The sequence below is a fragment of the Pan paniscus genome, chromosome 18 (genome assembly GCF_029289425.2).
Source record: "Pan paniscus chromosome 18, NHGRI_mPanPan1-v2.0_pri, whole genome shotgun sequence".
Classification (NCBI taxonomy): domain Eukaryota; kingdom Metazoa; phylum Chordata; class Mammalia; order Primates; family Hominidae; genus Pan; species Pan paniscus.
This window is the reverse complement of record NC_073267.2, coordinates 50,949,462-51,021,550: the sequence shown is the minus strand read 5'-3', so window position 1 is coordinate 51,021,550 and position 72,089 is coordinate 50,949,462.

Sequence of the window (72,089 nt, the reverse complement as noted above, 5' to 3'; positions counted from 1 at the left end):
ACAAGTTTCTGAGAATGCTTCTGTCTAGTTTTTATGGGAAGAAATTTCCTTTTTCACCTTTGGCCTCAACGCGTTCGGAATGTCCACTTCCAGATACTACAAAAAGTCTGTTTGAAACCTGCTCTGTAAATGGGAATGCACATCCCTGTGACTTCAATGCAAACATAACAAAGAAGTTTCTGAGAATGCTTCTTCTTTTTATATGGAGATAATTCCGCTGCCAACGAAATCCTCAAAGCAATCCAAATATCCCCTTGTAGATTCTATAAAAAGAGTGTTTCAAAACTGCTGTATCAAAAGAAACGTTGAACTCTGTTAGTTGAGTACACACATCAGAAACAAGTTTCTGACAATGCTTCTGTCTAGTTTGCATGTGAAGAGATTTCCTTTTTCACCATAGGCCCCAAAGCACTCCAAATGTCCACTTCCAGATTCTACAAAGAGAGTGTTTCAAACTTGCTCTATGAAAGCGAATGTTCAACTCTGTGACGTGAATGCAATCATCACAAAGAAGTTTCTGAGAATGCATCAGTCTAGATTTTATACGATGTTATTTCCGTTTCCAACGAAATTCTCAAAGCTATCCAAATATCCACTTGCAGATCGCACAGAAGGAGTGTTTCAAAACTGCTCTATCAAACGATAGGTCCAACCCTGTGAGTTGAGTACACACATCAGAAACAAGTTTCTGAGAATGCTTCTGTCTAGTTTTTATGGGAAGAGATTTCCTTTTTCATCATAGGCCTCAAAGCGTTCAGAATGTCCACTTCCAGATACTACAAAAAGACTGTTTCCAACCTGCTCTGTAAAAGGGAATGCTCAACTCTGTGACTTGAATGCAAACATCACGAAGAAGTTTCTGAGAATTTTCCTCTTTTTATATGGAAATAATCGCGTTTCCAAGGAAATCCTAAAAGCAATCCAAATATCCACTTGCAGATTCTATAACAAGAGTGTTTCCCAACTGCTCTATCAAAAGACAGGTTCAACTCTGTTAGTTGAGTGCACACATCAGAAACAAGTTTCTGAGAATGCTTCTGTCTAGTTTTTATGGGAAGAGATTTCCTTTTTCATCATAGGCCTCAAAGCGTTCAGAATGTCCACTTCCAGATACTACAAAAAGACTGTTTCCAACCTGCTCTGTAAAAGGGAATGCTCAACTCTGTGACTTGAATGCAAACATCACGAAGAAGTTTCTGAGAATTTTCCTCTTTTTATATGGAAATAATCGCGTTTCCAAGGAAATCCTAAAAGCAATCCAAATATCCACTTGCAGATTCTATAACAAGAGTGTTTCCCAACTGCTCTATCAAAAGACAGGTTCAACTCTGTTAGTTGAGTGCACACATCAGAAACAAGTTTCTGAGAATGCTTCTGTCTAGTTTTTATGGGAAGAGATTTCCTTTTTCACCATAGGCCTCAAAGCGCTCCAAATGTCCACTTCCAGATCCTACAAAAAGAGTGTTTCAAACCTGCTCTATGAAAGCAAATGTTCAAGTCTGTGCCTTGAATGCAATCATCATAAAGAAGTTTCTGAGAATGCATCTGTCTAGATTTTATACGGTGATATTCCCGTTTCCAACGAAATCCTCAAAGCTATCCAAATATCCACTTGCAGATCGTACAAAAAGAGTGTTTCAGAACTCCTCTATCAAAAGAAAGGTTCAACTCTGTTAGTTGAGTACACACATCACAAACTAGTTTCTGAGAATGCTTCTGTCTAGTTTTCATGGGAATAGATTTCCTTTTTCACCACAGGCCAGAAAGCGTTCGGAATGTCCACTCCCAGACACTACAAAAAGACTGTTTCAAACGTACTCTGTAAAAGGAAATGCTAAACTCTGTGACTTGAATGCAAACATCACAAAGACGTTTCTGAGAATGCTTCTTCTTTTTATATGGAGATATTCGGGTTTCCAACGAAATCCTCAAAGAAATCCAAATATCCACTTGCAGATTCTATAACAAGAGTGTTTCAAAACTGCTCTATCAAAAGAAAGGTTCAAGTCTGTTTGTTGAGTACACACATCAGAAACAAGTTTCTGAGAATGCTTCTGTCTAGTTCTTATGGAAGAGATTTCCTTTTTCAACATAGGCCTCAAAGTACTCCAAATGTCCACTTCCAGATTCTACAAAAAGAGTGTTTAAACCTGCTCTATGAAAGCGAATGTTCACCTCTGTGACTTGAATGCAATCATCATAAAGAAATTTCTGAGACTCCATCTGTCTAGATTTTATACGATGATATTCCCGTTTCCAACGAAATCCTCAAAGCTATTGAAATATCCACTTTCAGATCGTACAAAAAGAGTGTTTCAAAACTGCTCTATCAAAAGAAAGGTTCAACTCTGTTAGTTGAGTACACACATCACAACGAAGTTTCGGAGAATACTTCTGTCTAGTTTTTATGGGAAGAGATTTCCTTTTTCACCGTAGGCATGAAAGCTTTCGGAATGTCCACTTCCAGATACTACAAAAAGACTGTTTCAAACCTGCTCAGAAAAAGGGAATGAACGCTCAACCCTGTGACTTGAATGCAAACATCACAAAGAAGTTTCTGAGAATGCTTCTACTTTTTATATGGAGATAATCCCGTTTCCAACGAAATCCTCAAAGCATTCCACATATCCACCTGCAGATAGTATAACAAGAGTGTTTCAAAACTTCTCTATCAAAAGAAAGGTTCAACTCTGTTAGTTCAGTACACACATCAGAAACAAGATTCTGAGTATGCTTCAGTCTAGTTTTTATGGGAAGAAATTTCCTTTTTCACCACAGGCCTCAAAGCGCTCCAAATGTCCACTTCCAGAATCTACAAAAAGTGTGTTTCAAACCTGCTCTACGAAAGTGAATGTTCAACTCTGTGACTTGAATGCAATCATCATAAAGAAGTTTCTGAGAATGCGTCTGTCTAGATTTATCCGATGGTATTCCCGTTTCCAACGAAATCCTTGAAGCTATCCAAATATCCACTTGCAGATCACACAAAAAGAGTGTTTCAAAACTACTCTATCGAAAGAAAGGTTCAACTCTGTTAGTGGAGTACACCCATCACAAACAAGTTTCTGAGAATGCTTCTGTCTAGCTTTTATGGGAAGAGATTTCCTTTTTCACCTTAGGCCTCAATTCGTTCCGAATGTCCACTTCCAGATACTACAAAAAGTCTGTTTGAAACCTGCTCTGTAAATGGGAATGCTCAACCCTGTAACTTGAATGCAAACATAACAAAGAAGTTTCTGAGAATGCTTCTTCTTTTTATATGGAGATAATTCCGCTGCCAACGAAATCCTCAAAGCAATCCAAATATCCCCTTGTAGATTCTATAAAAAGAGTGTTTCAAAACTGCTGTATCAAAAGAAACGTTGAACTCTGTTAGTTGAGTACACACATCAGAAACAAGTTTCTGACAATGCTTCTGTCTAGTTTGCATGTGAAGAGATTTCCTTTTTCACAATAGGCCCCAAAGCACTCCAAATGTCCACTTCCAGATTCTACAAAGAGAGTGTTTCAAACTTGCTCTATGAAAGCGAATGTTCAACTCTGTGACGTGAATGCAATCATCACAAAGAAGTTTCTGAGAATGCATCAGTCTAGATTTTATACGATGTTATTTCCGTTTCCAACGAAATTCTCAAAGCTATCCAAATATCCACTTGCAGATCGCACAGAAGGAGTGTTTCAAAACTGCTCTATCAAACGATAGGTCCAACCCTGTGAGTTGAGTACACACATCAGAAACAAGTTTCTGAGAATGCTTCTGTCTAGTTTTTATGGGAAGAGATTTCCTTTTTCATCATAGGCCTCAAAGCGTTCAGAATGTCCACTTCCAGATACTACAAAAAGACTGTTTCCAACCTGCTCTGTAAAAGGGAATGCTCAACTCTGTGACTTGAATGCAAACATCACGAAGAAGTTTCTGAGAATTTTCCTCTTTTTATATGGAAATAATCGCGTTTCCAAGGAAATCCTAAAAGCAATCCCAATATCCACTTGCAGATTCTATAACAAGAGTGTTTCCCAACTGCTCTATCAAAAGACAGGTTCAACTCTGTTAGTTGAGTGCACACATCAGAAACAAGTTTCTGAGAATGCTTCTGTCTAGTTTTTATGGGAAGAGATTTCCTTTTTCACCATAGGCCTCAAAGCGCTCCAAATGTCCACTTCCAGATCCTACAAAAAGAGTGTTTCAAACCTGCTCTATGAAAGCAAATGTTCAAGTCTGTGCCTTGAATGCAATCATCATAAAGAAGTTTCTGAGAATGCATCTGTCTAGATTTTATACGGTGATATTCCCGTTTCCAACGAAATCCTCAAAGCTATCCAAATATCCACTTGCAGATCGTACAAAAAGAGTGTTTCAGAACTCCTCTATCAAAAGAAAGGTTCAACTCTGTTAGTTGAGTACACACATCACAAACTAGTTTCTGAGAATGCTTCTGTCTAGTTTTCATGGGAATAGATTTCCTTTTTCACCACAGGCCAGAAAGCGTTCGGAATGTCCACTCCCAGACACTACAAAAAGACTGTTTCAAACGTACTCTGTAAAAGGAAATGCTAAACTCTGTGACTTGAATGCAAACATCACAAAGACGTTTCTGAGAATGCTTCTTCTTTTTATATGGAGATATTCGGGTTTCCAACGAAATCCTCAAAGAAATCCAAATATCCACTTGCAGATTCTATAACAAGAGTGTTTCAAAACTGCTCTATCAAAAGAAAGGTTCAAGTCTGTTTGTTGAGTACACACATCAGAAACAAGTTTCTGAGAATGCTTCTGTCTAGTTCTTATGGAAGAGATTTCCTTTTTCAACATAGGCCTCAAAGTACTCCAAATGTCCACTTCCAGATTCTACAAAAAGAGTGTTTAAACCTGCTCTATGAAAGCGAATGTTCACCTCTGTGACTTGAATGCAATCATCATAAAGAAATTTCTGAGAATCCATCTGTCTAGATTTTATACGATGATATTCCCGTTTCCAACGAAATCCTCAAAGCTATTGAAATATCCACTTTCAGATCGTACAAAAAGAGTGTTTCAAAACTGCTCTATCAAAAGAAAGGTTCAACTCTGTTAGTTGAGTACACACATCACAACGAAGTTTCGGAGAATACTTCTGTCTAGTTTTTATGGGAAGGGATTTCCTTTTTCACCTTAGGCATGAAAGCTTTCGGAATGTCCACTTCCAGATACTACAAAAAGACTGTTTCAAACCTGCTCAGAAAAAGGGAATGAATGCTCAACCCTGTGACTTGAATGCAAACATCACAAAGAAGTTTCTGAGAATGCTTCTACTTTTTATATGGAGATAATCCCGTTTCCAACGAAATCCTCAAAGCATTCCACATATCCACCTGCAGATAGTATAACAAGAGTGTTTCAAATCTTCTCTATCAAAAGAAAGGTTCAACTCTGTTAGTTCAGTACACACATCAGAAACAAGATTCTGAGAATGCTTCAGTCTAGTTTTTATGGGAAGAAATTTCCTTTTTCACCACAGGCCTCAAAGCGCTCCAAATGTCCACTTCCAGAATCTACAAAAAGTGTGTTTCAAACCTGATCTACGAAAGCGAATGTTCAACTCTGTGACTTGAATGCAATCATCATAAAGAAGTTTCTGAGAATGCGTCTGTCTAGATTTATCCGATGGTATTCCCGTTTCCAACGAAATCCTTGAAGCTATCCAAATATCCACTTGCAGATCACACAAAAAGAGTGTTTCAAAACTACTCTATCGAAAGAAAGGTTCAACTCTGTTAGTGGAGTACACCCATCACAAACAAGTTTCTGAGAATGCTTCTGTCTAGTTTTTATGGGAAGAAATTTCCTTTTTCACCTTTGGCCTCAACGCGTTCGGAATGTCCACTTCCAGATACTACAAAAAGTCTGTTTGAAACCTGCTCTGTAAATGGGAATGCACATCCCTGTGACTTCAATGCAAACATAACAAAGAAGTTTCTGAGAATGCTTCTTCTTTTTATATGGAGATAATTCCGCTGCCAACGAAATCCTCAAAGCAATCCAAATATCCCCTTGTAGATTCTATAAAAAGAGTGTTTCAAAACTGCTGTATCAAAAGAAACGTTGAACTCTGTTAGTTGAGTACACACATCAGAAACAAGTTTCTGACAATGCTTCTGTCTAGTTTGCATGTGAAGAGATTTCCTTTTTCACCATAGGCCCCAAAGCACTCCAAATGTCCACTTCCAGATTCTACAAAGAGAGTGTTTCAAACTTGCTCTATGAAAGCGAATGTTCAACTCTGTGACGTGAATGCAATCATCACAAAGAAGTTTCTGAGAATGCATCAGTCTAGATTTTATACGATGTTATTTCCGTTTCCAACGAAATTCTCAAAGCTATCCAAATATCCACTTGCAGATCGCACAGAAGGAGTGTTTCAAAACTGCTCTATCAAACGATAGGTCCAACCCTGTGAGTTGAGTACACACATCAGAAACAAGTTTCTGAGAATGCTTCTGTCTAGTTTTTATGGGAAGAGATTTCCTTTTTCATCATAGGCCTCAAAGCGTTCAGAATGTCCACTTCCAGATACTACAAAAAGACTGTTTCCAACCTGCTCTGTAAAAGGGAATGCTCAACTCTGTGACTTGAATGCAAACATCACGAAGAAGTTTCTGAGAATTTTCCTCTTTTTATATGGAAATAATCGCGTTTCCAAGGAAATCCTAAAAGCAATCCAAATATCCACTTGCAGATTCTATAACAAGAGTGTTTCCCAACTGCTCTATCAAAAGACAGGTTCAACTCTGTTAGTTGAGTGCACACATCAGAAACAAGTTTCTGAGAATGCTTCTGTCTAGTTTTTATGGGAAGAGATTTCCTTTTTCATCATAGGCCTCAAAGCGTTCAGAATGTCCACTTCCAGATACTACAAAAAGACTGTTTCCAACCTGCTCTGTAAAAGGGAATGCTCAACTCTGTGACTTGAATGCAAACATCACGAAGAAGTTTCTGAGAATTTTCCTCTTTTTATATGGAAATAATCGCGTTTCCAAGGAAATCCTAAAAGCAATCCAAATATCCACTTGCAGATTCTATAACAAGAGTGTTTCCCAACTGCTCTATCAAAAGACAGGTTCAACTCTGTTAGTTGAGTGCACACATCAGAAACAAGTTTCTGAGAATGCTTCTGTCTAGTTTTTATGGGAAGAGATTTCCTTTTTCACCATAGGCCTCAAAGCGCTCCAAATGTCCACTTCCAGATCCTACAAAAAGAGTGTTTCAAACCTGCTCTATGAAAGCAAATGTTCAAGTCTGTGCCGTGAATGCAATCATCATAAAGAAGTTTCTGAGAATGCATCTGTCTAGATTTTATACGGTGATATTCCCGTTTCCAACGAAATCCTCAAAGCTATCCAAATATCCACTTGCAGATCGTACAAAAAGAGTGTTTCAGAACTCCTCTATCCAAAGAAAGGTTCAACTCTGTTAGTTGAGTACACACATCACAAACTAGTTTCTGAGAATGCTTCTGTCTAGTTTTCATGGGAATAGATTTCCTTTTTCACCACAGGCCAGAAAGCGTTCGGAATGTCCACTCCCAGACACTACAAAAAGACTGTTTCAAACGTACTCTGTAAAAGGAAATGCTAAACTCTGTGACTTGAATGCAAACATCACAAAGACGTTTCTGAGAATGCTTCTTCTTTTTATATGGAGATATTCGGGTTTCCAACGAAATCCTCAAAGAAATCCAAATATCCACTTGCAGATTCTATAACAAGAGTGTTTCAAAACTGCTCTATCAAAAGAAAGGTTCAAGTCTGTTTGTTGAGTACACACATCAGAAACAAGTTTCTGAGAATGCTTCTGTCTAGTTCTTATGGAAGAGATTTCCTTTTTCAACATAGGCCTCAAAGTACTCCAAATGTCCACTTCCAGATTCTACAAAAAGAGTGTTTAAACCTGCTCTATGAAAGCGAATGTTCACCTCTGTGACTTGAATGCAATCATCATAAAGAAATTTCTGAGACTCCATCTGTCTAGATTTTATACGATGATATTCCCGTTTCCAACGAAATCCTCAAAGCTATTGAAATATCCACTTTCAGATCGTACAAAAAGAGTGTTTCAAAACTGCTCTATCAAAAGAAAGGTTCAACTCTGTTAGTTGAGTACACACATCACAACGAAGTTTCGGAGAATACTTCTGTCTAGTTTTTATGGGAAGAGATTTCCTTTTTCACCGTAGGCATGAAAGCTTTCGGAATGTCCACTTCCAGATACTACAAAAAGACTGTTTCAAACCTGCTCAGAAAAAGGGAATGAACGCTCAACCCTGTGACTTGAATGCAAACATCACAAAGAAGTTTCTGAGAATGCTTCTACTTTTTATATGGAGATAATCCCGTTTCCAACGAAATCCTCAAAGCATTCCACATATCCACCTGCAGATAGTATAACAAGAGTGTTTCAAAACTTCTCTATCAAAAGAAAGGTTCAACTCTGTTAGTTCAGTACACACATCAGAAACAAGATTCTGAGTATGCTTCAGTCTAGTTTTTATGGGAAGAAATTTCCTTTTTCACCACAGGCCTCAAAGCGCTCCAAATGTCCACTTCCAGAATCTACAAAAAGTGTGTTTCAAACCTGCTCTACGAAAGTGAATGTTCAACTCTGTGACTTGAATGCAATCATCATAAAGAAGTTTCTGAGAATGCGTCTGTCTAGATTTATCCGATGGTATTCCCGTTTCCAACGAAATCCTTGAAGCTATCCAAATATCCACTTGCAGATCACACAAAAAGAGTGTTTCAAAACTACTCTATCGAAAGAAAGGTTCAACTCTGTTAGTGGAGTACACCCATCACAAACAAGTTTCTGAGAATGCTTCTGTCTAGCTTTTATGGGAAGAGATTTCCTTTTTCACCTTAGGCCTCAATTCGTTCCGAATGTCCACTTCCAGATACTACAAAAAGTCTGTTTGAAACCTGCTCTGTAAATGGGAATGCTCAACCCTGTAACTTGAATGCAAACATAACAAAGAAGTTTCTGAGAATGCTTCTTCTTTTTATATGGAGATAATTCCGCTGCCAACGAAATCCTCAAAGCAATCCAAATATCCCCTTGTAGATTCTATAAAAAGAGTGTTTCAAAACTGCTGTATCAAAAGAAACGTTGAACTCTGTTAGTTGAGTACACACATCAGAAACAAGTTTCTGACAATGCTTCTGTCTAGTTTGCATGTGAAGAGATTTCCTTTTTCACCATAGGCCCCAAAGCACTCCAAATGTCCACTTCCAGATTCTACAAAGAGAGTGTTTCAAACTTGCTCTATGAAAGCGAATGTTCAACTCTGTGACGTGAATGCAATCATCACAAAGAAGTTTCTGAGAATGCATCAGTCTAGATTTTATACGATGTTATTTCCGTTTCCAACGAAATTCTCAAAGCTATCCAAATATCCACTTGCAGATCGCACAGAAGGAGTGTTTCAAAACTGCTCTATCAAACGATAGGTCCAACCCTGTGAGTTGAGTACACACATCAGAAACAAGTTTCTGAGAATGCTTCTGTCTAGTTTTTATGGGAAGAGATTTCCTTTTTCATCATAGGCCTCAAAGCGTTCAGAATGTCCACTTCCAGATACTACAAAAAGACTGTTTCCAACCTGCTCTGTAAAAGGGAATGCTCAACTCTGTGACTTGAATGCAAACATCACGAAGAAGTTTCTGAGAATTTTCCTCTTTTTATATGGAAATAATCGCGTTTCCAAGGAAATCCTAAAAGCAATCCAAATATCCACTTGCAGATTCTATAACAAGAGTGTTTCCCAACTGCTCTATCAAAAGACAGGTTCAACTCTGTTAGTTGAGTGCACACATCAGAAACAAGTTTCTGAGAATGCTTCTGTCTAGTTTTTATGGGAAGAGATTTCCTTTTTCACCATAGGCCTCAAAGCGCTCCAAATGTCCACTTCCAGATCCTACAAAAAGAGTGTTTCAAACCTGCTCTATGAAAGCAAATGTTCAAGTCTGTGCCTTGAATGCAATCATCATAAAGAAGTTTCTGAGAATGCATCTGTCTAGATTTTATACGGTGATATTCCCGTTTCCAACGAAATCCTCAAAGCTATCCAAATATCCACTTGCAGATCGTACAAAAAGAGTGTTTCAGAACTCCTCTATCAAAAGAAAGGTTCAACTCTGTTAGTTGAGTACACACATCACAAACTAGTTTCTGAGAATGCTTCTGTCTAGTTTTCATGGGAATAGATTTCCTTCTTCACCACAGGCCAGAAAGCGTTCGGAATGTCCACTCCCAGACACTACAAAAAGACTGTTTCAAACGTACTCTGTAAAAGGAAATGCTAAACTCTGTGACTTGAATGCAAACATCACAAAGACGTTTCTGAGAATGCTTCTTCTTTTTATATGGAGATATTCGGGTTTCCAACGAAATCCTCAAAGAAATCCAAATATCCACTTGCAGATTCTATAACAAGAGTGTTTCAAAACTGCTCTATCAAAAGAAAGGTTCAAGTCTGTTTGTTGAGTACACACATCAGAAACAAGTTTCTGAGAATGCTTCTGTCTAGTTCTTATGGAAGAGATTTCCTTTTTCAACATAGGCCTCAAAGTACTCCAAATGTCCACTTCCAGATTCTACAAAAAGAGTGTTTAAACCTGCTCTATGAAAGCGAATGTTCACCTCTGTGACTTGAATGCAATCATCATAAAGAAATTTCTGAGAATCCATCTGTCTAGATTTTATACGATGATATTCCCGTTTCCAACGAAATCCTCAAAGCTATTGAAATATCCACTTTCAGATCGTACAAAAAGAGTGTTTCAAAACTGCTCTATCAAAAGAAAGGTTCAACTCTGTTAGTTGAGTACACACATCACAACGAAGTTTCGGAGAATACTTCTGTCTAGTTTTTATGGGAAGAGATTTCCTTTTTCACCGTAGGCATGAAAGCTTTCGGAATGTCCACTTCCAGATACTACAAAAAGACTGTTTCAAACCTGCTCAGAAAAAGGGAATGAATGCTCAACCCTGTGACTTGAATGCAAACATCACAAAGAAGTTTCTGAGAATGCTTCTACTTTTTATATGGAGATAATCCCGTTTCCAACGAAATCCTCAAAGCATTCCACATATCCACCTGCAGATAGTATAACAAGAGTGTTTCAAAACTTCTCTATCAAAAGAAAGGTTCAACTCTGTTAGTTCAGTACACACATCAGAAACAAGATTCTGAGAATGCTTCAGTCTAGTTTTTATGGGAAGAAATTTCCTTTTTCACCACAGGCCTCAAAGCGCTCCAAATGTCCACTTCCAGAATCTACAAAAAGTGTGTTTCAAACCTGCTCTACGAAAGCGAATGTTCAACTCTGTGACTTGAATGCAATCATCATAAAGAAGTTTCTGAGAATGCGTCTGTCTAGATTTATCCGATGGTATTCCCGTTTCCAACGAAATCCTTGAAGCTATCCAAATATCCACTTGCAGATCACACAAAAAGAGTGTTTCAAAACTACTCTATCGAAAGAAAGGTTCAACTCTGTTAGTGGAGTACACCCATCACAAACAAGTTTCTGAGAATGCTTCTGTCTAGCTATTATGGGAAGAGATTTCCTTTTTCACCTTAGGCCTCAATTCGTTCCGAATGTCCACTTCCAGATACTACAAAAAGTCTGTTTGAAACCTGCTCTGTAAATGGGAATGCTCAACCCTGTAACTTGAATGCAAACATAACAAAGAAGTTTCTGAGAATGCTTCTTCTTTTTATATGGAGATAATTCCGCTGCCAACGAAATCCTCAAAGCAATCCAAATATCCCCTTGTAGATTCTATAAAAAGAGTGTTTCAAAACTGCTGTATCAAAAGAAACGTTGAACTCTGTTAGTTGAGTACACACATCAGAAACAAGTTTCTGACAATGCTTCTGTCTAGTTTGCATGTGAAGAGATTTCCTTTTTCACCATAGGCCCCAAAGCACTCCAAATGTCCACTTCCAGATTCTACAAAGAGAGTGTTTCAAACTTGCTCTATGAAAGCGAATGTTCAACTCTGTGACGTGAATGCAATCATCACAAAGAAGTTTCCGAGAATGCATCAGTCTAGATTTTATACGATGTTATTTCCGTTTCCAACGAAATTCTCAAAGCTATCCAAATATCCACTTGCAGATCGCACAGAAGGAGTGTTTCAAAACTGCTCTATCAAACGATAGGTCCAACCCTGTGAGTTGAGTACACACATCAGAAACAAGTTTCTGAGAATGCTTCTGTCTAGTTTTTATGGGAAGAGATTTCCTTTTTCATCATAGGCCTCAAAGCGTTCAGAATGTCCACTTCCAGATACTACAAAAAGACTGTTTCCAACCTGCTCTGTAAAAGGGAATGCTCAACTCTGTGACTTGAATGCAAACATCACGAAGAAGTTTCTGAGAATTTTCCTCTTTTTATATGGAAATAATCGCGTTTCCAAGGAAATCCTAAAAGCAATCCAAATATCCACTTGCAGATTCTATAACAAGAGTGTTTCCCAACTGCTCTATCAAAAGACAGGTTCAACTCTGTTAGTTGAGTGCACACATCAGAAACAAGTTTCTGAGAATGCTTCTGTCTAGTTTTTATGGGAAGAGATTTCCTTTTTCATCATAGGCCTCAAAGCGTTCAGAATGTCCACTTCCAGATACTACAAAAAGACTGTTACCAACCTGCTCTGTAAAAGGGAATGCTCAACTCTGTGACTTGAATGAAAACATCACGAAGAAGTTTCTGAGAATTTTCCTCTTTTTATATGGAAATAATCGCGTTTCCCAGGAAATCCTAAAAGCAATCCAAATATCCACTTGCAGATTCTATAACAAGAGTATTTCCCAACTGCTCTATCAAAAGACAGGTTCAACTCTGTTAGTTGAGTGCACACATCAGAAACAAGTTTCTGAGAATGCTTCTGTCTAGTTTTTATGGGAAGAGATTTCCTTTTTCACCATAGGCCTCAAAGGGCTCCAAATGTCCACTTCCAGATCCTACAAAAAGAGTGTTTCAAACCTGCTCTATGAAAGCAAATGTTCAAGTCTGTGCCTTGAATGCAATCATCATAAAGAAGTTTCTGAGAATGCATCTGTCTAGATTTTATACGGTGATATTCCCGTTTCCAACGAAATCCTCAAAGCTATCCAAATATCCACTTGCAGATCGTACAAAAAGAGTGTTTCAGAACTCCTCTATCAAAAGAAAGGTTCAACTCTGTTAGTTGAGTACACACATCACAAACTAGTTTCTGAGAATGCTTCTGTCTAGTTTTCATGGGAATAGATTTCCTTTTTCACCACAGGCCAGAAAGCGTTCGGAATGTCCACTCCCAGACACTACAAAAAGACTGTTCCAAACGTACTCTGTAAAAGGAAATGCTAAACTCTGTGACTTGAATGCAAACATCACAAAGACGTTTCTGAGAATGCTTCTTCTTTTTATATGGAGATATTCGGGTTTCCAACGAAATCCTCAAAGAAATCCAAATATCCACTTGCAGATTCTATAACAAGAGTGTTTCAAAACTGCTCTATCAAAAGAAAGGTTCAAGTCTGTTTGTTGAGTACACACATCAGAAACAAGTTTCTGAGAATGCTTCTGTCTAGTTCTTATGGAAGAGATTTCCTTTTTCAACATAGGCCTCAAAGTACTCCAAATGTCCACTTCCAGATTCTACAAAAAGAGTGTTTAAACCTGCTCTATGAAAGCGAATGTTCACCTCTGTGACTTGAATGCAATCATCATAAAGAAATTTCTGAGAATCCATCTGTCTAGATTTTATACGATGATATTCCCGTTTCCAACGAAATCCTCAAAGCTATTGAAATATCCACTTTCAGATCGTACAAAAAGAGTGTTTCAAAACTGCTCTATCAAAAGAAAGGTTCAACTCTGTTAGTTGAGTACACACATCACAACGAAGTTTCGGAGAATACTTCTGTCTAGTTTTTATGGGAAGGGATTTCCTTTTTCACCTTAGGCATGAAAGCTTTCGGAATGTCCACTTCCAGATACTACAAAAAGACTGTTTCAAACCTGCTCAGAAAAAGGGAATGAATGCTCAACCCTGTGACTTGAATGCAATCATCACAAAGAAGTTTCTGAGAATGCTTCTACTTTTTATATGGAGATAATCCCGTTTCCAACGAAATCCTCAAAGCATTCCACATATCCACCTGCAGATAGTATAACAAGAGTGTTTCAAATCTTCTCTATCAAAAGAAAGGTTCAACTCTGTTAGTTCAGTACACACATCAGAAACAAGATTCTGAGAATGCTTCAGTCTAGTTTTTATGGGAAGAAATTTCCTTTTTCACCACAGGCCTCAAAGCGCTCCAAATGTCCACTTCCAGAATCTACAAAAAGTGTGTTTCAAACCTGCTCTACGAAAGCGAATGTTCAACTCTGTGACTTGAATGCAATCATCATAAAGAAGTTTCTGAGAATGCGTCTGTCTAGATTTATCCGATGGTATTCCCGTTTCCAACGAAATCCTTGAAGCTATCCAAATATCCACTTGCAGATCACACAAAAAGAGTGTTTCAAAACTACTCTATCGAAAGAAAGGTTCAACTCTGTTAGTGGAGTACACCCATCACAAACAAGTTTCTGAGAATGCTTCTGTCTAGCTATTATGGGAAGAGATTTCCTTTTTCACCTTAGGCCTCAATTCGTTCCGAATGTCCACTTCCAGATACTACAAAAAGTCTGTTTGAAACCTGCTCTGTAAATGGGAATGCTCAACCCTGTAACTTGAATGCAAACATAACAAAGAAGTTTCTGAGAATGCTTCTTCTTTTTATATGGAGATAATTCCGCTGCCAACGAAATCCTCAAAGCAATCCAAATATCCCCTTGTAGATTCTATAAAAAGAGTGTTTCAAAACTGCTGTATCAAAAGAAACGTTGAACTCTGTTAGTTGAGTACACACATCAGAAACAAGTTTCTGACAATGCTTCTGTCTAGTTTGCATGTGAAGAGATTTCCTTTTTCACCATAGGCCCCAAAGCACTCCAAATGTCCACTTCCAGATTCTACAAAGAGAGTGTTTCAAACTTGCTCTATGAAAGCGAATGTTCAACTCTGTGACGTGAATGCAATCATCACAAAGAAGTTTCCGAGAATGCATCAGTCTAGATTTTATACGATGTTATTTCCGTTTCCAACGAAATTCTCAAAGCTATCCAAATATCCACTTGCAGATCGCACAGAAGGAGTGTTTCAAAACTGCTCTATCAAACGATAGGTCCAACCCTGTGAGTTGAGTACACACATCAGAAACAAGTTTCTGAGAATGCTTCTGTCTAGTTTTTATGGGAAGAGATTTCCTTTTTCATCATAGGCCTCAAAGCGTTCAGAATGTCCACTTCCAGATACTACAAAAAGACTGTTTCCAACCTGCTCTGTAAAAGGGAATGCTCAACTCTGTGACTTGAATGCAAACATCACGAAGAAGTTTCTGAGAATTTTCCTCTTTTTATATGGAAATAATCGCGTTTCCAAGGAAATCCTAAAAGCAATCCAAATATCCACTTGCAGATTCTATAACAAGAGTGTTTCCCAACTGCTCTATCAAAAGACAGGTTCAACTCTGTTAGTTGAGTGCACACATCAGAAACAAGTTTCTGAGAATGCTTCTGTCTAGTTTTTATGGGAAGAGATTTCCTTTTTCATCATAGGCCTCAAAGCGTTCAGAATGTCCACTTCCAGATACTACAAAAAGACTGTTACCAACCTGCTCTGTAAAAGGGAATGCTCAACTCTGTGACTTGAATGAAAACATCACGAAGAAGTTTCTGAGAATTTTCCTCTTTTTATATGGAAATAATCGCGTTTCCCAGGAAATCCTAAAAGCAATCCAAATATCCACTTGCAGATTCTATAACAAGAGTATTTCCCAACTGCTCTATCAAAAGACAGGTTCAACTCTGTTAGTTGAGTGCACACATCAGAAACAAGTTTCTGAGAATGCTTCTGTCTAGTTTTTATGGGAAGAGATTTCCTTTTTCACCATAGGCCTCAAAGCGCTCCAAATGTCCACTTCCAGATCCTACAAAAAGAGTGTTTCAAACCTGCTCTATGAAAGCAAATGTTCAAGTCTGTGCCTTGAATGCAATCATCATAAAGAAGTTTCTGAGAATGCATCTGTCTAGATTTTATACGGTGATATTCCCGTTTCCAACGAAATCCTCAAAGCTATCCAAATATCCACTTGCAGATCGTACAAAAAGAGTGTTTCAGAACTCCTCTATCAAAAGAAAGGTTCAACTCTGTTAGTTGAGTACACACATCACAAACTAGTTTCTGAGAATGCTTCTGTCTAGTTTTCATGGGAATAGATTTCCTTTTTCACCACAGGCCAGAAAGCGTTCGGAATGTCCACTCCCAGACACTACAAAAAGACTGTTTCAAACGTACTCTGTAAAAGGAAATGCTAAACTCTGTGACTTGAATGCAAACATCACAAAGACGTTTCTGAGAATGCTTCTTCTTTTTATATGGAGATATTCGGGTTTCCAACGAAATCCTCAAAGAAATCCAAATATCCACTTGCAGATTCTATAACAAGAGTGTTTCAAAACTGCTCTATCAAAAGAAAGGTTCAAGTCTGTTTGTTGAGTACACACATCAGAAACAAGTTTCTGAGAATGCTTCTGTCTAGTTCTTATGGAAGAGATTTCCTTTTTCAACATAGGCCTCAAAGTACTCCAAATGTCCACTTCCAGATTCTACAAAAAGAGTGTTTAAACCTGCTCTATGAAAGCGAATGTTCACCTCTGTGACTTGAATGCAATCATCATAAAGAAATTTCTGAGAATCCATCTGTCTAGATTTTATACGATGATATTCCCGTTTCCAACGAAATCCTCAAAGCTATTGAAATATCCACTTTCAGATCGTACAAAAAGAGTGTTTCAAAACTGCTCTATCAAAAGAAAGGTTCAACTCTGTTAGTTGAGTACACACATCACAACGAAGTTTCGGAGAATACTTCTGTCTAGTTTTTATGGGAAGGGATTTCCTTTTTCACCTTAGGCATGAAAGCTTTCGGAATGTCCACTTCCAGATACTACAAAAAGACTGTTTCAAACCTGCTCAGAAAAAGGGAATGAATGCTCAACCCTGTGACTTGAATGCAATCATCACAAAGAAGTTTCTGAGAATGCTTCTACTTTTTATATGGAGATAATCCCGTTTCCAACGAAATCCTCAAAGCATTCCACATATCCACCTGCAGATAGTATAACAAGAGTGTTTCAAATCTTCTCTATCAAAAGAAAGGTTCAACTCTGTTAGTTCAGTACACACATCAGAAACAAGATTCTGAGAATGCTTCAGTCTAGTTTTTATGGGAAGAAATTTCCTTTTTCACCACAGGCCTCAAAGCGCTCCAAATGTCCACTTCCAGAATCTACAAAAAGTGTGTTTCAAACCTGCTCTACGAAAGCGAATGTTCAACTCTGTGACTTGAATGCAATCATCATAAAGAAGTTTCTGAGAATGCGTCTGTCTAGATTTATCCGATGGTATTCCCGTTTCCAACGAAATCCTTGAAGCTATCCAAATATCCACTTGCAGATCACACAAAAAGAGTGTTTCAAAACTACTCTATCGAAAGAAAGGTTCAACTCTGTTAGTGGAGTACACCCATCACAAACCAGTTTCTGAGAATGCTTCTGTCTAGTTTTTATGGGAAGAAATTTCCTTTTTCACCTTTGGCCTCAACGCGTTCGGAATGTCCACTTCCAGATACTACAAAAAGTCTGTTTGAAACCTGCTCTGTAAATGGGAATGCACATCCCTGTGACTTCAATGCAAACATAACAAAGAAGTTTCTGAGAATGCTTCTTCTTTTTATATGGAGATAATTCCGCTGCCAACGAAATCCTCAAAGCAATCCAAATATCCCCTTGTAGATTCTATAAAAAGAGTGTTTCAAAACTGCTGTATCAAAAGAAACGTTGAACTCTGTTAGTTGAGTACACACATCAGAAACAAGTTTCTGACAATGCTTCTGTCTAGTTTGCATGTGAAGAGATTTCCTTTTTCACCATAGGCCCCAAAGCACTCCAAATGTCCACTTCCAGATTCTACAAAGAGAGTGTTTCAAACTTGCTCTATGAAAGCGAATGTTCAACTCTGTGACGTGAATGCAATCATCACAAAGAAGTTTCTGAGAATGCATCAGTCTAGATTTTATACGATGTTATTTCCGTTTCCAACGAAATTCTCAAAGCTATCCAAATATCCACTTGCAGATCGCACACAAGGAGTGTTTCAAAACTGCTCTATCAAACGATAGGTCCAACCCTGTGAGTTGAGTACACACATCAGAAACAAGTTTCTGAGAATGCTTCTGTCTAGTTTTTATGGGAAGAGATTTCCTTTTTCATCATAGGCCTCAAAGCGTTCAGAATGTCCACTTCCAGATACTACAAAAAGACTGTTTCCAACCTGCTCTGTAAAAGGGAATGCTCAACTCTGTGACTTGAATGCAAACATCACGAAGAAGTTTCTGAGAATTTTCCTCTTTTTATATGGAAATAATCGCGTTTCCAAGGAAATCCTAAAAGCAATCCAAATATCCACTTGCAGATTCTATAACAAGAGTGTTTCCCAACTGCTCTATCAAAAGACAGGTTCAACTCTGTTAGTTGAGTGCACACATCAGAAACAAGTTTCTGAGAATGCTTCTGTCTAGTTTTTATGGGAAGAGATTTCCTTTTTCATCATAGGCCTCAAAGCGTTCAGAATGTCCACTTCCAGATACTACAAAAAGACTGTTTCCAACCTGCTCTGTAAAAGGGAATGCTCAACTCTGTGACTTGAATGCAAACATCACGAAGAAGTTTCTGAGAATTTTCCTCTTTTTATATGGAAATAATCGCGTTTCCAAGGAAATCCTAAAAGCAATCCAAATATCCACTTGCAGATTCTATAACAAGAGTGTTTCCCAACTGCTCTATCAAAAGACAGGTTCAACTCTGTTAGTTGAGTGCACACATCAGAAACAAGTTTCTGAGAATGCTTCTGTCTAGTTTTTATGGGAAGAGATTTCCTTTTTCACCATAGGCCTCAAAGCGCTCCAAATGTCCACTTCCAGATCCTACAAAAAGAGTGTTTCAAACCTGCTCTATGAAAGCAAATGTTCAAGTCTGTGCCTTGAATGCAATCATCATAAAGAAGTTTCTGAGAATGCATCTGTCTAGATTTTATACGGTGATATTCCCGTTTCCAACGAAATCCTCAAAGCTATCCAAATATCCACTTGCAGATCGTACAAAAAGAGTGTTTCAGAACTCCTCTATCAAAAGAAAGGTTCAACTCTGTTAGTTGAGTACACACATCACAAACTAGTTTCTGAGAATGCTTCTGTCTAGTTTTCATGGGAATAGATTTCCTTTTTCACCACAGGCCAGAAAGCGTTCGGAATGTCCACTCCCAGACACTACAAAAAGACTGTTTCAAACGTACTCTGTAAAAGGAAATGCTAAACTCTGTGACTTGAATGCAAACATCACAAAGACGTTTCTGAGAATGCTTCTTCTTTTTATATGGAGATATTCGGGTTTCCAACGAAATCCTCAAAGAAATCCAAATATCCACTTGCAGATTCTATAACAAGAGTGTTTCAAAACTGCTCTATCAAAAGAAAGGTTCAAGTCTGTTTGTTGAGTACACACATCAGAAACAAGTTTCTGAGAATGCTTCTGTCTAGTTCTTATGGAAGAGATTTCCTTTTTCAACATAGGCCTCAAAGTACTCCAAATGTCCACTTCCAGATTCTACAAAAAGAGTGTTTAAACCTGCTCTATGAAAGCGAATGTTCACCTCTGTGACTTGAATGCAATCATCATAAAGAAATTTCTGAGAATCCATCTGTCTAGATTTTATACGATGATATTCCCGTTTCCAACGAAATCCTCAAAGCTATTGAAATATCCACTTTCAGATCGTACAAAAAGAGTGTTTCAAAACTGCTCTATCAAAAGAAAGGTTCAACTCTGTTAGTTGAGTACACACATCACAACGAAGTTTCGGAGAATACTTCTGTCTAGTTTTTATGGGAAGAGATTTCCTTTTTCACCGTAGGCATGAAAGCTTTCGGAATGTCCACTTCCAGATACTACAAAAAGACTGTTTCAAACCTGCTCAGAAAAAGGGAATGAACGCTCAACCCTGTGACTTGAATGCAAACATCACAAAGAAGTTTCTGAGAATGCTTCTACTTTTTATATGGAGATAATCCCGTTTCCAACGAAATCCTCAAAGCATTCCACATATCCACCTGCAGATAGTATAACAAGAGTGTTTCAAAACTTCTCTATCAAAAGAAAGGTTCAACTCTGTTAGTTCAGTACACACATCAGAAACAAGATTCTGAGTATGCTTCAGTCTAGTTTTTATGGGAAGAAATTTCCTTTTTCACCACAGGCCTCAAAGCGCTCCAAATGTCCACTTCCAGAATCTACAAAAAGTGTGTTTCAAACCTGCTCTACGAAAGTGAATGTTCAACTCTGTGACTTGAATGCAATCATCATAAAGAAGTTTCTGAGAATGCGTCTGTCTAGATTTATCCGATGGTATTCCCGTTTCCAACGAAATCCTTGAAGCTATCCAAATATCCACTTGCAGATCACACAAAAAGAGTGTTTCAAAACTACTCTATCGAAAGAAAGGTTCAACTCTGTTAGTGGAGTACACCCATCACAAACAAGTTTCTGAGAATGCTTCTGTCTAGCTTTTATGGGAAGAGATTTCCTTTTTCACCTTAGGCCTCAATTCGTTCCGAATGTCCACTTCCAGATACTACAAAAAGTCTGTTTGAAACCTGCTCTGTAAATGGGAATGCTCAACCCTGTAACTTGAATGCAAACATAACAAAGAAGTTTCTGAGAATGCTTCTTCTTTTTATATGGAGATAATTCCGCTGCCAACGAAATCCTCAAAGCAATCCAAATATCCCCTTGTAGATTCTATAAAAAGAGTGTTTCAAAACTGCTGTATCAAAAGAAACGTTGAACTCTGTTAGTTGAGTACACACATCAGAAACAAGTTTCTGACAATGCTTCTGTCTAGTTTGCATGTGAAGAGATTTCCTTTTTCACCATAGGCCCCAAAGCACTCCAAATGTCCACTTCCAGATTCTACAAAGAGAGTGTTTCAAACTTGCTCTATGAAAGCGAATGTTCAACTCTGTGACGTGAATGCAATCATCACAAAGAAGTTTCTGAGAATGCATCTGTCTAGATTTTATACGGTGATATTCCCGTTTCCAACGAAATCCTCAAAGCTATCCAAATATCCACTTGCAGATCGTACAAAAAGAGTGTTTCAGAACTCCTCTATCAAAAGAAAGGTTCAACTCTGTTAGTTGAGTACACACATCACAAACTAGTTTCTGAGAATGCTTCTGTCTAGTTTTCATGGGAATAGATTTCCTTTTTCACCACAGGCCAGAAAGCGTTCGGAATGTCCACTCCCAGACACTACAAAAAGACTGTTTCAAACGTACTCTGTAAAAGGAAATGCTAAACTCTGTGACTTGAATGCAAACATCACAAAGACGTTTCTGAGAATGCTTCTTCTTTTTATATGGAGATATTCGGGTTTCCAACGAAATCCTCAAAGAAATCCAAATATCCACTTGCAGATTCTATAACAAGAGTGTTTCAAAACTGCTCTATCAAAAGAAAGGTTCAAGTCTGTTTGTTGAGTACACACATCAGAAACAAGTTTCTGAGAATGCTTCTGTCTAGTTCTTATGGAAGAGATTTCCTTTTTCAACATAGGCCTCAAAGTACTCCAAATGTCCACTTCCAGATTCTACAAAAAGAGTGTTTAAACCTGCTCTATGAAAGCGAATGTTCACCTCTGTGACTTGAATGCAATCATCATAAAGAAATTTCTGAGAATCCATCTGTCTAGATTTTATACGATGATATTCCCGTTTCCAACGAAATCCTCAAAGCTATTGAAATATCCACTTTCAGATCGTACAAAAAGAGTGTTTCAAAACTGCTCTATCAAAAGAAAGGTTCAACTCTGTTAGTTGAGTACACACATCACAACGAAGTTTCGGAGAATACTTCTGTCTAGTTTTTATGGGAAGAGATTTCCTTTTTCACCGTAGGCATGAAAGCTTTCGGAATGTCCACTTCCAGATACTACAAAAAGACTGTTTCAAACCTGCTCAGAAAAAGGGAATGAATGCTCAACGCTGTGACTTGAATGCAAACATCACAAAGAAGTTTCTGAGAATGCTTCTACTTTTTATATGGAGATAATCCCGTTTCCAACGAAATCCTCAAAGCATTCCACATATCCACCTGCAGAGAGTATAACAAGAGTGTTTCAAAACTTCTCTATCAAAAGAAAGGTTCAACTCTGTTAGTTCAGTACACACATCAGAAACAAGATTCTGAGAATGCTTCAGTCTAGTTTTTATGGGAAGAAATTTCCTTTTTCACCACAGGCCTCAAAGCGCTCCAAATGTCCACTTCCAGAATCTACAAAAAGTGTGTTTCAAACCTGCTCTACGAAAGCGAATGTTCAACTCTGTGACTTGAATGCAATCATCATAAAGAAGTTTCTGAGAATGCGTCTGTCTAGATTTATCCGATGGTATTCCCGTTTCCAACGAAATCCTTGAAGCTATCCAAATATCCACTTGCAGATCACACAAAAAGAGTGTTTCAAAACTACTCTATCGAAAGAAAGGTTCAACTCTGTTAGTGGAGTACACCCATCACAAACAAGTTTCTGAGAATGCTTCTGTCTAGCTTTTATGGGAAGAGATTTCCTTTTTCACCTTAGGCCTCAATTCGTTCCGAATGTCCACTTCCAGATACTACAAAAAGTCTGTTTGAAACCTGCTCTGTAAATGGGAATGCTCAACCCTGTAACTTGAATGCAAACATAACAAAGAAGTTTCTGAGAATGCTTCTTCTTTTTATATGGAGATAATTCCGCTGCCAACGAAATCCTCAAAGCAATCCAAATATCCCCTTGTAGATTCTATAAAAAGAGTGTTTCAAAACTGCTGTATCAAAAGAAACGTTGAACTCTGTTAGTTGAGTACACACATCAGAAACAAGTTTCTGACAATGCTTCTGTCTAGTTTGCATGTGAAGAGATTTCCTTTTTCACCATAGGCCCCAAAGCACTCCAAATGTCCACTTCCAGATTCTACAAAGAGAGTGTTTCAAACTTGCTCTATGAAAGCGAATGTTCAACTCTGTGACGTGAATGCAATCATCACAAAGAAGTTTCTGAGAATGCATCAGTCTAGATTTTATACGATGTTATTTCCGTTTCCAACGAAATTCTCAAAGCTATCCAAATATCCACTTGCAGATCGCACAGAAGGAGTGTTTCAAAACTGCTCTATCAAACGATAGGTCCAACCCTGTGAGTTGAGTACACACATCAGAAACAAGTTTCTGAGAATGCTTCTGTCTAGTTTTTATGGGAAGAGATTTCCTTTTTCATCATAGGCCTCAAAGCGTTCAGAATGTCCACTTCCAGATACTATAAAAAGACTGTTTCCAACCTGCTCTGTAAAAGGGACTGCTCAACTCTGTGACTTGAATGCAAACATCACGAAGAAGTTTCTGAGAATTTTCCTCTTTTTATATGGAAATAATCGCGTTTCCAAGGAAATCCTAAAAGCAATCCAAATATCCACTTGCAGATTCTATAACAAGAGTGTTTCCCAACTGCTCTATCAAAAGACAGGTTCAACTCTGTTAGTTGAGTGCACACATCAGAAACAAGTTTCTGAGAATGCTTCTGTCTAGTTTTTATGGGAAGAGATTTCCTTTTTCATCATAGGCCTCAAAGCGTTCAGAATGTCCACTTCCAGATACTACAAAAAGACTGTTTCCAACCTGCTCTGTAAAAGGGAATGCTCAACTCTGTGACTTGAATGCAAACATCACGAAGAAGTTTCTGAGAATTTTCCTCTTTTTATATGGAAATAATCGCGTTTCCAAGGAAATCCTAAAAGCAATCCAAATATCCACTTGCAGATTCTATAACAAGAGTGTTTCCCAACTGCTCTATCAAAAGACAGGTTCAACTCTGTTAGTTGAGTGCACACATCAGAAACAAGTTTCTGAGAATGCTTCTGTCTAGTTCTCATGGGAAGAGATTTCCTTTTTCACCATAGGCCTCAAAGCGCTCCAAATGTCCACTTCCAGATCCTACAAAAAGAGTGTTTCAAACCTGCTCTATGAAAGCAAATGTTCAAGTCTGTGCCTTGAATGCAATCATCATAAAGAAGTTTCTGAGAATGCATCTGTCTAGATTTTATACGGTGATATTCCCGTTTCCAACGGAATCCTCAAAGCTATCCAAATATCCACTTGCAGATCGTACAAAAAGAGTGTTTCAGAACTCCTCTATCAAAAGAAAGGTTCAACTCTGTTAGTTGAGTACACACATCACAAACTAGTTTCTGAGAATGCTTCTGTCTAGTTTTCATGGGAATAGATTTCCTTTTTCACCACAGGCCAGAAAGCGTTCGGAATGTCCACTCCCAGACACAACAAAAAGACTGTTTCAAACGTACTCTGTAAAAGAAAATGCTAAACTCTGTGACTTGAATGCAAACATCACAAAGACGTTTCTGAGAATGCTTCTTCTTTTTTACGGAGATATTCGGGTTTCCAACGAAATCCTCAAAGAAATCCAAATATCCACTTGCAGATTCTATAACAAGAGTGTTTCAAAACTGCTCTATCAAAAGAAAGGTTCAAGTCTGTTTGTTGAGTACACACATCAGAAACAAGTTTCTGAGAATGCTTCTGTCTAGTTCTTATGGAAGAGATTTCCTTTTTCAACATAGGCCTCAAAATACTCCAAATGTCCACTTCCAGATTCTACAAAAAGAGTGTTTAAACCTGCTCTATGAAAGCGAATGTTCACCTCTGTGACTTGAATGCAATCATCATAAAGAAATTTCTGAGAATCCATCTGTCTAGATTTTATACGATGATATTCCCGTTTCCAACGAAATCCTCAAAGCTATTGAAATATCCACTTTCGGATCGTACAAAAAGAGTGTTTCAAAACTGCTCTATCAAAAGAAAGGTTCAACTCTGTTAGTTGAGTACACACATCACAACGAAGTTTCGGAGAATACTTCTGTCTAGTTTTTATGGGAAGAGATTTCCTTTTTCACCGTAGGCATTAAAGCTTTCGGAATGTCCACTTCCAGATACTACAAAAAGACTGTTTCAAACCTGCTCAGAAAAAGGGAATGAATGCTCAACCCTGTGACTTGAATGCAAGCATCACAAAGAAGTTTCTGAGAATGCTTCTACTTTTTATATGGAGATAATCCCGTTTCCAACGAAATCCTCAAAGCATTCCACATATCCACCTGCAGATAGTATAACAAGAGTGTTTCAAAACTTCTCTATCAAAAGAAAGGTTCAACTCTGTTAGTTCAGTACACACATCAGAAACAAGATTCTGAGAATGCTTCAGTCTAGTTTTTATGGGAAGAAATTTCCTTTTTCACCACAGGCCTCAAAGCGCTCCAAATGTCCACTTCCAGAATCTACAAAAAGTGTGTTTCAAACCTGCTCTACGAAAGCGAATGTTCAACTCTGTGACTTGAATGCAATCATCATAAAGAAGTTTCTGAGAATGCGTCTGTCTAGATTTATCCGATGGTATTCCCGTTTCCAACGAAATCCTTGAAGCTATCCAAATATCCACTTGCAGATCACACAAAAAGAGTGTTTCAAAACTACTCTATCGAAAGAAAGGTTCAACTCTGTTAGTGGAGTACACCCATCACAAACAAGTTTCTGAGAATGCTTCTGTCTAGCTTTTATGGGAAGAGATTTCCTTTTTCACCTTAGGCCTCAATTCGTTCCGAATGTCCACTTCCAGATACTACAAAAAGTCTGTCTGAAACCTGCTCTGTAAATGGGAATGCTCAACCCTGTAACTTGAATGCAAACATAACAAAGAAGTTTCTGAGAATGCTTCTTCTTTTTATATGGAGATAATTCCGCTGCCAACGAAATCCTCAAAGCAATCCAAATATCCCCTTGTAGATTCTATAAAAAGAGTGTTTCAAACTGCTGTATCAAAAGAAACGTTGAACTCTGTTAGTTGAGTACACACATCAGAAACAAGTTTCTGACAATGCTTCTGTCTAGTTTGCATGTGAAGAGATTTCCTTTTTCACCATAGGCCTCAAAGAGCTCCAAATGTCCAATTCCAGATTCTACAAAAAGAGTGTTTCAAACTTGCTCTATGAAAGCGAATGTTCAACTCTGTGACGTGAATGCAATCATCACAAAGAAGTTTCTGAGAATGCATCAGTCTAGATTTTATACGATGATCTTTCCGTTTCCAACGAAATCCCCAAAGCTATCCAAATATCCACTTGCAGATCGTACAAAAAGAGTGTTTCTGAAATGCTCTATCCAAAGAAAGGTTCAACTCTGTTAGTTGAGTACACACATCACAAACTAGTTTCTGAAAATGCTTCTGTCTAGTTTTTATGGGAATAGATTTCCTTTTTCACCACAGGCCAGAAAGCGTTCGGAATGTCCACTCCCAGACACTACAAAAAGACTGTTTCAAACCTACTCTCTAAAAGGAAATGCTAAACTCTCTGACTTGAATGCAAACATCACAAAGTCGTTTCTGAGAATGCTTCTTCTTTTTATATGGAGATATTCCGGTTTCCAACGAAATCCTCAAAGAAATCCAAATATCCACTTGCAGATTCTATAACAAGAGTGTTTCAAAACTGCTCTATCAAAAGAAAGGTTCAAGTCTGTTTGTTGAGTACACACATCAGAATCAAGTTTCTGAGAATGATTCTGTCTAGTTTTTATGGAAGAGATTTCCTTTTTCACCATAGGCCTCAAAGTACTCCAAATGTCCACTTCCAGATTCTACAATAAGAGTGTTTAAACCTGCTCTATGAAAGCGAATGTTCACCTCTGTGACTTGAATGCAATCATCATAAAGATATTTCTTAGAATCCATCCGTCTAGATTTTATACGATGATATTCCCGTTTCCAACGAAATCCTCAAAGTTATCGAAATATCCACTTGCAGATCGTACAAAAAGAGTGTTTCAAAACTGCTCTATCAAAAGAAAGGTTCAACTCTGTTAGTTGAGTACACACATCACAACGAAGTTTCAGAGAATACTTCTGCCTAGTTTTTATGGGAAGAGATTTCCTTTTTCACCGTAGGCATGAAAGCGTGCGGAATGTCCACTTCCAGATACTACAAAAAGACTGTTTCAAACCTGCTCAGTACAAGGGAATGCTCAACGCTGTGACTTGAATGCAAACATCCCAAAGAAGTTTCTGAGAATGCTTCTTCTTTTTATATGGAGATAATCCCGTTTCCAACGAAATCCTCAAAGCATTCCACATATCCACCTGCAGATACTATAACAAGAGTGTTTCAAAACTTCTCTATCAAAAGAAAGGTTCAACTCTGTTAGTTAAGTACACACATCAGAAACAAGTTTCTGAGAATGCTTCTGTCTAGTTTTTATGGGAACAAATTTCCTTTTTCACCATAGGCCTCAAAGCGCTCCAAATGTCCACTTCCAGAATGTACAAAAAGAGTGTTTCAAACCTGCTCTACGAAAGCGAATGTTCAACTCTGTGACTTGAATGCAATCATCATAAAGAAGTTTCTGAGAATGCATCTGTCTAGATTTTATCCGATGATATTCCCTTTTCCAACGAAATCCTTAAAGCTATCCAAATATCCACTTGCAGATCACACAAAAAGAGTGTTTCAAAACTGCTCTATCAAAAGAAAAGTTCAACTCTGTTAGTGGAGTACACCCATCACAAACAAGTTTCTGAGAATGCTTCTGTCTAGTTTTTATGGGAAGAAATTTCCTTTTTCACCTTTGGCCTCAACGCGTTCGGAATGTCCACTTCCAGATACTACAAAAAGTCTGTTTGAAACCTGCTCTGTAAATGGGAATGCACATCCCTGTGACTTCAATGCAAACATAACAAAGAAGTTTCTGAGAATGCTTCTTCTTTTTATATGCAGATAATTCCGCTGCCAACGAAATCCTCAAAGCAATCCAAATATCCCCTTGTAGATTCTATAAAAAGAGTGTTTCAAAACTGCTGTATCAAAAGAAACGTTGAACTCTGTTAGTTGAGTACACACATCAGAAACAAGTTTCTGACAATGCTTCTGTCTAGTTTGCATGTGAAGAGGTTTCCTTTTTCACCATAGGCCCCAAAGCACTCCAAATGTCCACTTCCAGATTCTACAAAGAGAGTGTTTCAAACTTGCTCTATGAAAGCGAATGTTCAACTCTGTGACGTGAATGCAATCATCACAAAGAAGTTTCTGAGAATGCATCAGTCTAGATTTTATACGATGTTATTTCCGTTTCCAACGAAATTCTCAAAGCTATCCAAATATCCACTTGCAGATCGCACAGAAGGAGTGTTTCAAAACTGCTCTATCAAACGATAGGTCCAACCCTGTGAGTTGAGTACACACATCAGAAACAAGTTTCTGAGAATGCTTCTGTCTAGTTTTTATGGGAAGAGATTTCCTTTTTCATCATAGGCCTCAAAGCGTTCAGACTGTCCACTTCCAGATACTATAAAAAGACTGTTTCCAACCTGCTCTGTAAAAGGGACTGCTCAACTCTGTGACTTGAATGCAAACATCACGAAGAAGTTTCTGAGAATTTTCCTCTTTTTATATGGAAATAATCGCGTTTCCAAGGAAATCCTAAAAGCAATCCAAATATCCACTTGCAGATTCTATAACAAGAGTGTTTCCCAACTGCTCTATCAAAAGACAGGTTCAACTCTGTTAGTTGAGTGCACACATCAGAAACAAGTTTCTGAGAATGCTTCTGTCTAGTTTTTATGGGAAGAGATTTCCTTTTTCATCATAGGCCTCAAAGCGTTCAGAATGTCCACTTCCAGATACTACAAAAAGACTGTTTCCAACCTGCTCTGTAAAAGGGAATGCTCAACTCTGTGACTTGAATGCAAACATCACGAAGAAGTTTCTGAGAATTTTCCTCTTTTTATATGGAAATAATCGCGTTTCCAAGGAAATCCTAAAAGCAATCCAAATATCCACTTGCAGATTCTATAACAAGAGTGTTTCCCAACTGCTCTATCAAAAGACAGGTTCAACTCTGTTAGTTGAGTGCACACATCAGAAACAAGTTTCTGAGAATGCTTCCGTCTAGTTCTCATTGGAAGAGATTTCCTTTTTCACCATAGGCCTCAAAGCGCTCCAAATGTCCACTTCCAGATCCTACAAAAAGAGTGTTTCAAACCTGCTCTATGAAAGCAAATGTTCAAGTCTGTGCCTTGAATGCAATCATCATAAAGAAGTTTCTGAGAATGCATCTGTCTAGATTTTATACGGTGATATTCCCGTTTCCAACGGAATCCTCAAAGCTATCCAAATATCCACTTGCAGATCGTACAAAAAGAGTGTTTCAGAACTCCTCTATCAAAAGAAAGGTTCAACTCTGTTAGTTGAGTACACACATCACAAACTAGTTTCTGAGAATGCTTCTGTCTAGTTTTCATGGGAATAGATTTCCTTTTTCACCACAGGCCAGAAAGCGTTCGGAATGTCCACTCCCAGACACAACAAAAAGACTGTTTCAAACGTACTCTGTAAAAGAAAATGCTAAACTCTGTGACTTGAATGCAAACATCACAAAGACGTTTCTGAGAATGCTTCTTCCTTTTTACGGAGATATTCGGGTTTCCAACGAAATCCTCAAAGAAATCCAAATATCCACTTGCAGATTCTATAACAAGAGTGTTTCAAAACTGCTCTATCAAAAGAAAGGTTCAAGTCTGTTTGTTGAGTACACACATCAGAAACAAGTTTCTGAGAATGCTTCTGTCTAGTTCTTATGGAAGAGATTTCCTTTTTCAACATAGGCCTCAAAATACTCCAAATGTCCACTTCCAGATTCTACAAAAAGAGTGTTTAAACCTGCTCTATGAAAGCGAATGTTCACCTCTGTGACTTGAATGCAATCATCATAAAGAAATTTCTGAGAATCCATCTGTCTAGATTTTATACGATGATATTCCCGTTTCCAACGAAATCCTCAAAGCTATTGAAATATCCACTTTCAGATCGTACAAAAAGAGTGTTTCAAAACTGCTCTATCAAAAGAAAGGTTCAACTCTGTTAGTTGAGTACACACATCACAACGAAGTTTCGGAGAATACTTCTGTCTAGTTTTTATGGGAAGAGATTTCCTTTTTCACCGTAGGCATTAAAGCTTTCGGAATGTCCACTTCCAGATACTACAAAAAGACTGTTTCAAACCTGCTCAGAAAAAGGGAATGAATGCTCAACCCTGTGACTTGAATGCAAGCATCACAAAGAAGTTTCTGAGAATGCTTCTACTTTTTATATGGAGATAATCCCGTTTCCAACGAAATCCTCAAAGCATTCCACATATCCACCTGCAGATAGTATAACAAGAGTGTTTCAAAACTTCTCTATCAAAAGAAAGGTTCAACTCTGTTAGTTCAGTACACACATCAGAAACAAGATTCTGAGAATGCTTCAGTCTAGTTTTTATGGGAAGAAATTTCCTTTTTCACCACAGGCCTCAAAGCGCTCCAAATGTCCACTTCCAGAATCTACAAAAAGTGTGTTTCAAACCTGCTCTACGAAAGCGAATGTTCAACTCTGTGACTTGAATGCAATCATCATAAAGAAGTTTCTGAGAATGCGTCTGTCTAGATTTATCCGATGGTATTCCCGTTTCCAACGAAATCCTTGAAGCTATCCAAATATCCACTTGCAGATCACACAAAAAGAGTGTTTCAAAACTACTCTATCGAAAGAAAGGTTCAACTCTGTTAGTGGAGTACACCCATCACAAACAAGTTTCTGAGAATGCTTCTGTCTAGCTTTTATGGGAAGAGATTTCCTTTTTCACCTTAGGCCTCAATTCGTTCCGAATGTCCACTTCCAGATACTACAAAAAGTCTGTCTGAAACCTGCTCTGTAAATGGGAATGCTCAACCCTGTAACTTGAATGCAAACATAACAAAGAAGTTTCTGAGAATGCTTCTTCTTTTTATATGGAGATAATTCCGCTGCCAACGAAATCCTCAAAGCAATCCAAATATCCCCTTGTAGATTCTATAAAAAGAGTGTTTCAAACTGCTGTATCAAAAGAAACGTTGAACTCTGTTAGTTGAGTACACACATCAGAAACAAGTTTCTGACAATGCTTCTGTCTAGTTTGCATGTGAAGAGATTTCCTTTTTCACCATAGGCCTCAAAGAGCTCCAAATGTCCAATTCCAGATTCTACAAAAAGAGTGTTTCAAACTTGCTCTATGAAAGCGAATGTTCAACTCTGTGACGTGAATGCAATCATCACAAAGAAGTTTCTGAGAATGCATCAGTCTAGATTTTATACGATGATCTTTCCGTTTCCAACGAAATCCCCAAAGCTATCCAAATATCCACTTGCAGATCGTACAAAAAGAGTGTTTCTGAAATGCTCTATCCAAAGAAAGGTTCAACTCTGTTAGTTGAGTACACACATCACAAACTAGTTTCTGAGAATGCTTCTGTCTAGTTTTTATGGGAATAGATTTCCTTTTTCACCACAGGCCAGAAAGCGTTCGGAATGTCCACTCCCAGACACTACAAAAAGACTGTTTCAAACCTACTCTCTAAAAGGAAATGCTAAACTCTCTGACTTGAATGCAAACATCACAAAGTCGTTTCTCAGAATGCTTCTTCTTTTTATATGGAGATATTCCGGTTTCCAACGAAATCCTCAAAGAAATCCAAATATCCACTTGCAGATTCTATAACAAGAGTGTTTCAAAACTGCTCTATCAAAAGAAAGGTTCAAGTCTGTTTGTTGAGTACACACATCAGAATCAAGTTTCTGAGAATGATTCTGTCTAGTTTTTATGGAAGAGATTTCCTTTTTCACCATAGGCCTCAAAGTACTCCAAATGTCCACTTCCAGATTCTACAATAAGAGTGTTTAAACCTGCTCTATGAAAGCGAATGTTCACCTCTGTGACTTGAATGCAATCATCATAAAGATATTTCTTAGAATCCATCCGTCTAGATTTTATACGATGATATTCCCGTTTCCAACGAAATCCTCAAAGTTATCGAAATATCCACTTGCAGATCGTACAAAAAGAGTGTTTCAAAACTGCTCTATCAAAAGAAAGGTTCAACTCTGTTAGTTGAGTACACACATCACAACGAAGTTTCAGAGAATACTTCTGCCTAGTTTTTATGGGAAGAGATTTCCTTTTTCACCGTAGGCATGAAAGCGTGCGGAATGTCCACTTCCAGATACTACAAAAAGACTGTTTCAAACCTGCTCAGTACAAGGGAATGCTCAACGCTGTGACTTGAATGCAAACATCCCAAAGAAGTTTCTGAGAATGCTTCTTCTTTTTATATGGAGATAATCCCGTTTCCAACGAAATCCTCAAAGCATTCCACATATCCACCTGCAGATACTATAACAAGAGTGTTTCAAAACTTCTCTATCAAAAGAAAGGTTCAACTCTGTTAGTTAAGTACACACATCAGAAACAAGTTTCTGAGAATGCTTCTATCTAGTTTTTATGGGAACAAATTTCCTTTTTCACCATAGGCCTCAAAGCGCTCCAAATGTCCACTTCCAGAATGTACAAAAAGAGTGTTTCAAACCTGCTCTACGAAAGCGAATGTTCAACTCTGTGACTTGAATGCAATCATCATGAAGAAGTTTCTGAGAATGCATCTGTCTAGATTTTATCCGATGATATTCCCTTTTCCAACGAAATCCTTAAAGCTATCCAAATATCCACTTGCAGATCACACAAAAAGAGTGTTTCAAAACTGCTCTATCAAAAGAAAAGTTCAACTCTGTTAGTGGAGTACACCCATCACAAACAAGTTTCTGAGAATGCTTCTGTCTAGTTTTTATGGGAAGAAATTTCCTTTTTCACCTTTGGCCTCAACGCGTTCGGAATGTCCACTTCCAGATACTACAAAAAGTCTGTTTGAAACCTGCTCTGTAAATGGGAATGCACATCCCTGTGACTTCAATGCAAACATAACAAAGAAGTTTCTGAGAATGCTTCTTCTTTTTATATGGAGATAATTCCGCTGCCAACGAAATCCTCAAAGCAATCCAAATATCCCCTTGTAGATTCTATAAAAAGAGTGTTTCAAAACTGCTGTATCAAAAGAAACGTTGAACTCTGTTAGTTGAGTACACACATCAGAAACAAGTTTCTGACAATGCTTCTGTCTAGTTTGCATGTGAAGAGATTTCCTTTTTCACCATAGGCCCCAAAGCACTCCAAATGTCCACTTCCAGATTCTACAAAGAGAGTGTTTCAAACTTGCTCTATGAAAGCGAATGTTCAACTCTGTGACGTGAATGAAATCATCACAAAGAAGTTTCTGAGAATGCATCAGTCTAGATTTTATACGATGTTATTTCCGTTTCCAACGAAATTCTCAGAGGTATCCAAATATCCACTTGCAGATCGCACAGAAGGAGTGTTCCAAAACTGCTCTATCAAACGATAGGTCCAACCCTGTGAGTTGAGTACAGACATCAGAAACTAGTTTCTGAGAATGCTTCTGTCTAGTTTTTATGGGAAGAGATTTCCTTTTTCATCATAGGCCTCAAAGCGTTCAGAATGTCCACTTCCAGATACTACAAAAAGACTGTTTCCAACCTGCTCTGTAAAAGGGAATGCTCAACTCTGTGACTTGAATGCAAACATCACGAAGAAGTTTCTGAGAATTTTCCTCTTTTTATATGGAAATAATCGCGTTTCCAAGGAAATCCTAAAAGCAATCCAAATATCCACTTGCAGATTCTATAACAAGAGTGTTTCCCAACTGCTCTATCAAAAGACAGGTTCAACTCTGTTAGTTGAGTGCACACGTCAGAAACAAGTTTCTGAGAATGCTTCTGTCTAGTTTTTATGGGAAGAGATTTCCTTTTTCACCATAGGCCTCAAAGCGCTCCAAATGTCCACTTCCAGATCCTACAAAAAGAGTGTTTCAAACCTGCTCTATGAAAGCAAATGTTCAAGTCTGTGCCTTGAATGCAATCATCATAAAGAAGTTTCTGAGAATGCATCTGTCTAGATTTTATACGGTGATATTCCCGTTTCCAACGAAATCCTCAAAGCTATCCAAATATCCACTTGCAGATCGTACAAAAAGAGTGTTTCAGAACTCCTCTATCAAAAGAAAGGTTCAACTCTGTTAGTTGAGTACACACATCACAAACTAGTTTCTGAGAATGCTTCTGTCTAGTTTTTATGGGAATAGATTTCCTTTTTCACCACAGGCCAGAAAGCGTTCGGAATGTCCACTCCCAGACACTACAAAAAGACTGTTTCAAACGTACACTGTAAAAGCAAATGCTAAACTCTGTGACTTGAATGCAAACATCACAAAGACGTTTCTGAGAATGCTTCTTCTTTTTATATGGAGATATTCGGGTTTCCAACGAAATCCTCAAAGAAATCCAAATATCCACTTGCAGATTCTATAACAAGAGTGTTTCAAAACTGCTCTATCAAAAGAAAGGTTCAAGTCTGTTTGTTGAGTACACACATCAGAAACAAGTTTCTGAGAATGCTTCTGTCTAGTTCTTATGGAAGAGATTTCCTTTTTCAACATAGGCCTCAAAGTACTCCAAATGTCCACTTCCAGATTCTACAAAAAGAGTGTTTAAACCTGCTCTATGAAAGCGAATGTTCACCTCTGTGACTTGAATGCAATCATCATAAAGAAATTTCTGAGAATCCATCTGTCTAGATTATATACGATGATATTCCCGTTTCCAACGAAATCCTCAAAGCTATTGAAATATCCACTTTCAGATCGTACAAAAAGAGTGTTTCAAAACTGCTCTATCAAAAGAAAGGTTCAACTCTGTTAGTTGAGTACACACATCACAACGAAGTTTCGGAGAATACTTCTGTCTAGTTTTTATGGGAAGAGATTTCCTTTTTCACCGTAGGCATGAAAGCTTTCGGAATGTCCACTTCCAGATACTACAAAAAGACTGTTTCAAACCTGCTCAGAAAAAGGGAATGAATGCTCAACCCTGTGACTTGAATGCAAACACCACAAAGAAGTTTCTGAGAATGCTTCTACTTTTTATATGGAGATAATCCCGTTTCCAACGAAATCCTCAAAGCATTCCACATATCCACCTGCAGATAGTATAACAAGAGTGTTTCAAAACTTCTCTATCAAAAGAAAGGTTCAACTCTGTTAGTTCAGTACACACATCAGTAACAAGATTCTGAGAATGCTTCAGTCTAGTTTTTATGGGAAGAAATTTCCTTTTTCACCACAGGCCTCAAAGCGCTCCAAATGTCCACTTCCAGAATCTACAAAAAGTGTGTTTCAAACCTGCTCTACGAAAGCGAATGTTCAACTCTGTGACTTGAATGCAATCATCATAAAGAAGTTTCTGAGAATGCGTCTGTCTAGATTTATCCGATGGTATTCCAGTTTCCAACGAAATCCTTGAAGCTATCCAAATATCCACTTGCAGATCACACAAAAAGAGTGTTTCAAAACTACTCTATCGAAAGAAAGGTTCAACTCTGTTAGTGGAGTACACCCATCACAAACAAGTTTCTGAGAATGCTTCTGTCTAGCTTTTATGGGAAGAGATTTCCTTTTTCACCTTAGGCCTCAATTCGTTCCGAATGTCCACTTCCAGATACTACAAAAAGTCTGTCTGAAACCTACTCTGTAAATGAGAATGCTCAACCCTGTAACTTGAATGCAAACATAACAAAGAAGTTTCTGAGAATGCTTCTTCTTTTTATATGGAGATAATTCCGCTGCCAACGAAATCCTCAAAGCAATCCGAATATCCCCTTGTAGATTCTATAAAAAGAGTGTTTCAAAACTGGTGTATCAAAAGAAACGTTGAACTCTGTTAGTTGAGTACACACATCAGAAACAAGTTTCTGACAATGCTTCTGTCTAGTTTGCATGTGAAGAGATTTCCTTTTTCACCATAGGCCCCAAAGAGCTCCAAATGTCCAATTCCAGATTCTACACAAAGAGTGTTTCAAACTTGCTCTATTAAAGCGAATGTTCAACTCTGTGACGTGAATGCAATCATCACAAAGATGTTTCTGAGAATGCATCAGTCTAGATTTTATACGATGATATTTCCGTTTCCAACGAAATCCTCAAAGCTATCGAAATATCCACTTGCAGATCGTACAAAAAGAGTGTTTCAAAACTGCTCTATCAAAAGAAAGGTTCAACTCTGTTAGTTGAGTACACACATCACAACGAAGTTTCAGAGAATACTTCTGTCTAGTTTTTATGGGAAGAGATTTCCTTTTTCACCGTAGGCATGAAAGCGTGCGGAATGTCCACTTCCAGATACTACAAAAAGACTGTTTCAAACCTGCTCAGTACAAGGGAATGCTCAACCCTGTGACTTGAATGCAAACATCCCAAAGAAGTTTCTGAGAATGCTTCTTCTTTTTATATGGAGATAATCCCGTTTCCAACGAAATCCTCAAAGCATTCCACATATCCACCTGCAGATACTATAACAAGAGTGTTTCAAAACTTCTCTATCAAAAGAAAGGTTCAACTCTGTTAGTTCAGTACACACATCAGAAACAAGATTCTGAGAATGCTTCAGTCTAGTTTTTATGGGAAGAAATTTCCTTTTTCACCACAGGCCTCAAAGCGCTCCAAATGTCCACTTCCAGAATCTACAAAAAGTGTGTTTCAAACCTGCTCTACGAAAGCGAATGTTCAACTCTGTGACTTGAATGCAATCATCATAAAGAAGTTTCTGAGAATGCGTCTGTCTAGATTTATCCGATGGTATTCCCGTTTCCAACGAAATCCTTGAAGCTATCCAAATATCCACTTGCAGATCACACAAAAAGAGTGTTTCAAAACTACTCTATCGAAAGAAAGGTTCAACTCTGTTAGTGGAGTACACCCATCACAAACAAGTTTCTGAGAATGCTTCTGTCTAGCTTTTATGGGAAGAGATTTCCTTTTTCACCTTAGGCCTCAATTCGTTCCGAATGTCCACTTCCAGATACTACAAAAAGTCTGTTTGAAACCTGCTCTGTAAATGGGAATGCTCAACCCTGTAACTTGAATGCAAACATAACAAAGAAGTTTCTGAGAATGCTTCTTCTTTTTATATGGAGATAATTCCGCTGCCAACGAAATCCTCAAAGCAATCCAAATATCCCCTTGTAGATTCTATAAAAAGAGTGTTTCAAAACTGCTGTATCAAAAGAAACGTTGAACTCTGTTAGTTGAGTACACACATCAGAAACAAGTTTCTGACAATGCTTCTGTCTAGTTTGCATGTGAAGAGATTTCCTTTTTCACCATAGGCCCCAAAGCACTCCAAATGTCCACTTCCAGATTCTACAAAGAGAGTGTTTCAAACTTGCTCTATGAAAGCGAATGTTCAACTCTGTGACGTGAATGCAATCATCACAAAGAAGTTTCTGAGAATGCATCAGTCTAGATTTTATACGATGTTATTTCCGTTTCCAACGAAATTCTCAAAGCTATCCAAATATCCACTTGCAGATCGCACAGAAGGAGTGTTTCAAAACTGCTCTATCAAACGATAGGTCCAACCCTGTGAGTTGAGTACACACATCAGAAACAAGTTTCTGAGAATGCTTCTGTCTAGTTTTTATGGGAAGAGATTTCCTTTTTCATCATAGGCCTCAAAGCGTTCAGAATGTCCACTTCCAGATACTACAAAAAGACTGTTTCCAACCTGCTCTGTAAAAGGGAATGCTCAACTCTGTGACTTGAATGCAAACATCACGAAGAAGTTTCTGAGAATTTTCCTCTTTTTATATGGAAATAATCGCGTTTCCAAGGAAATCCTAAAAGCAATCCAAATATCCACTTGCAGATTCTATAACAAGAGTGTTTCCCAACTGCTCTATCAAAAGACAGGTTCAACTCTGTTAGTTGAGTGCACACATCAGAAACAAGTTTCTGAGAATGCTTCTGTCTAGTTTTTATGGGAAGAGATTTCCTTTTTCACCATAGGCCTCAAAGCGCTCCAAATGTCCACTTCCAGATCCTACAAAAAGAGTGTTTCAAACCTGCTCTATGAAAGCAAATGTTCAAGTCTGTGCCTTGAATGCAATCATCATAAAGAAGTTTCTGAGAATGCATCTGTCTAGATTTTATACGGTGATATTCCCGTTTCCAACGAAATCCTCAAAGCTATCCAAATATCCACTTGCAGATCGTACAAAAAGAGTGTTTCAGAACTCCTCTATCAAAAGAAAGGTTCAACTCTGTTAGTTGAGTACACACATCACAAACTAGTTTCTGAGAATGCTTCTGTCTAGTTTTCATGGGAATAGATTTCCTTTTTCACCACAGGCCAGAAAGCGTTCGGAATGTCCACTCCAAGACACTACAAAAAGACTGTTCCAAACGTACTCTGTAAAAGGAAATGCTAAACTCTGTGACTTGAATGCAAACATCACAAAGACGTTTCTGAGAATGCTTCTTCTTTTTATATGGAGATATTCGGGTTTCCAACGAAATCCTCAAAGAAATCCAAATATCCACTTGCAGATTCTATAACAAGAGTGTTTCAAAACTGCTCTATCAAAAGAAAGGTTCAAGTCTGTTTGTTGAGTACACACATCAGAAACAAGTTTCTGAGAATGCTTCTGTCTAGTTCTTATGGAAGAGATTTCCTTTTTCAACATAGGCCTCAAAGTACTCCAAATGTCCACTTCCAGATTCTACAAAAAGAGTGTTTAAACCTGCTCTATGAAAGCGAATGTTCACCTCTGTGACTTGAATGCAATCATCATAAAGAAATTTCTGAGAATCCATCTGTCTAGATTTTATACGATGATATTCCCGTTTCCAACGAAATCCTCAAAGCTATTGAAATATCCACTTTCAGATCGTACAAAAAGAGTGTTTCAAAACTGCTCTATCAAAAGAAAGGTTCAACTCTGTTAGTTGAGTACACACATCACAACGAAGTTTCGGAGAATACTTCTGTCTAGTTTTTATGGGAAGAGATTTCCTTTTTCACCGTAGGCATGAAAGCTTTCGGAATGTCCACTTCCAGATACTACAAAAAGACTGTTTCAAACCTGCTCAGAAAAAGGGAATGAATGCTCAACCCTGTGACTTGAATGCAAACACCACAAAGAAGTTTCTGAGAATGCTTCTACTTTTTATATGGAGATAATCCCGTTTCCAACGAAATCCTCAAAGCATTCCACATATCCACCTGCAGATAGTATAACAAGAGTGTTTCAAAACTTCTCTATCAAAAGAAAGGTTCAACTCTGTTAGTTCAGTACACACATCAGAAACAAGATTCTGAGAATGCTTCAGTCTAGTTTTTATGGGAAGAAATTTCCTTTTTCACCACAGGCCTCAAAGCGCTCCAAATGTCCACTTCCAGAATCTACAAAAAGTGTGTTTCAAACCTGCTCTACGAAAGCGAATGTTCAACTCTGTGACTTGAATGCAATCATCATAAAGAAGTTTCTGAGAATGGGTCTGTCTAGATTTATCCGATGGTATTCCAGTTTCCAACGAAATCCTTGAAGCTATCCAAATATCCACTTGCAGATCACACAAAAAGAGTGTTTCAAAACTACTCTATCGAAAGAAAGGTTCAACTCTGTTAGTGGAGTACACCCATCACAAACAAGTTTCTGAGAATGCTTCTGTCTAGCTTTTATGGGAAGAGATTTCCTTTTTCACCTTAGGCCTCAATTCGTTCCGAATGTCCACTTCCAGATACTACAAAAAGTCTGTCTGAAACCTACTCTGTAAATGAGAATGCTCAACCCTGTAACTTGAATGCAAACATAACAAAGAAGTTTCTGAGAATGCTTCTTCTTTTTATATGGAGATAATTCCGCTGCCAACGAAATCCTCAAAGCAATCCGAATATCCCCTTGCAGATTCTATAAAAAGAGTGTTTCAAAACTGCTGTATCAAAAGAAACGTTGAACTCTGTTAGTTGAGTACACACATCAGAAACAAGTTTCTGACAATGCTTCTGTCTAGTTTGCATGTGAAGAGATTTCCTTTTTCACCATAGCCCCCAAAGAGCTCCAAATGTCCAATTCCAGATTCTACACAAAGAGTGTTTCAAACTTGCTCTATTAAAGCGAATGTTCAACTCTGTGACGTGAATGCAATCATCACAAAGATGTTTCTGAGAATGCATCAGTCTAGATTTTATACGATGATATTTCCGTTTCCAACGAAATCCTCAAAGCTATCGAAATATCCACTTGCAGATCGTACAAAAAGAGTGTTTCAAAACTGCTCTATCAAAAGAAAGGTTCAACTCTGTTAGTTGAGTACACACATCACAACGAAGTTTCAGAGAATACCTCTGTCTAGTTTTTATGGGAAGAGATTTCCTTTTTCACCGTAGGCATGAAAGCGTGCGGAATGTCCGCTTCCAGATACTACAAAAAGACTGTTTCAAACCTGCTCAGTACAAGGGAATGCTCAACCCTGTGACTTGAATGCAAACATCCCAAAGAAGTTTCTGAGAATGCTTCTTCTTTTTATATGGAGATAATCCCGTTTCCAACGAAATCCTCAAAGCATTCCACATATCCACCTGCAGATACTATAACAAGAGTGTTTCAAATCTTCTCTATCAAAAGAAAGGTTCAACTCTGTTAGTTCAGTACACACATCAGAAACAAGATTCTGAGAATGCTTCAGTCTAGTTTTTATGGGAAGAAATTTCCTTTTTCACCACAGGCCTCAAAGCGCTCCAAATGTCCACTTCCAGAATCTACAAAAAGTGTGTTTCAAACCTGCTCTACGAAAGCGAATGTTCAACTCTGTGACTTGAATGCAATCATCATAAAGAAGTTTCTGAGAATGCGTCTGTCTAGATTTATCCGATGGTATTCCCGTTTCCAACGAAATCCTTGAAGCTATCCAAATATCCACTTGCAGATCACACAAAAAGAGTGTTTCAAAACTACTCTATCGAAAGAAAAGTTCAACTCTGTTAGTGGAGTACACTCATCACAAACAAGTTTCTGAGAATGCTTCTGTCTAGTTTTTATGGGAAGAGATTTCCTTTTTCACCTTAGGCCTCAATTCGTTCCGAATGTCCACTTCCAGATACTACAAAAAGTCTGTTTGAAACCTGCTCTGTAAATGGGAATGCTCAACCCTGTAACTTGAATGCAAACATAACAAAGAAGTTTCTGAGAATGCTTCTTCTTTTTATATGGAGATAATTCCGCTGCCAACGAAATCCTCAAAGCAATCCAAATATCCCCTTGTAGATTCTATAAAAAGAGTGTTTCAAAACTGCTGTATCAAAAGAAACGTTGAACTCTGTTAGTTGAGTACACACATCAGAAACAAGTTTCTGACAATGCTTCTGTCTAGTTTGCATGTGAAGAGATTTCCTTTTTCACCATAGGCCCCAAAGCACTCCAAATGTCCACTTCCAGATTCTACAAAGAGAGTGTTTCAAACTTGCTCTATGAAAGCGAATGTTCAACTCTGTGACGTGAATGCAATCATCACAAAGAAGTTTCTGAGAATGCATCAGTCTAGATTTTATACGATGTTATTTCCGTTTCCAACGAAATTCTCAAAGCTATCCAAATATCCACTTGCAGATCGCACAGAAGGAGTGTTTCAAAACTGCTCTATCAAACGATAGGTCCAACCCTGTGAGTTGAGTACACACATCAGAAACAAGTTTCTGAGAATGCTTCTGTCTAGTTTTTATGGGAAGAGATTTCCTTTTTCATCATAGGCCTCAAAGCGTTCAGAATGTCCACTTCCAGATACTACAAAAAGACTGTTTCCAACCTGCTCTGTAAAAGGGAATGCTCAACTCTGTGACTTGAATGCAAACATCACGAAGAAGTTTCTGAGAATTTTCCTCTTTTTATATGGAAATAATCGCGTTTCCAAGGAAATCCTAAAAGCAATCCAAATATCCACTTGCAGATTCTATAACAAGAGTGTTTCCCAACTGCTCTATCAAAAGACAGGTTCAACTCTGTTAGTTGAGTGCACACATCAGAAACAAGTTTCTGAGAATGCTTCTGTCTAGTTTTTATGGGAAGAGATTTCCTTTTTCACCATAGGCCTCAAAGCGCTCCAAATGTCCACTTCCAGATCCTACAAAAAGAGTGTTTCAAACCTGCTCTATGAAAGCAAATGTTCAAGTCTGTGCCTTGAATGCAATCATCATAAAGAAGTTTCTGAGAATGCATCTGTCTAGATTTTATACGGTGATATTCCCGTTTCCAACGAAATCCTCAAAGCTATCCAAATATCCACTTGCAGATCGTACAAAAAGAGTGTTTCAGAACTCCTCTATCAAAAGAAAGGTTCAACTCTGTTAGTTGAGTACACACATCACAAACTAGTTTCTGAGAATGCTTCTGTCTAGTTTTCATGGGAATAGATTTCCTTTTTCACCACAGGCCAGAAAGCGTTCGGAATGTCCACTCCCAGACACTACAAAAAGACTGTTCCAAACGTACTCTGTAAAAGGAAATGCTAAACTCTGTGACTTGAATGCAAACATCACAAAGACGTTTCTGAGAATGCTTCTTCTTTTTATATGGAGATATTCGGGTTTCCAACGAAATCCTCAAAGAAATCCAAATATCCACTTGCAGATTCTATAACAAGAGTGTTTCAAAACTGCTCTATCAAAAGAAAGGTTCAAGTCTGTTTGTTGAGTACACACATCAGAAACAAGTTTCTGAGAATGCTTCTGTCTAGTTCTTATGGAAGAGATTTCCTTTTTCAACATAGGCCTCAAAGTACTCCAAATGTCCACTTCCAGATTCTACAAAAAGAGTCTTTAAACCTGCTCTATGAAAGCGAATGTTCACCTCTGTGACTTGAATGCAATCATCATAAAGAAATTTCTGAGAATCCATCTGTCTAGATTTTATACGATGATATTCCCGTTTCCAACGAAATCCTCAAAGCTATTGAAATATCCACTTTCAGATCGTACAAAAAGAGTGTTTCAAAACTGCTCTATCAAAAGAAAGGTTCAACTCTGTTAGTTGAGTACACACATCACAACGAAGTTTCGGAGAATACTTCTGTCTAGTTTTTATGGGAAGAGATTTCCTTTTTCACCGTAGGCATGAAAGCTTTCGGAATGTCCACTTCCAGATACTACAAAAAGACTGTTTCAAACCTGCTCAGAAAAAGGGAATGAATGCTCAACGCTGTGACTTGAATGCAAACATCACAAAGACGTTTCTGAGAATGCTTCTACTTTTTATATGGAGATAATCCCGTTTCCAACGAAATCCTCAAAGCATTCCACATATCCACCTGCAGATACTATAACAAGAGTGTTTCAAAACTTCTCTATCAAAAGAAAGGTTCAACTCTGTTAGTTAAGTACACACATCAGAAACAAGTTTCTGAGAATGCTTCTGTCTAGTTTTTATGGGAACAAATTTCCTTTTTCACCATAGGCCTCAAAGCGCTCCAAATGTCCACTTCCAGAATCTACAAAATGTGTGTTTCAAACCTGCTCTACGAAAGCGAATGTTCAACTCTGTGACTTGAATGCAATCATCATAAAGAAGTTTCTGAGAATGCATCTGTCTAGATTTTATCCGATGATATTCCCGTTTCCAACGAAATCCTTAAAGCTATCCAAATATCCACTTGCAGATCACACAAAAAGAGTGTTTCAAAACTGCTCTATCAAAAGAAAAGTTCAACTCTGTTAGTGGAGTACACCCATCACAAACAAGTTTCTGAGAATGCTTCTGTCTAGTTTTTATGGGAAGAAATTTCCTTTTTCACCTTTGGCCTCAACGCGTTCGGAATGTCCACTTCCAGATACTACAAAAAGTCTGTTTGAAACCTGCTCTGTAAATGGGAATGCACATCCCTGTGACATCAATGCAAACATAACAAAGAAGTTTCTGAGAATGCTTCTTCTTTTTATATGGAGATAATTCCGCTGCCAACGAAATCCTCAAAGCAATCCAAATATCCCCTTGTAGATTCTATAAAAAGAGTGTTTCAAAACTGCTGTATCAAAAGAAACGTTGAACTCTGTTAGTTGAGTACACACATCAGAAACAAGTTTCTGACAATGCTTCTGTCTAGTTTGCATGTGAAGAGATTTCCTTTTTCACCATAGGCCCCAAAGCACTCCAAATGTCCACTTCCAGATTCTACAAAGAGAGTGTTTCAAACTTGCTCTATGAAAGCGAATGTTCAACTCTGTGACGTGAATGAAATCATCACAAAGAAGTTTCTGAGAATGCATCAGTCTAGATTTTATACGATGTTATTTCCGTTTCCAACGAAATTCTCAGAGGTATCCAAATATCCACTTGCAGATCGCACAGAAGGAGTGTTCCAAAACTGCTCTATCAAACGATAGGTCCAACCCTGTGAGTTGAGTACACACATCAGAAACAAGTTTCTGAGAATGCTTCTGTCTAGTTTTTATGGGAAGAGATTTCCTTTTTCATCATAGGCCTCAAAGCGTTCAGAATGTCCACTTCCAGATACTACAAAAAGACTGTTTCCAACCTGCTCTGTAAAAGGGAATGCTCAACTCTGTGACTTGAATGCAAACATCACGAAGAAGTTTCTGAGAATTTTCCTCTTTTTATATGGAAATAATCGCGTTTCCAAGGAAATCCTAAAAGCAATCCAAATATCCACTTGCAGATTCTATAACAAGAGTGTTTCCCAACTGCTCTATCAAAAGACAGGTTCAACTCTGTTAGTTGAGTGCACACATCAGAAACAAGTTTCTGAGAATGCTTCTGTCTAGTTTTTATGGGAAGAGATTTCCTTTTTCACCATAGGCCTCAAAGCGCTCCAAATGTCCACGTCCAGATCCTACAAAAAGAGTGTTTCAAACCTGCTCTATGAAAGCAAATGTTCAAGTCTGTGCCTTGAATGCAATCATCATAAAGAAGTTTCTGAGAATGCAACTGTCTAGATTTTATACGGTGATATTCCCGTTTCCAACGAAATCCTCAAAGCTATCCAAATATCCACTTTGCAGATCGTACAAAAAGAGTGTTTCAGAACTCCTCTATCAAAAGAAAGGTTCAACTCTGTTAGTTGAGTACACACATCACAAACTAGTTTCTGAGAATGCTTCTGTCTAGTTTTCATGGGAATAGATTTCCTTTTTCACCACAGGCCAGAAAGCGTTCGGAATGTCCACTCCCAGACACTACAAAAAGACTGTTTCAAACCTACTCTCTAAAAGGAAATGCTAAACTCTCTGACTTGAATGCAAACATCACAAAGTCGTTTCTCAGAATGCTTCTTCTTTTTATATGGGGATATTCCGGTTTCCAACGAAATCCTCAAAGAAATCCAAATATACACTTGCAGATTCTATAACAAGAGTGTTTCAAAACTGCTCTATCAAAAGAAAGGTTCAAGTCTGTTTGTTGAGTACACACATCAGAAACAAGTTTCTGAGAATGATTCTGTCTAGTTTTTATGGAAGAGATTTCCTTTTTCACCATAGGCCTCAAAGTACTCCAAATGTCCACTTCCAGATTCTACAAAAAGAGTGTTTAAACCTGCTCTATGAAAGCGAATGTTCACCTCTGTGACTTGAATGCAATCATCATAAAGAAATTTCTGAGAATCCATCTGTCTAGATTTTATACGATGATATTCCCGTTTCCAACGAAATCCTCAAAGCTATCGAAATATCCACTTGCAGATCGTACAAAAAGAGTGTTTCAAAACTGCTCTATCAAAAGAAAGGTTCAACTCTGTTAGTTGAGTACACACATCACAACGAAGTTTCAGAGAATACTTCTGCCTAGTTTTTATGGGAAGAGATTTCCTTTTTCACCGTAGGCATGAAAGCGTGCGGAATGTCCACTTCCAGATACTAAAAAAAGACTGTTTCAAACCTGCTGAGTACAAGGGAATGCTCAACGCTGTGACTTGAATGCAAACATCCCAAAGAAGTTTCTGAGAATGCTTCTTCTTTTTATATGGAGATAATCCCGTTTCCAACGAAATCCTCAAAGCATTCCACATATCCACCTGCAGATACTATAACAAGAGTGTTTCAAAACTTCTCTATCAAAAGAAAGGTTCAACTCTGTTAGTTAAGTACACACATCAGAAACAAGTTTCTGAGAATGCTTCTGTCTAGTTTTTATGGGAACAAATTTCCTTTTTCACCATAGGCCTCAAAGCGCTCCAAATGTCCACTTCCAGAATGTACAAAAAGAGTGTTTCAAACCTGCTCTACGAAAGCGAATGTTCAACTCTGTGACTTGAATGCAATCATCATAAAGAAGTTTCTGAGAATGCATCTGTCTAGATTTTATCCGATGATATTCCCGTTTCCAACGAAATCCTTAAAGCTATCCAAATATCCACTTGCAGATCACACAAAAAGAGTGTTTCAAAACTGCTCTATCAAAAGAAAAGTTCAACTCTGTTAGTGGAGTACACCCATCACAAACAAGTTTCTGAGAATGCTTCTGTCTAGTTTTTATGGGAAGAAATTTCCTTTTTCACCTTTGGCCTCAACGCGTTCGGAATGTCCACTTCCAGATACTACAAAAAGTCTGTTTGAAACCTGCTCTGTAAATGGGAATGCACATCCCTGTGACTTCAATGCAATCATAACAAAGAAGTTTCTGAGAATGCTTCTTCTTTTTATATGGAGATAATTCCGCTGCCAATGAAATCCTCAAAGCAATCCAAATATCCCCTTGTAGATTCTATAAAAAAAGTGTTTCAAAACTGCTGTATCAAAAGAAACGTTGAACTCTGTTAGTTGAGTACACACATCAGAAACAAGTTTCTGACAATGCTTCTGTCTAGTTTGCATGTGAAGAGATTTCCTTTTTCACCATAGGCCCCAAAGCACTCCAAATGTCCACTTCCAGATTCTACAAAGAGAGTGTTTCAAACTTGCTCTATGAAAGCGAATGTTCAACTCCGTGACGTGAATGCAATCATCACAAAGAAGTTTCTGAGAATGCATCAGTCTAGATTTTATACGATGTTATTTCCGTTTCCAACGAAATTCTCAAAGCTATCCAAATATCCACTTGCAGATCGCACAGAAGGAGTGTTCCAAAACTGCTCTATCAAACGATAGGTCCAACCCTGTGAGTTGAGTACACACATCAGAAACAAGTTTCTGAGAATGCTTCTGTCTAGTTTTTATGGGAAGAGATTTCCTTTTTCATCATAGGCCTCAAAGCGTTCAGAATGTCCACTTCCAGATACTACAAAAAGACTGTTTCCAACCTGCTCTGTAAAAGGGAATGCTCAACTCTGTGACTTGAATGCAAACATCACGAAGAAGTTTCTGAGAATTTTCCTCTTTTTATATGGAAATAATCGCGTTTCCAAGGAAATCCTAAAAGCAATCCAAATATCCACTTGCAGATTCTATAACAAGAGTGTTTCCCAACTGCTCTATCAAAAGACAGGTTCAACTCTGTTAGTTGAGTGCACACATCAGAAACAAGTTTCTGAGAATGCTTCTGTCTAGTTTTTATGGGAAGAGATTTCCTTTTTCACCATAGGCCTCAAAGCGCTCCAAATGTCCACTTCCAGATCCTACAAAAAGAGTGTTTCAAACCTGCTCTATGAAAGCAAATGTTCAAGTCTGTGCCTTGAATGCAATCATCATAAAGAAGTTTCTGAGAATGCATCTGTCTAGATTTTATACGGTGATATTCCCGTTTCCAACGAAATCCTCAAAGCTATCCAAATATCCACTTGCAGATCGTACAAAAAGAGTGTTTCAGAACTCCTCTATCAAAAGAAAGGTTCAACTCTGTTAGTTGAGTACACACATCACAAACTAGTTTCTGAGAATGCTTCTGTCTAGTTTTTATGGGAATAGATTTCCTTTTTCACCACAGGCCAGAAAGCGTTCGGAATGTCCACTCCCAGACACTACAAAAAGACTGTTTCAAACGTACTCTGTAAAAGCAAATGCTAAACTCTGTGACTTGAATGCAAACATCACAAAGACGTTTCTGAGAATGCTTCTTCTTTTTATATGGAGATAATCCCGTTTCCAACGAAATCCTCAAAGAAATCCAAATATCCACTTGCAGATTCTATAACAAGAGTGTTTCAAAACTGCTCTATCAAAAGAAAGGTTCAAGTCTGTTTGTTGAGTACACACATCAGAAACAAGTTTCTGAGAATGCTTCTGTCTAGTTCTTATGGAAGAGATTTCCTTTTTCAACATAGGCCTCAAAGTACTCCAAATGTCCACTTCCAGATTCTACAAAAAGAGTGTTTAAACCTGCTCTATGAAAGCGAATGTTCACCTCTGTGACTTGAATGCAATCATCATAAAGAAATTTCTGAGAATCCATCTGTCTAGATTTTATACGATGATATTCCCGTTTCCAACGAAATCCTCAAAGCTATTGAAATATCCACTTTCAGATCGTACAAAAAGAGTGTTTCAAAACTGCTCTATCAAAACAAAGGTTCAACTCTGTTAGTTGAGTACACACATCACAACGAAGTTTCAGAGAATACTTCTGTCTAGTTTTTATGGGAAGAGATTTCCTTTTTCACCGTAGGCATGAAAGCTTTCGGAATGTCCACTTCCAGATACTACAAAAAGACTGTTTCAAACCTGCTCAGAAAAAGGGAATGAATGCTCAACCCTGTGACTTGAATGCAAACATCACAAAGAAGTTTCTGTGAATGCTTCTTCTTTTTATATGGAGATAATCCCGTTTCCAACGTAATCCTCAAAGCATTCCACATATCCACCTGCAGATAGTATAACAAGAGTGTTTCAAAACTTCTCTATCAAAAGAAAGGTTCAACTCTGTTAGTTCAGTACACACATCAGAAACAAGATTCTGAGAATGCTTCAGTCTAGTTTTTATGGGAAGAAATTTCCTTTTTCACCACAGGCCTCAAAGCGCTCCAAATGTCCACTTCCAGAATCTACAAAAAGTGTGTTTCAAACCTGCTCTACGAAAGCGAATGTTCAACTCTGTGACTTGAATGCAATCATCATAAAGAAGTTTCTGAGAATGCGTCTGTCTAGATTTATCCGATGGTATTCCCGTTTCCAACGAAATCCTTGAAGCTATCCAAATATCCACTTGCAGATCACACAAAAAGAGTGTTTCAAAACTACACTATCGAAAGAAAGGTTCAACTCTGTTAGTGGAGTACACCCATCACAAACAGGTTTCTGAGAATGCTTCTGTCTAGCTTTTATGGGAAGAGATTTCCTTTTTCACCTTAGGCCTCAATTCGTTCCGAATGTCCACTTCCAGATACTACAAAAAGTCTGTTTGAAACCTGCTCTGTAAAAGGGAATGCTCAACCCTGTAACTTGAATGCAAACATAACAAAGAAGTTTCTGAGAATGCTTCTTCTTTTTATATGGAGATAATTCCGCTGCCAACGAAATCCTCAAAGCAATCCAAATATGCCCTGTTAGATTCAATAAAAAGAGTGTTTCAAACTGCTGTATCAAAAGAAACGTTGAACTCTGTTAGTTGAGTACACACATCAGAAACAAGTTTCTGACAATGCTTCTGTCTAGTTTGCATGTGAAGAGATTTCCTTTTTCACCATAGGCCCCAAAGAGCTCCAAATGTCCAATTCCAGATTCTACAAAAAGAGTGTTTCAAACCTGCTCTATGAAAGCGAATGTTCAACTCTGTGACGTGAATGCAATCATCACAAAGAAGTTTCTGAGAATGCATCAGTCTAGATTTTATACGATGATATTTCCGTTTCCAACGAAATCCTCAAAGCTATCCAAATATCCACTTGCAGATCGTACAAAAAGAGTGTTTCTGAACTGCTCTATCAAAAGAAAGGTTCAACTCTGTTAGTTGAGTACACACATCACAAACTAGTTTCTGAGAATGCTTCTGTCTAGTGTTTATGGGAATAGAATTCGTTTTTCACCACAGGCCAGAAAGCGTTCGGAATGTCCACTCCCAGACACTACAAAAAGACTGTTTCAAACGTACTCTGTAAAAGCAAATGCTAAACTCTGTGACTTGAATGCAAACATCACAAAGACGTTTCTGAGAATGCTTCTTCTTTTTATATGGAGATAATCCCGTTTCCAACGAAATCCTCAAAGAAATCCAAATATCCACTTGCAGATTCTATAACAAGAGTGTTTCAAAACTGCTCTATGAAAAGAAAGGTTCAAGTCTGTTTGTTGAGTACACACATCAGAAACAAGTTTCTGAGAATGCTTCTGTCTAGTTCTTATGGAAGAGATTTCCTTTTTCAACATAGGCCTCAAAGTACTCCAAATGTCCACTTCCAGATTCTACAAAAAGAGTGTTTAAACCTGCTCTATGAAAGCGAATGTTCACCTCTGTGACTTGAATGCAATCATCATAAAGAAATTTCTGAGAATCCATCTGTCTAGATTTTATACGATGATATTCCCGTTTCCAACGAAATCCTCAAAGCTATTGAAATATCCACTTTCAGATCGTACAAAAAGAGTGTTTCAAAACTGCTCTATCAAAAGAAAGGTTCAACTCTGTTAGTTGAGTACACACATCACAACGAAGGTTCAGAGAATACTTCTGTCTAGTTTTTATGGGAAGAGATTTCCTTTTTCACCGTAGGCATGAAAGCTTTCGGAATGTCCACTTCCAGATACTACAAAAAGACTGTTTCAAACCTGCTCAGAAAAAGGGAATGAATGCTCAACCCTGTGACTTGAATGCAAACATCACAAAGAAGTTTCTGTGAATGCTTCTTCTTTTTATATGGAGATAATCCCGTTTCCAACGTAATCCTCAAAGCATTCCACATATCCACCTGCAGATAGTATAACAAGAGTGTTTCAAAACTTCTCTATCAAAAGAAAGGTTCAACTCTGTTAGTTCAGTACACACATCAGAAACAAGATTCTGAGAATGCTTCAGTCTAGTTTTTATGGGAAGAAATTTCCTTTTTCACCACAGGCCTCAAAGCGATCCAAATGTCCACTTCCAGAATCTACAAAAAGTGTGTTTCAAACCTGCTCTACGAAAGCGAATGTTCAACTCTGTGACTTGAATGCAATCATCATAAAGAAGTTTCTGAGAATGCCTCTGTCTAGATTTATCCGATGGTATTCCCGTTTCCAACGAAATCCTTGAAGCTATCCAAATATCCACTTGCAGATCACACAAAAAGAGTGTTTCAAAACTACTCTATCGAAAGAAAGGTTCAACTCTGTTAGTGGAGTACACCCATCACAAACAGGTTTCTGAGAATGCTTCTGTCTAGCTTTTATGGGAAGAGATTTCCTTTTTCACCTTAGGCCTCAATTCGTTCCGAATGTCCACTTCCAGATACTACAAAAAGTCTGTTTGAAACCTGCTCTGTAAAAGGGAATGCTCAACCCTGTAACTTGAATGCAAACATAACAAAGAAGTTTCTGAGAATGCTTCTTCTTTTTATATGGAGATAATTCCGCTGCCAACGAAATCCTCAAAGCAATCCAAATATGCCCTGTTAGATTCAATAAAAAGAGTGTTTCAAACTGCTGTATCAAAAGAAACGTTGAACTCTGTTAGTTGAGTACACACATCAGAAACAAGTTTCTGACAATGCTTCTGTCTAGTTTGCATGTGAAGAGATTTCCTTTTTCACCATAGGCCCCAAAGAGCTCCAAATGTCCAATTCCAGATTCTACAAAAAGAGTGTTTCAAACCTGCTCTATGAAAGCGAATGTTCAACTCTGTGACGTGAATGCAATCATCACAAAGAAGTTTCTGAGAATGCATCAGTCTAGATTTTATATGATGATATTTCCGTTTCCAACGAAATCCTCAAAGCTATCCAAATATCCACTTGCAGATCGTACAAAAAGAGTGTTTCTGAACTGCTCTATCAAAAGAAAGGTTCAACTCTGTTAGTTGAGTACACACATCACAAACTAGTTTCTGAGAATGCTTCTGTCTAGTGTTTATGGGAATAGAATTCCTTTTTCACCACAGGCCAGAAAGCGTTCGGAATGTCCACTCCCAGACACTACAAAAAGACTGTTTCAACCTACTCTATAAAACGAAATGCTAAACTCTGTGACTTGAATGCAAACATCACAAAGACGTTTCTGAGAATACTTCTTCTTTTTATATGGAGATATTCCGGTTTCCAACGAAATCCTCAAAGAAATCCAAATATCCACTTGCAGATTCTATAACAAGAGTGTTTCAAAACTGCTCTATCAAAAGAAAGGTTCAAGTCTGTTTGTTGAGTACACACATCAGAAACTAGTTTCTGAGAATGCTTCTGTCTCGTTTTTATGGAAGAGATTTCCTTTTTCACCATTGGCCTCAAAGTACTCCAAATGTCCACTTCCAGATTCTACAAAAAGAGTGTTTAAACCTGCTCTATGAATGCGAATGTTCACCTCTGTGACTTGAATGCAATCATCATAAAGAAATTTCTGAGAATCCATCTGTCTAGATTTTATACGATGATATTCCCGTTTCCAACGAAATCCTCAAAGCTATCGAAATATCCACTTGGAGATCGTACAAAAAGAGTGTTTCAAAACTGCTCTATCAAAAGAAAGGTTCAACTCTGTTAGTTGAGTACACACATCACAACAAAGTTTCGGAGAATACTTCGGTCTAGTTTTTATGGGAAGAGATTTCCTTTTTCACCGTAGGCATGAAAGCTTTCGGAATGTCCACTTCCAGATACTACAAAAAGACTGTTTCAAATCTGCTCAGAAAAAGGGAATGCTCAACTCTGTGACTTGAATGCAAACATCCCAAAGAAGTTTCTGAGAATGCTTCTTCTTTTTATATGGAGATAATCCCGTTTCCAACGAAATCCTCAAAGCATTTCACATATCCACCTGCACATACTATAACAAGAGTGTTTCAAAACTTCTCTATCAAAAGAAAGGTTCAACTCTGTTAGTTAAGTACACACATCAGAAACAAGTTTCTGAGAATGCTTCTGTCTAGTTTTTATGGGGAGAAGTTTCCTTTTTCACCATAGGCCTCAAAGCGCTCCAAATGTCCACTTCCAGAATGTACAAAAAGAGTGTTTCAAACCTGCTCTACGAAAGCGAATGTTCACCTCTGTGACTTGAATGCAATCATCATAAAGAAGTTTCTGAGAATGCATCTGTCTAGATTTTATCCGATGATATTCCCGTTTCCAACGAAATCCTTAAAGCTATCCAAATATCCACTTGCAGATCACACAAAAAGAGTGTTTCAAAACTGCTCTATCAAAAGAAAAGTTCAACTCTGTTAGTGGAGTACACCCATCACAAAGAAGTTTCTGAGAATGCTTCTGTCTAGTTTTTATGGGAAGAAATTTCCTTTTTCACCTTTGGCCTCAACGCGTTCGGAATGTCCACTTCCAGATACTACAAAAAGTCTGTTTGAAACCTGCTCTGTAAATGGGAATGCACATCCCTGTGACTTCAATGCAAACATAACAAAGAAGTTTCTGAGAATGCTTCTTCTTTTTATATGGAGATAATTCCGCTGCCAACGAAATCCTCAAAGCAATCCAAATATCCCCTTGTAGATTCTATAACAAGTGTGTTTCAAAACTGCTTTATCAAAAGAAACGTTGAACTCTGTTAGTTGAGTACACACATCAGAAACAAGTTTCTGACAATGCTTCTGTCTAGTTTTCATGGGAAGGGATTTCCTTTTTCACCGTAGGCCCCAAAGCACTCCAAATGTCCACTTCCAGATTCTACAAAGAGAGTGTTTCAAACTTGCTCTATGAAAGCGAATGTTCAACTCTGTGACGTGAATTCAATCATCACAAAGAAGTTTCTGAGAATGCATCAGTCTAGATTTTATACGATGTTATTTCCGTTTCCAACGAAATTCTCAAAGCTATCCAAATATCCACTTGCAGATCACACAGAAGGAGTGTTTCAAAACTGCTCTATCAAACGATAGGTCCAACCCTGTGAGTTGAGTACACACATCAGAAACAAGTTTCTGAGAATGCTTCTGTCTAGTTTTTATGGGAAGAGATTTCCTTTTTCATCATAGGCCTCAAAGCGTTCAGAATGTCCACTTCCAGATACTACAAAAAGACTGTTTCCAACCTGCTCTGTAAAAGGGAATGCTCAACTCTGTGACTTGAATGCAAACATCACGAAGAAGTTTCTGAGAATTTTCCTCTTTTTATATGGAAATAATCGCGTTTCCAAGGAAATCCTAAAAGCAATCCAAATATCCACTTGCAGATTCTATAACAAGAGTGTTTCCCAACTGCACTATCAAAAGACAGGTTCAACTCTGTTAGTTGAGTGCACACATCAGAAACAAGTTTCTGAGAATGCTTCTGTCTAGTTTTTATGGGAAGAGATTTCCTTTTTCACCATAGGCCTCAAAGCGCTCCAAATGTCCACTTCCAGATCCTACAAAAAGAGTGTTTCAAACCTGCTCTATGAAAGCAAATGTTCAAGTCTGTGCCTTGAATGCAATCATCATAAAGAAGTTTCTGAGAATGCATCTGTCTAGATTTTATACGGTGATATTCCCGTTTCCAACGAAATCCTCAAAGCTATCCAAATATCCACTTGCAGATCGTACAAAAAGAGTGTTTCAGAACTCCTCTATCAAAAGAAAGGTTCAACTCTGTTAGTTGAGTACACACATCACAAACTAGTTTCTGAGAATGCTTCTGTCTAGTTTTTATGGGAATAGATTTCCTTTTTCACCACAGGCCAGAAAGCGTTCGGAATGTCCACTCCCAGACACTACAAAAAGACTGTTTCAAACGTACTCTGTAAAAGGAAATGCTAAACTCTGTGACTTGAATGCAAACATCACAAAGACGTTTCTGAGAATGCTTCTTCTTTTTATATGGAGATATTCGGGTTTCCAACGAAATCCTCAAAGAAATCCAAATATCCACTTGCAGACTCTATAACAAGAGTGTTTCAAAACTGCTCTATCAAAAGAAAGGTTCAAGTCTGTTTGTTGAGTACACACATCAGAAACAAGTTTCTGAGAATGCTTCTGTCTAGTTCTTATGGAAGAGATTTCCTTTTTCAACATAGGCCTCAAAGTACTCCAATGTCCACTTCCAGATTCTACAAAAAGAGTGTTTAAACCTGCTCTATGAAAGCGAATGTTCACCTCTGTGACTTGAATGCAATCATCATAAAGAAATTTCTGAGAATCCATCTGTCTAGATTGTATACGATGATATTCCCGTTTCCAACGAAATCCTCAAAGCTATTGAATTATCCACTTTCAGATCGTACAGAAAGAGTGTTTCAAAACTGCTCTATCAAAAGAAAGGTTCAACTCTGTTAGTTGAGTACACACATCTCAACAAAGTTTCGGAGAATACTTCTGTCTAGTTTTTATGGGAAGAGTTTTCCTTTTTCACCGTAGGCATGAAAGCTTTCGGAATGTCCACTTCCAGATACTACAAAAAGACTGTTTCAAACCTGCTCAGAAGAAGGGAATGAATGCTCAACCCTGTGACTTGAATGCAAACATCCCAAAGAAGTTTCTGAGAATGCTTCTTCTTTTTATATGGAGATAATCCCGTTTCCAACGAAATCCTCAAAGCATTCCACATATCCACCTGCAGATAGTATAACAAGAGTGTTTCAAAACTTCTCTATCAAAAGAAAGGTTCAACTCTGTTAGTTCAGTACACACATCAGAAACAAGATTCTGAGAATGCTTCAGTCTAGTTTTTATGGGAAGAAATTTCCTTTTTCACCACAGGCCTCAAAGCGCTCCAAATGTCCACTTCCAGAATCTACAAAAAGTGTGTTTCAAACCTGCTCTACGAAAGCGAATGTTCAACTCTGTGACTTGAATGCAATCATCATAAAGAAGTTTCTGAGAATGCATCTGTCTAGATTTATCCGATGGTATTCCCGTTTCCAACGAAATCCTTGAAGCTATCCAAATATCCACTTGCAGATCACACATAAAGAGTGTTTCAAAACTACACTATCGAAAGAAAGGTTCAACTCTGTTAGTGGAGTACACCCATCACAAACAAGTTTCTGAGAATGCTTCTGTCTAGCTTTTATGGGAAGAGATTTCCTTTTTCACCTTAGGCCTCAATTCGTTCCAAATGTCCACTTCCAGATACTACAAAAAGTCTGTTTGAAACCTGCTCTGTAAATGGGAATGCTCAACCCTGTAACTTGAATGCAAACATAACAAAGAAGTTTCTGAGAATGCTTCTTCTTTTTATATGGAGATAATTCCGCTGCCAACGAAATCCTCAAAGCAATCCAAATATCCCCTGTTAGATTCTATAAAAAGAGTGTTTCAAAACTGCTGTATCAAAAGAAACGTTGAACTCTGTTAGTTGAGTACACACATCAGAAACAAGTTTCTGACAATGCTTCTGTCTAGTTTGCATGTGAAGAGATTTCCTTTTTCACAATAGGCCCCAAAGAGCTCCTAATGTCCAATTCCAGATTCTACAAAAAGAGTGTTTCAAACTTGCTCTATGAAAGCGAATGTTCAACTCTGTGACGTGAATGCAATCATCACAAAGAAGTTTCTGAGAATGCATCAGTCTAGATTTTATACGATGATATTTCCGTTTCCAACGAAATCCTCAAAGCTATCCAAATATCCACTTGCAGATCGTACAAAAAGAGTGTTTCTGAACTGCTCTATCCAAAGAAAGGTTCAACTCTGTTAGTTGAGTACACACATCACAAACTAGTTTCTGAGAATGCTTCTGTCTAGTTTTTATGGGAATAGATTTCCTTTTTCACCACAGGCCAGAAAGCGTTCGGAATGTCCACTTCCAGATACTACAAAAAGACTGTTTCCAACCTGCTCAGAAAAAGGGAATGCTCAACTCTGTGACTTGAATGCAAACATCCCAAAGAAGTTTCTGAGAATGCTTCTTCTTTTTATATGGAGATAATTCCGCTGCCAACGAAATCCTCAAAGCAATCCAAATATCCCCTTGTAGATTCTATAACAAGAGTGTTTCAAAACTGCTCTATGAAAAGACAGGTTCAACTCTGTTAGTTGAGTGCACACGTCAGAAACAAGTTTCTGAGAATGCTTCTGTCTAGTTTTTATGGGAAGAGATTTCCTTTTTCACCATAGGCCTCAAAGCGCTCCAAATGTCCACTTCCAGATCCTACAAAAAGAGTGTTTCAAACCTGCTCTATGAAAGCAAATGTTCAAGTCTGTGCCTTGAATGCAATCATCATAAAGAAGTTTCTGAGAATGCATCTGTCTAGATTTTATACGGTGATATTCCCGTTTCCAACGAAATCCTCAAAGCTATCCAAATATCCACTTGCAGATCGTACAAAAAGAGTGTTTCAGAACTCCTCTATCAAAAGAAAGGTTCAACTCTGTTAGTTGAGTACACACATCACAAACTAGTTTCTGAGAATGCTTCTGTCTAGTTTTTATGGGAATAGATTTCCTTTTTCACCACAGGCCAGAAAGCGTTCAGAATGTCCACTCCCAGACACTACAAAAAGACTGTTTCAAACGTACTCTGTAAAAGGAAATGCTAAACTCTGTGACTTGAATGCAAACATCACAAAGACGTTTCTGAGAATGCTTCTTCTTTTTATATGGAGATATTCGGGTTTCCAACGAAATCCTCAAAGAAATCCAAATATCCACTTGCAGATTCTATAACAAGAGTGTTTCAAAACTGCTCTATCAAAAGAAAGGTTCAAGTCTGTTTGTTGAGTACACACATCAGAAACAAGTTTCTGAGAATGCTTCTGTCTAGTTCTTATGGAAGAGATTTCCTTTTTCAACATAGGCCTCAAAGTACTCCAAATGTCCACTTCCAGATTCTACAAAAAGAGTGTTTAAACCTGCTCTATGAAAGCGAATGTTCACCTCTGTGACTTGAATGCAATCATCATAAAGAAGTTTCTGAGAATGCATCTGTCTAGATTTTATCCGATGATATTCCCGTTTCCAACAAAATCCTTAAAGCTATCCAAATATCCACTTGCAGATCACACAAAAAGAGTGTTTCAAAACTGCTCTATCAAAAGAAAAGTTCAACTCTGTTAGTGGAGTACACCCATCACAAAGAAGTTTCTGAGAATGCTTCTGTCTAGTTTTTATGGGAAGAAATTTCCTTTTTCACCTTTGGCCTCAACGCGTTCGGAATGTCCACTTCCAGATACTACAAAAAGTCTGTTTGAAACCTGCTCTGTAAATGGGAATGCACATCCCTGTGACTTCAATGCAAACATAACAAAGAAGTTTCTGAGAATGCTTCTTCTTTTTATATGGAGATAATTCCGCTGCCAACGAAATCCTCAAAGCAATCCAAATATCCCCTTGTAGATTCTATAAAAAGAGTGTTTCAAAACTGCTGTATCAAAAGAAACGTTGAACTCTGTTAGTTGAGTACACACATCAGAAACAAGTTTCTGACAATGCTTCTGTCTAGTTTGCATGTGAAGAGATTTCCTTTTTCACCATAGGCCCCAAAGCACTCCAAATGTCCACTTCCAGATTCTACAAAGAGAGTGTTTCAAACTTGCTCTATGAAAGCGAATGTTCAACTCTGTGACGTGAATGCAATCATCACAAAGAAGTTTCTGAGAATGCATCAGTCTAGATTTTATACGATGTTATTTCCGTTTCCAACGAAATTCTCAAAACTATCCAAATATCCACTTGCAGATCGCACAGAAGGAGTGTTCCAAAACTGCTCTATCAAACGATAGGTCCAACCCTGTGAGTTGAGTACACACATCAGAAACAAGTTTCTGAGAATGCTTCTGTCTAGTTTTTATGGGAAGAGATTTCCTTTTTCATCATAGGCCTCAAAGCGTTCAGAATGTCCACTTCCAGATACTACAAAAAGACTGTTTCCAACCTGCTCTGTAAAAGGGAATGCTCAACTCTGTGACTTGAATGCAAACATCACGAAGAAGTTTCTGAGAATTTTCCTCTTTTTATATGGAAATAATCGCGTTTCCAAGGAAATCCTAAAAGCAATCCAAATATCCACTTGCAGATTCTATAACAAGAGTGTTTCCCAACTGCTCTATCAAAAGACAGGTTCAACTCTGTTAGTTGAGTGCACACATCAGAAACAAGTTTCTGAGAATGCTTCTGTCTAGTTTTTATGGGAAGAGATTTCCTTTTTCACCATAGGCCTCAAAGCGCTCCAAATGTCCACTTCCAGATCCTACAAAAAGAGTGTTTCAAACCTGCTCTATGAAAGCAAATGTTCAAGTCTGTGCCTTGAATGCAATCATCATAAAGAAGTTTCTGAGAATGCATCTGTCTAGATTTTATACGGTGATATTCCCGTTTCCAACGAAATCCTCAAAGCTATCCAAATATCCACTTGCAGATCGTACAAAAAGAGTGTTTCAGAACTCCTCTATCAAAAGAAAGGTTCAACTCTGTTAGTTGAGTGCACACATCACAAACTAGTTTCTGAGAATGCTTCTGTCTAGTTTTTATGGGAATAGATTTCCTTTTTCACCACAGGCCAGAAAGCGTTCGGAATGTCCACTCCCAGACACTACAAAAAGACTGTTTCAAACGTACTCTGTAAAAGCAAATGCTAAACTCTGTGACTTGAATGCAAACATCACAAAGACGTTTCTGAGAATGCTTCTTCTTTTTATATGGAGATATTCGGGTTTCCAACGAAATCCTCAAAGAAATCCAAATATCCACTTGCAGATTCTATAACAAGAGTGTTTCAAAACTGCTCTATCAAAAGAAAGGTTCAAGTCTGTTTGTTGAGTACACACATCAGAAACAAGTTTCTGAGAATGCTTCTGTCTAGTTCTTATGGAAGAGATTTCCTTTTTCAACATAGGCCTCAAAGTACTCCAAATGTCCACTTCCAGATTCTACAAAAAGAGTGTTTAAACCTGCTCCATGAAAGCAAATGTTCACCTCTGTGACTTGAATGCAATCATCATAAAGAAATTTCTGAGAATCCATCTGTCTAGATTGTATACGATGATATTCCCGTTTCCAACGAAATCCTCAAAGCTATTGAAATATCCACTTTCAGATCGTACAGAAAGAGTGTTTCAAAACTGCTCTATCAAAAGAAAGGTTCAACTCTGTTAGTTGAGTACACACATCTCAACAAAGTTTCGGAGAATACTTCTCTCTAGTTTTTATGGGAAGAGATTTCCTTTTTCACCGTAGGCATGAAAGCGTGCGGAATGTCCACTTCCAGATACTACAAAAAGACTGTTTCAAACCTGCTCAGAAAAAGGGAATGAATGCTCAACACTGTGACATGAATGCAAACATCACAAAGAAGTTTCTGAGAATGCTTCTTCTTTTTATATGGAGATAATCCCGTTTCCAACGAAATCCTCAAAGCATTCCACATATCCACCTGCAGATAGTATAACAAGAGTGTTTCAAAACTTCTCTATCAAAAGAAAGGTTCAACTCTGTTAGTTCAGTACACACATCAGAAACAAGATTCTGAGAATGCTTCAGTCTAGTTTTTATGGGAAGAAATTTCCTTTTTCACCACAGGCCTCAAAGCGCTCCAAATGTCCACTTCCAGAATCTACAAAAAGTGTGTTTCAAACCTGCTCTACGAAAGCGAATGTTCAACTCTGTGACTTGAATGCAATCATCATAAAGAAGTTTCTGAGAATGCGTCTGTCTAGATTTATCCGATGGTATTCCCGTTTCCAACGAAATCCTTGAAGCTATCCAAATATCCACTTGCAGATCACACAAAAAGAGTGTTTCAAAACTACTCTATCGAAAGAAAGGTTCAACTCTGTTAGTGGAGTACACCCATCACAAACAAGTTTCTGAGAATGCTTCTGTCTAGCTTTTATGGGAAGAGATTTCCTTTCTCACCTTAGGCCTCAATTCGTTCCGAATGTCCACTTCCAGATACTACAAAAAGTCTGTTTGAAACCTGCTCTGTAAATGGGAATGCTCAACCCTGTAACTTGAATGCAAACGTAACAAAGAAGTTTCTGAGAATGTTTCTTCTTTTTATATGGAGATAATTCCGCTGCCAACGAAATCCTCAAAGCAATCCAAATATCCCCTGTTAGATTCAATAAAAAGAGTGTTTCAAACTGCTGTATCAAAAGAAACGTTGAACTCTGTTAGTTGAGTACACACATCAGAAACAAGTTTCTGACAATGCTTCTGTCTAGTTTGCATGTGAAGAGATTTCCTTTTTCACAATAGGCCCCAAAGAGCTCCAAATGTCCAATTCCAGATTCTACAAAAAGAGTGTTTTAAACTTGCTCTATGAAAGCGAATGTTCAACTCTGTGACGTGAATGCAATCATCACAAAGAAGTTTCTGAGAATGCATCAGTCTAGATTTTATACGATGATATTTCCGTTTCCAACGAAATCCTCAAAGCTATCCAAATATCCACTTGCAGATCGTACAAAAAGAGTGTTTCTGAACTGCTCTATCAAAAGAAAGGTTCAACTCTGTTAGTTGAGTACACACATCACAAACTAGTTTCTGAGAATGCTTCTGTCTAGTTTTTATGGGAATAGATTTCCGTTTTCCTCACAGGCCAGAAAGCGTTCGGAATGTCCACTCCCAGACACTACAAAAAGACTGTTTCAACCTACTCTATAAAACGAAATGCTAAACTCTGTGACTTGAATGCAAACATCACAAAGTCGTTTCTGAGAATGCTTCTTCTTTTTATATGGAGATATTCCGGTTTCCAACGAAATCCTCAAAGAAATCCAAATATGCACTTGCAGATTCTATAACAAGAGTGTTTCAAAACTGCTCTATCAAAAGAAAGGTTCAAGTCTGTTTGTTGAGTAAACACATCAGAAACTAGTTTCTGAGAATGCTTCTGTCTCGTTTTTATGGAAGAGATTTCCTTTTTCACCATTGGCCTCAAAGTACTCCAAATGTCCACTTCCAGATTCTACAAAAAGAGTGTTTAAACCTGCTCTATGAAAGCGAATGTTCACCTCTGTGACTTGAATGCAATCATCATAAAGAAATTTCTGAGAATCCATCTGTCTAGATTTTATATGATGATATTCCCGTTTCCAACGAAATCCTCAAAGCTATCGAAATATCCACTTGCAGATCGTACAAAAAGAGTGTATCAAAACTGCTCTATCAAAAGAAAGGTTCAACTCTCTTAGTTGAGTACACACATCACAACGAAGTTTTGGAGAATAATTCTGTCTAGTTTTTATGGGAAGAGGTTTCCTTTTTCACTGAAGGCATGAAAGCGTTCGGAATGTCCACTTCCAGATACTACAAAAGGACTGTTTCCAACCTGCTCAGAAACAGGGAATGCTCAACTCTGTGACTTGAATGCAAACATCACAAAGAAGTTTCTGAGAATGCTTCTTCTTTTTATATGGATATAATCCCGTTTCCAACGAAATCCTCAAACCATTCCACATATCCAACTGCAGATAGTATAACAAGAGTGTTTCAAAACTTCTCTATCAAAAAAAAGGTTCAAATCTGTTCGTTCAGCACACACATCAGAAACAAGTTTCTGAGAATGCTTCTGTCTAGTTTTTATGGGAAGAAATTTCCTTTTTCACCACAGGCCTCAAAGCGCTCCAAATGGCCACTTCTAGAAACTACAAAAAGAGTGTTTCAAACCTGCTCTACGAAAGCGAATGTTCAACTCTGTGACTTAAATGCAATCATCATAAAGAAGTTTCTGAGAATGCGTCTGTCTAGATTTTATCCGTTGGTATTCCCGTTACCAACGAAATCCTTAAAGCTTTCCAAATATCCACTTGCAGATCACACAAAAAGAGTGTTTCAAAACTGCTCTATCAAAAGAAAGGTTCACCTCTGTTAGTTGAGTACACACATCACAACAAAGTTTCGGAGAATACTTCGGTCTAGTTTTTGTGGGAAGAGATTTCCTTTTTCACCGTAGGCATGAAAGCTTTCGGAATGTCCACTTCCAGATACTACAAAAAGACTGTTTCAAACCTGCTCAGAAAAAGGGAATGCTCAACTCTGTGACTTGAATGCAAACATCACAAAGACGTTTCTGAGAATGCTTCTTCTTTTTATATGGAGATAATCCCGTTTCCAACGAAATCCTCAAAGCATTCCCCATATCCACCTGCAGATAGCATAACAAGAGTGTTTCAAATCTTCTCTATCAAAAGAAAGGTTCAAATCTGTTAGTTAAGTACACACATTAGAAACAAGTTTCTGAGAATGCTTCTGTCTAGTTCTTATGGAAGAGATTTCCTTTTTCAACATAGGCCTCAAAGTACTCCAAATGTCCACTTCCAGATTCTACAAAAAGAGTGTTTAAACCTGCTCTATGAAAGCGAATGTTCACCTCTGTGACTTGAATGCAATCATCATAAAGAAATTTCTGAGAATCCATCTGTCTAGATTTTATACGATGATATTCCCGTTTCCAACGAAATCCTCAAAGCTACTGAAATATCCACTTTCAGATCGTACAAAAAGAGTGTTTCAAAACTGCTCTATCAAAAGAAAGGTTCAACTCTGTTAGTTGAGTACACACATCACAACGAAGTTTCGGAGAATACTTCTGTCTAGTTTTTATGGGAAGAGATTTCCTTTTTCACCGTAGGCATGACAGCTTTCGGAATGTCCACTTCCAGATACTACAAAAAGACTGTTTCAAACCTGCTCAGAAAAAGGGAATGCATGCTCAACCCTCTGACTTGAATGCAAACATCCCAAAGAAGTTTCTGAGAATGCTTCTTCTTTTTATATGGAGATAATCCCGTTTCCAACGAAATCCTCAAAGCATTCCACATATCCACCTGCAGATAGTATAACAAGAGTGTTTCAAAACTTCTCTATCAAAAGAAAGGTTCAACTCTGTTAGTTCAGTACACACATCAGAAACAAGATTCTGAGAATGCTTCAGTCTAGTTTTTATGGGAAGAAATTTCCTTTTTCACCACAGGCCTCAAAGCGCTCCAAATGTCCACTTCCAGAATCTACAAAAAGTGTGTTTCAAACCTGCTCTACGAAAGCGAATGTTCAACTCTGTGACTTGAATGCAATCATCATAAAGAAGTTTCTGAGAATGCGTCTGTCTAGATTTATCCGATGGTATTCCCGTTTCCAACGAAATCCTTGAAGCTATCCAAATATCCACTTGCAGATCACACAAAAAGAGTGTTTCAAAACTACTCTATCGAAAGAAAGGTTCAACTCTTTTAGTGGAGTACACCCATCACAAACAGGTTTCTGAGAATGCTTCTGTCTAGCTTTTATGGGAAGAGATTTCCTTTTTCACCTTAGGCCTCAATTCGTTCCGAATGTCCACTTCCAGATACTACAAAATGTCTGTTTGAAACCTGCTCTGTAAAAGGGAATGCTCAACCCTGTAACTTGAATGCAAACATAACAAAGAAGTTTCTGAGAATGCTTCTTCTTTTTATATGGAGATAATTCCGCTGCCAACGAAATCCTCAAAGCAATCCAAATATGCCCTGTTAGATTCAATAAAAAGAGTGTTTCAAACTGCTGTATCAAAAGAAACGTTGAACTCTGTTAGTTGAGTACACACATCAGAAACAAGTTTCTGAGAATGCTTCTGTCTAGTTTTTATGGGAAGAGATTTCCTTTTTCATCATAGGCCTCAAAGCGTTCAGAATGTCCACTTCCAGATACTACAAAAAGACTGTTTCCAACCTGCTCTGTAAAAGGGAATGCTCAACTCTGTGACTTGAATGCAAACATCACGAAGAAGTTTCTGAGAATTTTCCTCTTTTTATATGGAAATAATCGCGTTTCCAAGGAAATCCTAAAAGCAATCCAAATATCCACTTGCAGATTCTATAACAAGAGTGTTTCCCAACTGCTCTATCAAAAGACAGGTTCAACTCTGTTAGTTGAGTGCACACATCAGAAACAAGTTTCTGAGAATGCTTCTGTCTAGTTTTTATGGGAAGAGATTTCCTTTTTCACCATAGGCCTCAAAGCGCTCCAAATGTCCACTTCCAGATCCTACAAAAAGAGTGTTTCAAACCTGCTCTATGAAAGCAAATGTTCAAGTCTGTGCCTTGAATTCAATCATCATAAAGAAGTTTCTGAGAATGCATCTGTCTAGATTTTATACGGTGATATTCCCGTTTCCAACGAAATCCTCAAAGCTATCCAAATATCCACTTGCAGATCGTACAAAAAGAGTGTTTCAGAACTCCTCTATCAAAAGAAAGGTTCAACTCTGTTAGTTGAGTACACACATCACAAACTAGTTTCTGAGAATGCTTCTGTCTAGTTTTTATGGGAATAGATTTCCTTTTTCACCACAGGCCAGAAAGCGTTCGGAATGTCCACTCCCAGACACTACAAAAAGACTGTTTCAAACGTACTCTGTAAAAGGAAATGCTAAACTCTGTGACTTGAATGCAAACATCACAAAGACGTTTCTGAGAATGCTTCTTCTTTTTATATGGAGATATTCCGGTTTCCAACGAAATCCTCAAAGAAATCCAAATATCCACTTGCAGATTCTATAACAAGAGTGTTTCAAAACTGCTCTATCAAAAGAAAGGTTCAAGTCTGTTTGTTGAGTACACACATCAGAAACAAGTTTCTGAGAATGCTTCTGTCTAGTTCTTATGGAAGAGATTTCCTTTTTCAACATAGGCCTTAAAGTACTCCAAATGTCCACTTCCAGATTCTACAAAAAGAGTGTTTAAACCTGCTCCATGAAAGCAAATGTTCACCTCTTTGACTTGAATGCAATCATCATAAAGAAATTTCTGAGAATCCATCTGTCTAGATTGTATACGATGATATTCCCGTTTCCAACGAAATTCTCAAAGCTATTGAAATATCCACTTTCAGATCGTACAGAAAGAGTGTTTCAAAACTGCTCTATCAAAAGAAAGGTTCAACTCTGTTAGTTGAGTACACACATCTCAACAAAGTTTCGGAGAATACTTCTGTCTAGTTTTTATGGGAAGAGATTTCCTTTTTCACCGTAGGCATGAAAGCTTTCGGAATGTCCACTTCCAGATACTACAAAAAGACTGTTTCAAACCTGCTCAGAAGAAGGGAATGAATACTCAACCCTGTGACTTGAATGCAAACATCCCAAAGAAGTTTCTGAGAATGCTTCTTCTTTTTATATGGAGATAATCCCGTTTCCAACGAAATCCTCAAAGCATTCCACATATCCACCTGCAGATAGTATAACAAGAGTGTTTCAAAACTTCTCTATCAAAAGAAAGGTTCAAATCTGTTAGTTAAGTACACACATCAGAAACAAGATTCTGAGAATGCTTCAGTCTAGTTTTTATGGGAAGAAATTTCCTTTTTCACCACAGGCCTCAAAGCGCTCCAAATGTCCACTTCCAGAATCTACAAAAAGTGTGTTTCAAACCTGCTCTACGAAAGCGAATGTTCAACTCTGTGACTTGAATGCAATCATCATAAAGAAGTTTCTGAGAATGCATCTGTCTAGATTTTATCCGATGATATTCCCGTTTCCAACAAAATCCTTAAAGCTATCCAAATATCCACTTGCAGATCACACAAAAAGAGTGTTTCAAAACTGCTCTATCAAAAGAAAAGTTCAACTCTGTTAGTGGAGTACACCCATCACAAAGAAGTTTCTGAGAATGCTTCTGTCTAGTTTTTATGGGAAGAAATTTCCTTTTTCACCTTTGGCCTCAACGCGTTCGGAATGTCCACTTCCAGATACTACAAAAAGTCTGTTTGAAACCTGCTCTGTAAATGGGAATGCACATCCCTGTGACTTCAATGTAAACATAACAAAGAAGTTTCTGAGAATGCTTCTTCTTTTTATATGGAGATAATTCCGCTGCCAACGAAATCCTCAAAGCAATCCAAATATCCCCTTGTAGATTCTATAAAAAGAGTGTTTCAAAACTGCTTTATCAAAAGAAACGTTGAACTCTGTTAGTTGAGTACACGCATCAGAAACAAGTTTCTGACAATGCTTCTGTCTAGTTTTCATGGGAAGGGATTTCCTTTTTCACCATAGGCCCCAAAGCACTCCAAATGTCCACTTCCAGATTCTACAAAGAGAGTGTTTCAAACTTGCTCTATGAAAGCGAATGTTCAACTCTGTGACGTGAATTCAATCATCACAAAGAAGTTTCTGAGAATGCATCAGTCTAGATTTTATACGATGTTATTTCCGTTTCCAACGAAATTCTCAAAGCTATCCAAATATCCACTTGCAGATCGCACAGAAGGAGTGTTTCAAAACTGCTCTATCAAACGATAGGTCCAACCCTGTGAGTTGAGTACACACATCAGAAACAAGTTTCTGAGAATGCTTCTGTCTAGTTTTTATGGGAAGAGATTTCCTTTTTCATCATAGGCCTCAAAGCGTTCAGAATGTCCACTTCCAGATACTACAAAAAGACTGTTTCCAACCTGCTCTGTAAAAGGGAATGCTCAACTCTGTGACTTGAATGCAAACATCACGAAGAAGTTTCTGAGAATTTTCCTCTTTTTATATGGAAATAATCGCGTTTCCAAGGAAATCCTAAAAGCAATCCAAATATCCACTTGCAGATTCTATAACAAGAGTGTTTCCCAACTGCTCTATCAAAAGACAGGTTCAACTCTGTTAGTTGAGTGCACACATCAGAAACAAGTTTCTGAGAATGCTTCTGTCTAGTTTTTATGGGAAGAGATTTCCTTTTTCACCATAGGCCTCAAAGCGCTCCAAATGTCCACTTCCAGATCCTACAAAAAGAGTGTTTCAAACCTGCTCTATGAAAGCAAATGTTCAAGTCTGTGCCTTGAATGCAATCATCATAAAGAAGTTTCTGAGAATGCATCTGTCTAGATTTTATACGGTGATATTCCCGTTTCCAACGAAATCCTCAAAGCTATCCAAATATCCACTTGCAGATCGTACAAAAAGAGTGTTTCAGAACTCCTCTATCAAAAGAAAGGTTCAACTCTGTTAGTTGAGTACACACATCACAAACTAGTTTCTGAGAATGCTTCTGTCTAGTTTTTATGGGAATAGATTTCCTTTTTCACCACAGGCCAGAAAGCGTTCGGAATGTCCACTCCCAGACACTACAAAAAGACTGTTCCAAACGTACTCTGTAAAAGGAAATGCTAAACTCTGTGACTTGAATGCAAACATCACAAAGACGTTTCTGAGAATGCTTCTTCTTTTTATATGGAGATATTCCGGTTTCCAACGAAATCCTCAAAGAAATCCAAATATCCACTTGCAGATTCTATAACAAGAGTGTTTCAAAACTGCTCTATCAAAAGAAAGGTTCAAGTCTGTTTGTTGAGTACACACATCAGAAACAAGTTTCTGAGAATGCTTCTGTCTAGTTCTTATGGAAGAGATTTCCTTTTTCAACATAGGCCTTAAAGTACTCCAAATGTCCACTTCCAGATTCTACAAAAAGAGTGTTTAAACCTGCTCCATGAAAGCAAATGTTCACCTCTTTGACTTGAATGCAATCATCATAAAGAAATTTCTGAGAATCCATCTGTCTAGATTGTATACGATGATATTCCCGTTTCCAACGAAATTCTCAAAGCTATTGAAATATCCACTTTCAGATCGTACAGAAAGAGTGTTTCAAAACTGCTCTATCAAAAGAAAGGTTCAACTCTGTTAGTTGAGTACACACATCTCAACAAAGTTTCGGAGAATACTTCTGTCTAGTTTTTATGGGAAGAGATTTCCTTTTTCACCGTAGGCATGAAAGCTTTCGGAATGTCCACTTCCAGATACTACAAAAAGACTGTTTCAAACCTGCTCAGAAGAAGGGAATGAATACTCAACCCTGTGACTTGAATGCAAACATCCCAAAGAAGTTTCTGAGAATGCTTCTTCTTTTTATATGGAGATAATCCCGTTTCCAACGAAATCCTCAAAGCATTCCACATATCCACCTGCAGATAGTATAACAAGAGTGTTTCAAAACTTCTCTATCAAAAGAAAGGTTCAAATCTGTTAGTTAAGTACACACATCAGAAACAAGATTCTGAGAATGCTTCAGTCTAGTTTTTATGGGAAGAAATTTCCTTTTTCACCACAGGCCTCAAAGCGCTCCAAATGTCCACTTCCAGAATCTACAAAAAGTGTGTTTCAAACCTGCTCTACGAAAGCGAATGTTCAACTCTGTGACTTGAATGCAATCATCATAAAGAAGTTTCTGAGAATGCATCTGTCTAGATTTTATCCGATGATATTCCCGTTTCCAACAAAATCCTTAAAGCTATCCAAATATCCACTTGCAGATCACACAAAGTGTTTCAAAACTGCTCTATCAAAAGAAAAGTTCAACTCTGTTAGTGGAGTACACCCATCACAAAGAAGTTTCTGAGAATGCTTCTGTCTAGTTTTTATGGGAAGAAATTTCCTTTTTCACCTTTGGCCTCAACGCGTTCGGAATGTCCACTTCCAGATACTACAAAAAGTCTGTTTGAAACCTGCTCTGTAAATGGGAATGCACATCCCTGTGACTTCAATGTAAACATAACAAAGAAGTTTCTGAGAATGCTTCTTCTTTTTATATGGAGATAATTCCGCTGCCAACGAAATCCTCAAAGCAATCCAAATATCCCCTTGTAGATTCTATAAAAAGAGTGTTTCAAAACTGCTTTATCAAAAGAAACGTTGAACTCTGTTAGTTGAGTACACGCATCAGAAACAAGTTTCTGACAATGCTTCTGTCTAGTTTTCATGGGAAGGGATTTCCTTTTTCACCATAGGCCCCAAAGCACTCCAAATGTCCACTTCCAGATTCTACAAAGAGAGTGTTTCAAACTTGCTCTATGAAAGCGAATGTTCAACTCTGTGACGTGAATTCAATCATCACAAAGAAGTTTCTGAGAATGCATCAGTCTAGATTTTATACGATGTTATTTCCGTTTCCAACGAAATTCTCAAAGCTATCCAAATATCCACTTGCAGATCGCACAGAAGGAGTGTTTCAAAACTGCTCTATCAAACGATAGGTCCAACCCTGTGAGTTGAGTACACACATCAGAAACAAGTTTCTGAGAATGCTTCTGTCTAGTTTTTATGGGAAGAGATTTCCTTTTTCATCATAGGCCTCAAAGCGTTCAGAATGTCCACTTCCAGATACTACAAAAAGACTGTTTCCAACCTGCTCTGTAAAAGGGAATGCTCAACTCTGTGACTTGAATGCAAACATCACGAAGAAGTTTCTGAGAATTTTCCTCTTTTTATATGGAAATAATCGCGTTTCCAAGGAAATCCTAAAAGCAATCCAAATATCCACTTGCAGATTCTATAACAAGAGTGTTTCCCAACTGCTCTATCAAAAGACAGGTTCAACTCTGTTAGTTGAGTGCACACATCAGAAACAAGTTTCTGAGAATGCTTCTGTCTAGTTTTTATGGGAAGAGATTTCCTTTTTCACCATAGGCCTCAAAGCGCTCCAAATGTCCACTTCCAGATCCTACAAAAAGAGTGTTTCAAACCTGCTCTATGAAAGCAAATGTTCAAGTCTGTGCCTTGAATGCAATCATCATAAAGAAGTTTCTGAGAATGCATCTGTCTAGATTTTATACGGTGATATTCCCGTTTCCAACGAAATCCTCAAAGCTATCCAAATATCCACTTGCAGATCGTACAAAAAGAGTGTTTCAGAACTCCTCTATCAAAAGAAAGGTTCAACTCTGTTAGTTGAGTACACACATCACAAACTAGTTTCTGAGAATGCTTCTGTCTAGTTTTTATGGGAATAGATTTCCTTTTTCACCACAGGCCAGAAAGCGTTCGGAATGTCCACTCCCAGACACTACAAAAAGACTGTTCCAAACGTACTCTGTAAAAGGAAATGCTAAACTCTGTGACTTGAATGCAAACATCACAAAGACGTTTCTGAGAATGCTTCTTCTTTTTATATGGAGATATTCCGGTTTCCAACGAAATCCTCAAAGAAATCCAAATATCCACTTGCAGATTCTATAACAAGAGTGTTTCAAAACTGCTCTATCAAAAGAAAGGTTCAAGTCTGTTTGTTGAGTACACACATCAGAAACAAGTTTCTGAGAATGCTTCTGTCTAGTTCTTATGGAAGAGATTTCCTTTTTCAACATAGGCCTTAAAGTACTCCAAATGTCCACTTCCAGATTCTACAAAAAGAGTGTTTAAACCTGCTCCATGAAAGCAAATGTTCACCTCTGTGACTTGAATGCAATCATCATAAAGAAATTTCTGAGAATCCATCTGTCTAGATTGTATACGATGATATTCCCGTTTCCAACGAAATTCTCAAAGCTATTGAAATATCCACTTTCAGATCGTACAGAAAGAGTGTTTCAAAACTGCTCTATCAAAAGAAAGGTTCAACTCTGTTAGTTGAGTACACACATCTCAACAAAGTTTCGGAGAATACTTCTGTCTAGTTTTTATGGGAAGAGATTTCCTTTTTCACCGTAGGCATGAAAGCTTTCGGAATGTCCACTTCCAGATACTACAAAAAGACTGTTTCAAACCTGCTCAGAAGAAGGGAATGAATACTCAACCCTGTGACTTGAATGCAAACATCCCAAAGAAGTTTCTGAGAATGCTTCTTCTTTTTATATGGAGATAATCCCGTTTCCAACGAAATCCTCAAAGCATTCCACATATCCACCTGCAGATAGTATAACAAGAGTGTTTCAAAACTTCTCTATCAAAAGAAAGGTTCAACTCTGTTAGTTCAGTACACACATCAGAAACAAGATTCTGAGAATGCTTCAGTCTAGTTTTTATGGGAAGAAATTTCCTTTTTCACCACAGGCCTCAAAGCGCTCCAAATGTCCACTTCCAGAATCTACAAAAAGTGTGTTTCAAACCTGCTCTACGAAAGCGAATGTTCAACTCTGTGACTTGAATGCAATCATCATAAAGAAGTTTCTGAGAATGCATCTGTCTAGATTTTATCCGATGATATTCCCGTTTCCAACAAAATCCTTAAAGCTATCCAAATATCCACTTGCAGATCACACAAAAAGAGTGTTTCAAAACTGCTCTATCAAAAGAAAAGTTCAACTCTGTTAGTGGAGTACACCCATCACAAAGAAGTTTCTGAGAATGCTTCTGTCTAGTTTTTATGGGAAGAAATTTCCTTTTT